Source organism: Palaemon carinicauda, chromosome 26, assembly GCF_036898095.1.
Source record: "Palaemon carinicauda isolate YSFRI2023 chromosome 26, ASM3689809v2, whole genome shotgun sequence".
Taxonomy (NCBI): Eukaryota; Metazoa; Arthropoda; class Malacostraca; order Decapoda; family Palaemonidae; genus Palaemon; species Palaemon carinicauda.
The window spans coordinates 76,991,490-77,056,176 of NC_090750.1; the positions used below are offsets into that span (position 1 = coordinate 76,991,490).

The following is a 64,687-nucleotide window of genomic DNA, read 5'->3' on the forward strand; positions in this document are numbered from 1 at the left end:
CTGATCTACTTCCTTAAGAAACTCAATATTTCAACATGACATTCAATTTGGCCCCATCCTCCCTTCTCGTGCATCTCATAACCTTACTCTTACCCACATAACTCGCAACTTTGTTATCACATACCATTCCAAACTCTGTCACTAATCAACAGAGGTTTTCCTCCGAGTCTGCAACCAATACAGTATCATCCGCAAACACCAACTGATTCATCTGACACTCATAATCACTCTCGTCTATTAGTTTCAATCTACGACCAAGCACTTGAGCATTCACCTCTCATACATCTCCACCTACAAACAAATTGAATAACCATAGCAACATCACACATCCCTGTCTCAGCCCCACTCTCACTGGTAACCACCCAAGTGAGTTCATTCAGTGTTCTGCTATAGTTTGCAATACTCTCCAAACTAGAATCAATAAACTTAAACCTGACTTTTTATTAGGCTAAAACAATTATGTCAAAGAATGAGCCATGTAAACATTATGATAGATTTTTAATAAGCTCATAATAATAGCATTTTATTTGAGTTTCCTTTCTCATACTGTCTTTTTTATCTATCCCAAAATGTGGACAGAAAATTATGTGAATTTGACTTTAAGGAAAGATAACACCATGATAAGGCATTTAGCATTAATATCAAATGTTTTCCAGCACTGGTTTTTCTTCCTCACAATGATGTAATTGATGAAATAGAAGAGCTTGTGGATGAAGACAATCCTCAGCACAAAACTTGTTTCCCACTTTGACTTATTGTACATAAGATGTGTGTGATGTAGGGGAATTAAGACAATGATAAGCCTCTCCTCTGAATCCCATTGAAAGTTGGAATGTCTTCTTTAGAAAAGAATTGGATATGCCTCACACTAATAACTGTTTATGAGGAATATCACAAAGCACTACTAAGTTCTTTTACAAGTTCTTGTTAACTACTTTGTTAACGAATTCACCTGCTGTTCCAACTGAGCTGAAGACATTTCTCAATTTTAAAGGACAGGTTTGTATATTATTATTATTATTATCATTATTACTATCCAAGCTACAACCCTAATTGGAAAAGCAAGATGATATAAGCCCAGGGGCTCTAATAGGGAAAAATAGCCCAGTGAGGAAAGGAAATAAGGAAATAAATAACTGAAGAGAACAAATTAACCATAAATCATTCTAAAAAAAGTAATGTTAAAAGAGATATGTCATATATAAACTATTAACAACGTCAAAAACAAATATGTCATATATAAACTATAAAAAGACTCATGTCCGCCTGGGCAACAAAATAGCATTTGCTCCAACTTTGAACTTTTGAAGTTCTACTGATTCAACAACCCGATTAGGAAGATCATTCCACAACTTGGTAACAGCTGGAATAAAACTTCTAGAGTACTGCGTAGTATTGAGTCTTATGATGGAGAAGGCCTGGCTATTAGAATTAACTGCCTGCCTAGTATTACGAACAGGATAGAATTGTCCAGGGAGATCTGAATGTAAAGGATGGTTAGAGTTATGAAAAATCTTATGCAACATGCATAATGAACTAATTGAACGACGGTGCCAGAGATTAATATCTAGATTAATATGAACATACCACAAATGCTTCAAATAGAATACTGTACAGTAAACAAATTGCACGCATCAAGCTCTTAAAAATACTTACTAACAAGAGCTCCGATGTTAAGAGCCTGTCCGAATATGCAGCTCTCTGGAGAATATGTACCAGTGTCACTGATGTATGGAAAATCAGGTTCAGTATGGTGGAGTAATACTGATAAGGTGTACCTGTATAAATATAAAACCACACAAGCATAAAACTTATGTTGTCTAATTACTACAACAAATTACTCAAAGATAATGATTTCATATATTTTTATCAAATGAAAAATAGCTCAATAAAATTTTAAAAAATTCAAATCATGATAACAATAGTTCAGAGAGAAAAACTTCAAAAATTAAAACTGAATATAATGCCTAAAATATTTAATATACAATATTTCTGACCAATTTTTAGCCACGGGTAAAGTTACAGATTCATTTCACAACATTTACTTAATTTTGATCATTCATGCAATAATGAAAAAAAACACAAGAAATTTATTTCATTACCAATACACTAGTTAATCTTACAAAACAATAGCAACCAGGAAAAACAGAGCTTTAATCATATACTGTAATTTATTATTTTTATACTCACCTGATGTTCATATTGCTTCTCTCTTGAAGCGGTTAAAATTTGAATTTTAATAAAAATTATTTCTAAACTCCTTTGATATTCATATAGATTACTTATATCGACATTAACTCCCAAAAGGTAATATTGCCTTTTCTTCTCAAGAGGCAAAAGCTTGTCGAAAACCATGAGACTTAGTTACTAATAGCAACAACCACGATGTGGCTAGCTAGCACCTGCCTTGTCATTAGTCTATAAGTTGAGACTAATATCCTATCCCCTTGACATTAGTCAGTGGGGAGGAGAGTGAACATACATATGAACATAGTTACTAAAGGCAACAACCACGGTGTGGCTAGCTAGCACCTGCCTTGTCTTTAGTCTAGAAGTTGAGACTAATATCCTATCCTCTTGACAATAGTCAGTGGGGAGAGGGGAGGAGAGTGGACATACATATGAACATCAAGAGGGTAAAGAAACTATTAATTTGATTATTACAATTCCGTTTATTTCCAAGAATCTCCCGATGTTCATATTGCTGATGTCTACACTGTGATGGAGGTGGGTCTTACAATAATACTAATACTCTACACTAGACTCGCTTATTAGTCTAGAGCCTTGGTACCGAAATGTTACAACTAATATCACTGTACAACTTCATTATCCAGATTGTCTCTCAAATATTTTTCATTACCTATTACTTATCTATACTTAGTGTATTCCAAATAGTGAAAAGTCAAACCTGAGATTAATTAAATACCCCAATTGATAAATATAAGAGTAAACCAACTTTTATTAAACGACATCCCAATCAGCCACTACGACACCTAAAGCCCAGTGGTCCTGATAAAGAGAACCAGAATTTTTTAAGATAATGCTTGGTGAATACCAAATTAGTACACACTGGCTCCTGCTATAACTTTCCAAGGAATGATTACTACAAAATTCAGCAATGTAGCAATACTTCTAATAACATGCACTCTAACTTCCAAGTCTTTCATCTGACTTGGATGCAACCTCACTGTGAGTCCCTGTTACCAATCTTTTAACCCTTTTACCCCCAGGCTATTTGGAAATTTCCAACCCTTAACCCTCAGGGGGTTATTTTTTTCCCAGCACATTTTGCAGTATATTTTTTTTAAATTGCTCTAACAGCCTTACTTTTTGTCATAGAGAGGTCAGGTTGGTCTCATTCTCTTGGAAAATGCCTGAATTTTCTCAAAAAAAATATCAAAAGTATGAAAAAAAAAATTTATGGCATTTTTTTGCAAGGACGTACCGGTACGTCCATGGGGGTAAAGGGATGGCTTTTGTGAAACGTACCAGTACGTCCTTTGGGGGTAAAAGGGTTATACAGAAAGTTTTATATCATTTTGGAAAATCCTATTCCCGTAGAACAAAATAGGAACATTAACCCTGTTGTTTCCAGTTCTGGCCAAACACTACTCGAGGAAAAGAGATAAGATTATTTTCTGTTCTCAAAAACCCACCTTACAAGAAAGAAATTGCAGTTCACTAAGGCATTTTCCTGATGCTAATGCCAATACGAAACAAATTTAAGCTGAGATCTCTCTATTAGAAGGATTTTCCAAAGGTTCCATATATAAGAATTTTTAAATATTGCAATAAAATATGACAAATTTGAAAGTAATTTTAGAAACTCACGTTCTTTACATAGGAAATATAAAATAGCGCAAGCTGAAACATGGCTACAGAAACTTTTACATTTTATGAAATGTCAACAATCGTTCCGACTGTTACCAATGGGTAGCAGGGAAGCACCACGTCCCCAGTCACACGCATCACTCCCACTCTGATTGCAGATGGAACTTCTGGGGATAGGTGACGGCGGGTAATATATGTGTAAAGAACCCAGGTTTATATAGTTAGGAAAAATAAGAATAACTTTCAAATTTGTTATTTGTTCCTACACAAATACAAACCATCATTCTTCACAAAGGAAACTCGCCCTATGGTGGGTGGAAGTCCTCTTTCTGACTGGCTGGAACTTTAGTACCTGGGATCTCTGCATTTGAGCATGGAAATACACGAGATGAGCATCCTGACACCTCATCAACCAGTGGCATTACGATGCCAGCAGGTTAACGTTTAGTTCAAAGATGGGAAGCGAGTGTAAAATACTGCACTAATGAGACATTGTCTAGGCACGATATAAGCAATAGGTTTGCGAATGTACACACTGTGGTTTACCCAAACCCCTCCTCCCCTTGTAAGGAGAATGGGAATGTAACAAAACACATCACCAGAAATATTAGCTAAGCAGTTATCTGCAGTTTAATTGGAAGATGGATGCTGTGTCCCAAGAGAGGGGGAAAGATGAAAAGAAAAGAGGCCAGTCACTCTTTCCATTCATCCCAGATTAAATCCATAACATCAGTCCTCGACTAACTTTTATTAGCCCTTTGATGGAGCACGGTAGCTATAACCACTTGCTGAGCAGCCAACACAGGTGCTAGAGAGTGTATCTAGGGACCTGCGTGTTACATCTTGCAGGTAGTGGGCTGTGAATGTGGTTTGGCACCACCTATAGTACCTGCATCACAGAAAGATTCTTTCTGAATGCCAGGGATGTGTTTACGCCCAATATCACGAGCTCTGGGTTGTGCCCTTCCTTGCCTAATCCAAGAAGAGATTTTGGTCTTTGTGATCATCTTTACTCTCTCTGTACTGACAGATGTTTCATATGAGGTGGGCTCCTCTTGCCTTGCATGGGAATTGTTGTAGGAAAGATCATGCATCTCGTAGACTCTCTTAGCATAGGCCAGGGCAAGCAAAAACACCATCTTAACCCTTTTACCCCTGGGGTATTTGGAAATTTCCAACCCTTAACCCCCAAGGAGCTATTTTTTTCCCAGCACATTTTGCAGTATATATTTTTCAAATTGCTCTAACAGCCTTAATTTTTGTCATAGAGAGGTCAGGTTGGTCTCATTCTCTTGGAAAATGCCTGAATTTTCTCAAAAAATTATAAAAAAATATGAAAAATTAATTTTTATAGCATTTTTTTGCAAGGACGTACCGGTACGTCCATGGGGGTAAAGGGATGGCTTTTGTGAAACGTACCAATACGTCCTTTGGGGGTAAAAGGGTTAATAGTCAAGATTCTGTAAGAGGCTCGACTCAGCAGTTGGGGGCTTTTTTACAAGAACGCAGGACTTCCGTAACGTTCCGCAGAGGTGGTCTATCTTCTGACTGGGGGCAAGCTAGCTCAAAACTCCATATGACCATATACAACTCTGACAAAGATGAAATATGAAATCCTTTCACCAATTAAAGATACTGGCTCCAAGGAGACAAACCCCTTCCACATCACCAAAGACAAATGATCACCCATTTTGCTTGGCAGACTGAGGATGATGACCTCATGAGATATCCTGTCATCTGTTTTACCACTGGTTGCAAAAACCCTCTCTGAAAGAGGAGATGCTGGATAACCACTTTCAAGTCCTCGCCTAAACGTCCTCGAGAGGAAACAATGACGAGGTTCTTATAGAGGAGTTACAGAGATGAATGATCCTCTTCAGCAGCTGTCTCTGAAACTTAGTTGGCCCACTAGTTAGCAGCGTTAAGTGTCAAAAACTCCATCGACCTTGTACTAGTAAAGACGATGCTCTTAAACACTTTCAGCTTCTTCTGGTCAGCCAAGTTTGCGGTGGTGGCCAAAAAATCAACCGTCCCCAACCAGTGGTCTATCCAGGATGAGGCATTGAGTGTAGCCATCACTCTCCTCTCCCTGTTTAAGGCATCATTGAGGGTGAACACCTGTGACTGGGCCACCAGCTTTGCCGAGTTCATAACCATTCGCATTCAACTAAAGCTGAAACTACCACGTCTAGGGGCAGATGATATGGGTCGTCGTTGAGTACATTATAGTACTTCATTTACTCACAAATGGTGATGGAAGCAACTTTATAGAACGGCATGCACTAAGGGAGTCCTATCTCGCAGCTTCAAGTGTGAAGCAATATGAACATCAGGGGAATTTCATAGAAATAAGTTATGGCATTAATTATGACCTACTGTATAAGGTACAGTACTATACAAAACTAATGCAAAATCCTCCATAATCAAAGCCCAGGAAATAACTGTAACATCAAAGAGAAATATATACACCTAAATGACACTAGAACATACCAGTCAATAAACAGGTTATATAAAGAACAGGGATACAAAAGTCTAACTTACGTGATTATAAATGTGGAAGGGAAGAGGACAAAAACAGTAAGGGGCAGGAGATACAGGTATGAAGATCCCATTATGAAGGTATCAAAATCCAGATGCCTTTACTTCTAAAAGTCCTGTTGGAATGGAAGACAAAGGGGAAAACAAAATAAGACATAGTTACATCAAGTTACTTTGATACAGACATCTCAAAGACTAAGTTTCTATAACAAGATGGCTTACAATAACAGAATTGCATACTGCACGTCAATCACTTTATCTAATCTATTCTTGAACTGACTATTCACAATACAGTATAACAAATTTTTAATATTAATAGTAATTTTCTTAGCTACACAAACCAGAGTCCTTTTTCAGTATAGGAAGATTGTTTCGGTGCAAGCTTGGAACAGTCATTAGGATAGTTTAAAGAGTGGTTAAATGACAGGTGGAAAATACAGGCAAGAAGTCTCACCCACTCACCAGTCTGAATAGCTCACTTTTGACCATTGGGCCCAGGGCTGAGAGTGGTGGTTGAGGAGGGAAATTAAGTCAAAGAACCTAGGTTTGCATGGCTAGGAAAAATACAAATTACTCTTAAAATTTGTTATTTGTTCCTAAACGACACACAAACCCTCGTCCTTTAATACACTAGAGAGACTCACTGCTTGGTGGGTTGGAAGTCCTCCTAGAACTGAACTGGACGGTTTTTCTTTCTTGGAAGTGTCAAACCACCTGGTCCAACACATGAGCAAAGCAAGGACTCCATCAACCTCCTAACTGTCTCATATGACTGAGAAGACCCATAGGACTTGGCCAATACATGGGGAGATGTACTTGTCCAAACAAAGAAACCCTCCTCTAAAAAGAGAAATCAATTTGGTATAATATGCCTGTATGATGATCAACGGGCTGGTGAAAACTCCCATCCTCTTTCCCCTTGTTTAGGGACGATGGGGTTTATACTTCTTTGGTAATAAAGAATGGAGCTCCGGATTGTAACTTACCCGCATTTGGTCCAATCCAGCAGGTAACATTCTCCCATGAGGGAGATAGTTAAATGAAGAAGAGCCAGTCATTCTACCATTCATTCCAGACTTACATCTACATGTTACCATAAATGAGAATCTATCCCCTGTGGGAGCTGGCCTGGCTGTACAACTACCTGAACAGCCATCACAGGACCTTAACTAAAAGGCTGTGAGGTGGGTTTGTTACTTCCAGACCCCAGCCTTCAGAATCTGGCCCACTCATGAGTTTTTCCCAAAAGCTACAGAAGGGCCTATACCCTCTGACTCTGTGAGCTCTGGTCCCTCGACCCTTTCAGCGGTTAAGGCTTAGACTGCATGGATCGTCTCATGAACCCAGAAAGAGATAGTGTTCCTTGAAACCATTTTCTTGGTCTCACTGGCGCTAACGAAAAGTAGATGATAGCACTGCAGAGCCCTTACAGGACATAAAAGCAGCTCCTCTCGATCACCACCTAAAGCTTCACGCAGAGAGAGGATGGAGAAGGTCTCAATCCTAGGGTCACGTGCTGACAGGTTCTTCATTTTGGCCAAAAAGTGTGGCACAAAACTAAAGGCCACCTCCTTCCACCCCTCAGCGTGGATGACAAAATAAGAGAGACCATACAACTCGCCTACTCTCTTCGATGATGCTAAGATAGACAGCTGCAGAGGACCATCACTGGTATATAGACATCTGTATCGTGCCTTGCAAAAAGCCTTTCACTCTCAGGGGTTTAAGGAGATGCTGGATATCCTCCACCCATGAAGTTCCAAGGACTTCAAGGTCTGGTGGTACTTATGAAGGTGGGACTGACAGAAGAGCATGGACCATTGGGGTAGTTCTCTCGGGACCTTGACTAATAGGGGTAAAAAATCAGCATTATACCATCTAGGAGCCACCAGGGTCATCCCCAGTCCTAGCATAATCAATATTCAGTTGATTAATAGCCATCCGGATCAGACTGGACAGAGGGAAGGTGTGCAAGTCCAGATGATCCCATGGGTGTTGGAAGGTGTCTTCAAACACAACCCATGGGTCTGGAGCAGGGGAGCTTTCTGTTGAGCCATGCGGCAAACAAGTCGATACCCGAAAAACCCACAAGGCAAAAAGCCTCTCCTCTATGCAAGGAGGTAGGGACACTTCAGCCCTACAGCCTGCCCCTGGCAACAGTGTGTCTGCTAGCACATTCCTCTTGCTCGGGATGTACCTGGCTGTTATCTCTATGGTAGGGAATGTTGAACAAATGTGCATCAACTTCATTAGCTTGCAAACAGGCACTAGACCGTGCCCCCTTACTTGTTGACATAGGCCGTAAAGTGTTGTCGTTTATAAACACTACCAAGTACCTCCCCCAAACGCTCTTAAAATACTTGCAAAGCTATAAAGGCTGCTTGTATTTCAGGTTTAGCAGTTCCATTCGTGATCAGACACCTGAGATGACCAGATCGCCAAGGTGTGTTCTTTCAACGTAACTGAGGACACTTGCACCTCCAGAGGCAGAGTCGAGTGGGATTCCCCTAGTAAAGCTTTCCTCATTCAGCCACCAGGTAAGATTATCAGGAGCCTCCTGGCCCACCAGAACAGGATGGAACGAGGGAACCACACCAGCTGACCATTAATCTTTCAAGCACCAGTGAAGACCTCTCTGGTGGAGATGGCCATGAGGAACTAGCTTCTCCCGCAAGGAGAGGTGGCTGAGAAGACTGCCATCACCGAGCGAGCTGGTACTTGTCTCAAACAGGAATGGTCACGCAATCTCCTTGAGCCTGCTGATCAATTGTCTGTAAGAAAGATTCTAGCATCTGACATGTCTATCAGCATGCTCAAGTACTTCAACCTCTGCTTGGGTATGATTTCTACCTCTCCCAGTTTACCACAATTGCCATTTAGGGGCAAAATGTGAGAATAACATTTCAATCCTGTAGCAACTGCCTCTCAGAGGAGGTCAGGATAAGCCAATTGTCAAAATACATTAGCAGACGTATCCCTTGCGAGTGGGCCCAAGCGGCTACTAAGATGAACACATAAGTCCAAAGCACAGAGTCTTGAACTGGTACACCATATCATAGAGGGAGAAGTGGAGGTACTTTCATGAAGACCGATGCACAGGTGCTTAAAAGTACAGTATGTGTCCTTCAGGCCACTGAAAGCATGAATTATCCCTCTCCGATGGAACAGCACAGATCACACGTTTCCATCCTGATCTTCGTTTGTCTATGAACATACTCAATAAGTCTGTACACGCACAGGCTCTTTTCAGAAAGAGGTCACAGGAGCTGTAGGCCAGGGTATCAGAGCAGGCGCAGGGTACTTCCTTCATCTCGACCTTCCATGTTTGGGCTAATGAAAAAAGAGAGCGCCGTGAATCAGAAAGTCCTGCGAAGCCGTCTTCCATGAGTTCGCTGTCTGCACAGTACCCACCGGCAGGACGCCAACTCCAAAGTAACTTCTCTTGAAAGCGAGAAACCACAGCATCCCACCTCTTCAAGACTCGGTTAGATCACAGGTTTGCCAATTGGTGGGCAAGGAAGGTAACTGCCTTCCCACCTGACAACACCAGTGCCGATCCATGTCCTCCCTGCCGGAGTTGTAAAGGGAGCCTCCCTAGGCCATTGTGCTCACAGATAAGTGCAAGGACCTCTGACTCAAGAGTAGCCTACCTCAGTGGGATCTAAACAGCAGTCCAAAGTCCTTGAGACATCCTTCCCCAACCCTCGCCCTCCGCTAAAGCCGATGGTGAGGCAGTATGTTCATCCATGAAACAAAAGTGAAGAATATCTGACTGGAAGGGGTCGGGACTGATCACCCCGCTTCCTATCCATTTGGACAAAAGCTCAATACAGTACCCAACTTCTAACAAACAATTCCAGGGCACAGTAAAATGATATCCCTAATTACAGGATGAAGGTTTGTCTGCCATGTAGGAACAAAAATACTGTATTATTATTATTATTATTATTATTATTATTATCATTATTAATTGCCAAGCTACAACCCTAGTTTGAAAAGCAATTTAACAATAAAATAAATTTCTTACTTAAATTGTCTTTGCAACCAAAGAATAATCAGCACCATCAGCAATTAAATTATATATGTTTGTAGTGCAACCTTAAGTATCCCAACCTATCCTGACTCAGATTGACACTAATTTGACCTAAACCTAGACCGAGAGACTTTACGAGCTTCACAAAGTTTTGTTGAAAAATTAATTTATGAATAGCCATAGCTGTATTTTTAGCCTTAAACTATGAATGTATCAGATAAGTCGGCTATTGTCATAGCAACAGATATCAGTCTGTATCAAATAATCTGTCAATTGACTATACTGTACTTCAAATTTCATGATCCTCTGTCCCTCTGAATTAGTTCAACTTAATCCAATATGAAGTCATGTCAACTAATCATGATTATGGTATTGTGTTACGAATTCATTTAGGCAACTTATAAACATCCCAATCACATTTCTGATAAAAGACATTGGCACCAGAACTTTATAACTTTATCAGCTTCTAATAATGAAAGTACACTTATTTCTTTTTTCTTCAGGGTCAACACAGTGTAAAAGGGTACAAGGTTGCAAGTAACGGTAAGTAACGGCAAAGCAATCTAAATTAGCTTTGTTAGAATAAATTAGGCTTGGTCTTATCTCCTTGAATCCTTTCAACTTGAGTAAAAGAGCTAACACTGTCACCAAACAAAATAGGTTTGAAACTATTTTTTGGGTGCACATAGTTCATTGGGACAAGCATAAACTTCTTTTTGACTTGTAAAATTGATTTTCTTTATAGGGAAAAGTTATTTACCTTGGTCATATATATGATAAGACGCTACAGTAGTTATATGACGTATGAAATATGACATAAGAAATATTATGATAGTGATACCTTGCCAGTATCCAAGCTGGTTGAGAAGCAAACTGGGTTGAGACTTAGTCTTAGGGTAAGCTAAGGATAAGGCAGTCTAAGGGGAAATTTTAGCCCTTCCCAGTAAGTAAGGATACGGCTCACATATTAGGTTAGGTGGGGAACCTTGGGTTAGATAGTGTTCTTGGGTTCGTTTTCCTTCCAAGATGTAGTTTTTCAGTCATAACTTTTAAAATTTTGCACCCAGTCTATCCCAAGCAAATAAAATGGCTCCCATTTTTCTATTGGCTGGTATGAAGCTTACATCGACATGTTTATATATCTATTCCTACAGATTTCTGGGTCGATGGGGGACAATATTTAAAGCCTGCCCATCTCATGTGTCGTTTTTCAGGAGTATTTTAATGTTTCAGAAGGTTTTTGATGAAGGTTTTTACAAGAATGTTAGGTTTTATACTCAATTACATACATGCCATACCTCTACAACCTAACTATCTCTGGCAACAATTGTTTTCTGAATCATTTGAAATAAGAAAATACATCTGAAAAAAAATGAGGTGTATGTATGATAGCGGCCACCTGTATGTTTGATTACAGCTCTTAGAATATGGCAGTGTAAGGGGGGTCGCAGCAACCCCCCTTAGGTAAGTAAGTAAGGACACGTCTTGTAGGTTAGGTTAGGGGGGAAAGTTTAGGATAGTTGATATCCAATTTTAATCCACACGGGAGGAACTGACCACCGATATACAAAGGCTCCAAAAAAATATATTTCACCATGGTTATGACAACCATTTTAGCATTATCTGATGTTTTTTCTAAATTAGCTGAGCGACTTTAAATCTATAAAAGTTTTCGATATACTGCAAATAGGATGGTACCAGACTGGTATTTTTGTAGTGAATTACATGGCAATGTAACCTAGGAAAAAAACTACTGTTTCTTATAGAAAAAATTACGATCTCTTCAAAAATGACACTCGTTTCCGTCGCAAATGAATAGTTTCAGAAATATATATACATCTATATCCTACGATAATGGGGGACCCCCAGTGGGAACTCGGGGTTTTGGGTGGGGAAAACATACTGGGGAAACAAAATATAATTGTTTTCCTATAGTAAATAACGTGAATTAAGCGAATTTGATGTTCATTTCAATCGGAAACAAACAGATCAACCAATTCGGATAACTTTGAGATGCACGGTGTCACTTCTCTTACGAACGAACGATAACATTAGCAACGTTACCAATAATACACAGTACTTGTCCTAATAACTACATACTGTCCCCAATCAATTCCAAGCTACCATAAAGTTGTAGGCTTACCAGTGGACTAAGGTCTTGTTTATAGCCTAGCTTAGGGTATAGCCCATTACATTGCTTTCAAAATGTATTTTTACCTAGCTTAGGGTATAGCCCATTACATTGCTTTCAAAATGCATTTTTCCTAATTATGGCAGGTTATGATATCACTAAGGTGAACTATGCCCTTAAATGATGAGAGACAGGCTAAGTCCAGGTATGTAAATTGGTAAAATATACGTAAAGCAAAACATGGTCCTGGGCCTGGCTTAAGACTTCCTAAAGCATTAAGAAAAAAATTATTGTTACTCCTTACCAAATTTACCCTTTGGTGAATTTAATGTCAGATAACACTATCACGTCGTCCCGTGACTGTCTCATTCCTACACGAGATTTGATATGCTTGTATTTTTTCTTTTTTTCTTTTTATTCTTGACAAGTATCACACGTTCAAAGATAAAATCATGTTTTAATTGATACTATTAACCTCACTATTCAGTTAATTCTTGTCTTCGAACTTTTCACTGGACTCGCTATCACTAAATACTCACCATTGTGTGTAATTAAGGTTAAATTGTGGTTAATTTGCCGAGATAAACATAAAAATACACATTGCAAGCAGGCAAAGGATTATCAGCTGCCTTTGACACTAGGTTGAAGTGAAGATATTAGGTACAAATACACTTTTCAAACCACGTAAACTAACCAACAAATTTTTAGCAAATACGTATAAAAAAATTGCTATTAAGGACTAATATATACTACTTTAATCAATTCATATAAAAATTGTTTTACATTGGCACTAATTTTCACCGGAGCCTTAAAAAGCCGTCACTAAGAAAAACTAATTGTATGTGGGCGCAGCAATACATTTCTCGTTCATAGCATATTACCTTTCTATTATATTTAGGTTTTATGTTATTACAGTTAAATATTTTTACAGATAATAATAAATTATCTATAAACAATCCCATTGATAGGCTTTATAAGTCAGAGAGCACTCTGAAGTGGTGGTATTATGAGTAAGAGAGACATCCAGATATTTGAGTGGTAGATTTAATTATCTGCTAAGGTTGAAATTTTTAAAAATATGCCATTTGACCAGATTCTAAATTCGTTTAGCTATATAACATATCCATAATAGTTATCCCTAAAACTATAGTTTAGTGCTAATATATTTACTAATTATTATGCCTTGCCAGGATAGCAAAGGACAATAAAGACACCGTCACTATTTTACTGATGTCATTTGATATTGGCGCTAAAATTCTGATTTGTAATTTTGAATTATTATTATTATTATTATTATTATTACTATCCAAGCTACAACCCTAGTTGGAAAAGCAAGATGCTATAAGCCCAAGGGTTCCAACAGGAAAAAATAGCCCAGTGAGGAAAGGAAATAAGGAAATGGAAATGGCTAAGATTAGTTGCATACAAAGGGAAATTGATGACCCATGTGTAAAGCTAATTGTACAGTCAAAGCAAGGCGCTCCCAGGAACAGATAAAAAGATATATATATATATATATATATATATATATATATATATATATATATATATATATATATATATATATATATATATATATATATATACCTGGGGCTCTGATCCCAGGTCGTTAAGAGAATCCAGACATTAATGTATCAAATATATATATATATATATATATATATATATATATATATATATATATATATATATATATATATATATATATATATATATATATATATATATATATATATGGCTTATTTGAATATGAAAAACACGTCTAAATGTGCAAAATTTATCATATATATATATATATATATATATATATATATATATATATATATATATATATATATATATATATATATATATATATATATATATATATATATATATATATATATATATATGTGTGTGTGTGTGTGTGTGTGTGTGTGTGTGTGTGTGTGTGTTTTGCACAATAATACTACTGAGCAACTAGAAGTAGGAAGGAATTTTCATATACATTATGAACAATATTGATATTCTTATCCTCTTCATCTCGGAAACTCCACGAATAATTCACGCAAGCAATACATCAATATACATCTACGACAGACTCATGTGTTTATATTCAGATTTCTGGTACACAAGTATAATGATGATATATCAAAGTTATATATATATATATATATATATATATATATATATATATATATATATATATATATATATATATATATATACTGTATATATATATATATATATATATATATATATATATATATATATATATATATATATATATATATATATATTTCTCTTTTTGTATTTCGTGTGATGTCTTAATTCCAGCTTGAACAAAATATTATAAAATTAGCTTTAGAGTTATAAGATTTAAGTGTATAAAGGAGACTTGCAATATATGACAGCGAAGTCATATTATTATTATTATTATTATTACTATCCAAGCTACAACCCTAGTTGGAAAAGCAAGATGCTACAAGCCCAGGGGCTCCAACAGGGAAAAATAGCCCAGTGAGGAAAGGAAATAAGGAAATAAATAAATGAAGAGAACAAATTAACAATAAATCATTCTAAAAAAAAAAGTAACAACGTCAAAACAGATATGTCATAATATATATAAACTTTTAACAACGTCAAAAACAAATATGTCATATATAAACTATAAAAAGACTCATGTCCGCCTGGTCAACAAAAAAGCGTTTGCTCCAACTTTGAACTTTTGAAGTTCTACTGATTCAACTACCCGATTAGGAAGATCATTCCACAACTTGGTAACAGCAGGAATAAAACTTCTAGAGTACTGCGTAGTAGATAAGCACCAAACTATTTGGTTTCAATATTTATTAGCAAGCAATGTTACAGCATCTGTGACAAATGAAATATGGATTTAGGCCTACATAACATAAAGATACTGAGAATATGCAAGGTAGAATACGATAATCATAGATAGCACATCATAATCTTGTACAATAAACACCTATGAATATATATATATATATATATATATATATATATATATATATATATATATATATATATATATATATATATATATATATATATATATATGTGTGTGTGTGTGTGTGTGTGTGTGTGTGTGTGTGTATGTATATATATATATATATATATATATATATATATATATATATATATATATATATATATATATATATATATATATATATATATATATATAAATTAATATATGTATGTACAGTATGTATGTATGTGTGTGTGTGTGTGCGCGTGATAAAGTGATATTGTAGCCCTGTGTGATAGCACAAGAATAACAGCCCTTAAAGTAAGTAAAGAAAAGAATAAAGTTTATGAATGGTATTAAGATATACTCTACCATTATTCATGTTGAAAATAAATGGGGAAATAATAGGCCTACACACTCTTTGAATCGTTAGTTCCAGGGTTGTAATGGTGTATTGGAAACGTCCCTGCCTTGTGATCGCCGGACTGGGAGTTTGAGTCCCGCTCAAACTCGTTAGTTTCTTGAAGGGTCAATAACCTCGCCCTCAATGTGCGCTGAAGATGGGTGGTTTTGGGAAGCATATAGATCTCATTGCCTGGCTCTCCCTGGTCCTAACTTGGATGGAGAGGGACCTTGTGTTGATCATCAGTCTCTAGGGCATTTGTCTTGCTTGCAAGGGCAATGTTACTGTCCCTTCAATCAGTTCATTTATGATCGGCCTTTAAACCCACCGATTAACTACCAGACCCATTGTATATCCACTGCTTGGATTGTTTTAACGCGTAGCTTATTATTATTATTATTATTATTATTATTATTATTATTATTATTATTATTATTATTATTATTATTATTATTATTATCTAAGCTACAACCCTAGTTGGAAAAGCAGATGCTATAAGCCCAAGGCCCCAAGAGGGAAAATAGCCAGGTGAAGAAAGGAAATAAGGATATAAATAAACTACAAGAGAAGTAATGAACAATCAAAAATAAATATTTTAAGAGCAGTAAAAACATTAGAATAAATCTTTCATATATAAACTATAAAAACTTCAAAAAACGAGAGTAAAAGAAATATGATAGAATAGTGTACCGTCCCTCAAGCAAGAGAACTCTACCCCAAGATAGTAGAAAACCATATGGTACAGAGGCTATGGCGCTAACCAAGATTAGAGTAAAGCAAAATGAGGGTGGGATAATGGAAAAACCTTCAACTGCAGATTTTAAAACAGAAAAAAATATTGACAGAATTAATTGAGGACCAAAATACAGAACTTTTATTAAGAGAAATTAGAAGAGACATATGTAAATGATCAAATTTATGGGGAACAAGTAAAAGTCACTTACAAACCGAAAGCTTCAGACGGAAATAAGATTGGATAGCTAGAAGTATTAAAAAGAATATATGGCATTAAAAGGAGATGGTTACTTTGGAATTAATTGCAGATAAATTTAGCACAAGAGAGGTACTTATGATGATGAAATCTAGGCTAGGTATGTTGTGGCTTAAATGCAACTAAAAGATAAATAATGTTGACATGAGCTACGAGTTATGTAGGGGAGAAGAGGAAGAACAGAGCATATCTATATGAATCTCAATAATTAAGGTAGTGAACTTTTAAGTCTATAGATTAAAATATTTAGATAATTCAGCAAAATAAGTACAATATAAAGGTACGCATTGAAGGTAATAGAAATAAGACATAGATGAGATAGAAATGACGTATTGCTGGGATAGATTAAAACCAGCAATGATAAAATGCAGACACCAACACTTTTATTATAAGCTACGGCCCTAGCTGTAAAAGCAGGATCATAAAAGCCCAAGGGTTCCTACTGGGAAAATAAGACAGTGAGTAAAATAAATAAGGAAGCAAATAGAATACTGTGCCTGAGTGTACCCTCATGCAAGAGAACTCTAACCCAAGACAGTGGAAGACCATGGTACAGAAGCTTATAGTACTACGTGCTCAAATACTGTGGCCAAGGTTTAGACATGTAGGGTGTGCATCAAGGAACTAGAATGTCACAAAGATATGATAGTTTAAAGTAAGTTAGCTTTGTGTCACTAATTAATGGTTCTTTTTACTATAGTAACCCACAACCAAACTTTAAAAAGGTAATTTCGGTAATTCAGTATTAACAATCGAAGATATAGAATAAGTCAAGTTTCCTAGATATAGGCATACGAACAATATTTTATCAATAACAAATATTTTGTCCTTTCTTTGTTTTGACTGAAGTTTTGATTTTTTGGATAATTAGTTTTTTAATACATTTTGTGACTATATATGAAAAATTGATATGTAAAAATATGTATAAATTTCATATATAATTATATAAATAATAAGCAGTTATTGAGTTGCAGCCTAATGCTTCAAGAAAAATGTTGAAAAATTCTATATAATCTATTTAATGCATCGTTAGCTAAGCTTTCTTTCTAATCTCCCGGACATAATTTTGTTTTATTGTCATCATTATAACTATCTGTAGATCCACATAACTATATCTGCAGTAGGACAGAGAGTACCCTGACAAAACACTTGAAGTATTTAACTTTTGAATTGTAGAAGTCCACTGAGAGATCTGAAACCACAGGGGTTAATGTTCTAACGATTTTGTTCGCACTTTCCAAGAATTCATTATTGATTATAGCTACTATTTATAGAAGATCGCCACCTTTCGCTCAAGACTGTGGTAGTAGATCACAGTTTTAACTAAATCTTGATATATGAAAATTATATGATTTTTTTTTTACTAGATCTAGATATGCATATTATATGACCAAAGAATTTCTGCTAGGTCTAGATATGCATGTTATATGACCAAAGAATTTCTGCTAGATCTAGATATGCATATTATATGACCAAAAATTTTTTACTGGTTCTAAATATAAAGATTAGGCCTATATGACCAAAATTTTTTTTATTAGATGTGGATATGTAAATTATATGACCAAAGCATTTTTACTAGATCTTGATAAAAAATTGTATGACCAAAGAATTTTTACCAAGTTTTTATATGAAAATTACGTTAAAAATGCACTACTGTTTATATAAAAATTGTATGACCAAAGAATTTTTAAAGTTTTTATATGAAAATTACGTTAAAAAAATTGCACTACTGTTTACATTACCATCTTACTATTTCAAAATTTATAAAACTTATTATTGCATTTCTATTTATTCTCCAGGTTATGATATCAAATGCCATTCACGACTTGAACTTTCTTTAAAAACATTATAACTGCCCTGATTACTCCCAGTTATTTTACTTAATTTTGATTTACTCAAGTAAGTATACCACTCATATCACTGATGTTCAACCTACAATTAAACACACACACACACACACACACACACACACACACACACACACACACACACATATATATATATATATATATATATATATATATATATATATATATATATATATATATATATATATATATATATATATTTAAAATAACTGTAGGCCTATTGTTGAATTTCTTGTTACTGTTTAGAAATAATTAATGTCTTTTTTATATTATGTCAAGAGCAGAAACAAGTACTACCTATGATTAAAATGCTCCAGAAAGATTAGAACAAGTATAGTTAATGAAATTTCTTACTTGTAAAAGAGTTTGTTGATTATCACTAGTAGACCGCAAATTCCACACTAATTGTTCAAAGAAACAAAGACTGGGAGTGATCTTAGTAGAAGACAACGTTGTAGCGTTAACTATGAATATTCAACCACTGCACATGTTAATGAGAGAGAGAGAGAGAGAGAGAGAGAGAGAGAGAGAGAGAGAGAGAGAGAGAGAGAGAGAGAGAGAGAGAGATAAATCTTTCATGATAACTTTGCTGTGTGAATTTTCACGGATGTGCTTTGTTAAAACTGGACAATTGGTTAATTGTAGTTATCAATACTTTAATTAATTATGAACTTCGGAAATATTCGCAATAATAAAAAAAATGTTACGGTTCTTAAAGACAATTATTGATTAATTTCGTTCGTATCTAAATTCGTTTTATATAATAATAATAATAATAATAATAATAATAATAATAATAATAATAATAATAATAATAAACCATGTCAGCTTGAAATTATTATTATTATTATTATTATTATTATTATTATTATTATTATTATTATTATTATTATTATTATTATTATTATTATTATTATTATTATTATTATTAGCTAAGCTACAACCCTAGTTGAAAAAGCAAGATGCTTTAACCCCAAGGGCTCCAATAGGGAAAAGTAGCTCAGTGAGGAAATAAGGAAATAAATAAACGATATGAGAAAAAATAACAATATATATATATATGTATATATATACATATATGTGTGTGTATATATATATATATATATATATATATATATATATATATATATATATATATATATATATATATATAAGTGAGAACATCAAAACAGATGTCATATATAAACTATAAAAAATTATGTCAGCCTGTTCAACATAAAAACATTCGCTGCAACTTTGAACTTTTGAAGTTCTACCGATTCAACTACCCGATTAGGAAGATCATTCCACAACTTGGTCACATCTGGAATAAAACTTCTAGAATACTGTATAGTATTGAGCGTCATGATGGAGAAGGCCTGGCTCTTAGAATTAACTGCATGCCTAGTATTACGAGCAGGATGGAACTGTCCGGGAAGATCTGAATGTAAAGGATGGTCAGAATTATGAAAAATCTAATGAAACATGCATAACGAACTAATTGAACGACGGTGCCAGAGATTGATATCTTGATCAGGAATAAGAAAATTAATAGAACCGTAAGTTCCTGTCCAACAAATTAAGATGAGAAACAGCAGCTGAAGACCAGACAGGAGAACAATATGCTCGAAACAAGGTAGAATGAAAGAATTAAAATGCGTCTTCAGAATAGGCTAGATTTATCACCGAAAATCATAAAAGACTTTCTCAATAAACTAATTTTTTGTGCAATTGAAGAAGACGCGGACCTAATGTGTTTCCTAAAAGTAAATTTGCTGTCGAGAATCACACTTAAAATTTTAAAAGAGTCATACAGAGTTAAAGAAATATTTTCAATGCTGAGATCTGGATGTTGTGGAGACACTCCTTGATCTACTTAAAATCATACAATTAGTTTTGTTAGGATTCAACTTCAGGCCCCATAATTTGCACCATGCACATCTCTATTAAGAGATTCAACAATCACAGATCTATATTCAGGTGATGGAATTAATGCAAAGAGAGTAGCATCATCTGCACATGTCATGGAATAAATCTTAATGATTCTAGATCTGTACCACAATGGTTCAGTTGACAACATGAGAACAAGCTATCACCATTTACTGCCAGATGATATATTGCATTTACTAATGCACGTTAACTTTATTTATTACCAGAAAATATAATCATGAAGTTTAGTGTTACCAACATTATTTACGGAGATGCAGAAGTTTTACCAACACTATTCTACAAATAAATATAAATATATCAGAAAAAAAAACTTAAAAATTAATGCAAAATCTTGAAAATCTGAACTGAAAAAATAAATGTGGAAATTAGTGATGATAAATATATTTTCGATATTATTTTTAAACGCATTCACGCAAGCTTCACGGTGATGCAAACTCGTTAGATAGATGTTTATTGATACCAACATTATTGAGGGAGACAAATATTTTACAAAAACTATTCTGCACAAACATAAATAAATTAAATAAGGATTTATTATATGGAAAAAAAAAGAAAAGCAATATATAATCTTGAAGTTCAGACCTAAAGAAACTGTGTAAATTACCATTGATAAAAACAGTTTTATAGAGAATTTATAGTACTCTCAAACTTTAGTGTTCACTCAGCAAAATAAGTTTGCGGGCACTATCGCATAACAGATAGGTGCAAAGCTTCCAGGCTTAAGCCTACCTGACACTTGCGCGCATTTTTGCCGTGCACTGGTGTTTTTCCCGCACTGTTCACGACCAGTTCACTCCAGTTCGCGCATCGTTCACGCAACGTTCACGCGACGTTCATGCTATGGCACGCGTAGTTCACGAGAAGTTCACGACACGTTCACGCGAGTTCGCGCATCATTCCGCATCGTTTCCGCATCGTTCACGCCAGTTTACGCCAGTTTACGCCAGTTCACGAATTGGCCACTCCATATAAAAACGGGGCTTCTCCAACCCGAGGACATTCTTGGATTGGCTTCGGAAGAGACAACAATGCTTTCTGTCAGAGACACCATTGCATTGAGGAGAAGAAACGTATCTTTTTCGTTTGTATTTTTTGTTGCCCTTTATTTTTGTTTCAATAAGAAAGCATTTGATTTACATATAAATAGCAGACATAAAATATGTACAAGTATTAAGAAAGCATTTTATTTCAACATTAAAAGCAGCAAACATGAAAAGTTTTTAGGCTGTTGATTTTAAGGTAATAGAGAAAAAAGTGTGTTGAAATAAGAAATCATTTTATTTTTACATTAAAACAGCAAACAGAAAAAATTTGTTTTGCTCTTCATTTTAAGGTAATAAAGAAGAATAAGTATGTTGATGAAATAAAACATCATTTTATTTTTACATTCAAACAGCAAACTTAAAAATTTCTTGGGTTTATTTTTTCAGTTCATTTTTATTTAAAACAAAAGTTTTGGGTCTTGATTGGTAATAGAGGAAAATAAGTGTGTGCATGAAATAAGACATCATTTTATTTTTACATTCAAACAGCAAATATAAACAATTATTAGGTTTATATTTTTCTTTCCTTTTCATTAATTTTTTCGTTTCCTTTTTGTTTCTCTTCAATATAAAGTTATAGAAATAGTTTGAAATAAGATATCATTTTTTTTCACATTAAAACAGCAAATATAAAAGTTTAATAGGTTTATTTTTCTTTCCTTTTCATTAATTTTTTCGTTTCCTTTTTGTTTCTCTTCATTATAAAGTTATAGAAATAGTTTGAAATAAGATATCATTTTTTTCACATTAAAACAGCAAATATAAAAATTTATTAGGTTTATTTTTCTTTCCTTTTCATTATTTTTTTCGTTTCCTTTTTGTTTCTCTTCATTATAAAGTTATAGAAATAGTTTGAAATAAGATATCATTTTTTTTCACATTAAAACAGCAAATATAAAAATTTATTAGGTTTATTTTTCTTTCCTATTCATTAATTTTTTCGTTTCCTTTTTGTTTCTCTTCATTATAAAGTTCACGCCACTTCCCGCATCGTTCACTCCAGTTCACGCCAGTTCCCGCACTGTTCACTCCAGTTGGCGCATCGTTCACGACTATTTTGTGCGTGCCAATGCGTGCCACAAACTTTAAACATTTCAAAGTTCTGGGCACGCATGGCACGCATTGGTACGCTCTGGCACGCGAGTTCCAGCACTGTTCACGACATTTTCACGACTCGTTCACGCGAGTTCACGCATCAATGCGTGCCAGTGCGTGCCACGAATGCGTGCAAGTGTCAGGTACCCTTTATACATGTTATTGTAATTATGCTGTTTTATCTGTACCATAAACAACATTATCAATGAAATTCTTATTCTTTGCTTTTAATCCCATTCTACCTTGAAATCAGTTGGGATATCATCTTGCTATCATCAGTTTTTGCAACCTATTGTGGTCGGTTTGGATGGACTTTTTACAATTCTTTCATATTCATTGCCCTACTTATGTATACAACCAGATCCCTGTTAGGATTTTGCAACATACTTACGCTACTGTCTTAATTTTGGGCATGAAAATAAATGTTCTCTATTATCTTATTTTGGTTTCATTGTAGTGTATTACATGGCAATGTATCCTAGTATTCCAACTACTTTTTCTTATAGGAAAAATTACGCTCCCTTCGAAAATAACACTCGTTCCCGTCGCAAATGAATAGTTACAGAAATATATATACATCTATATCTTGAAATGATCATCAAAATCTGTTAAATCACGTTATTTGCTATAGGAAATCATATATTTCTTGTGGGAAATCACACCATGTAATTCTATACAAAATTACCCTTATTTTTTACATAGGTCACACACATCATCTGTGTATTTTTCCGTAAAATTTGCTTCTAGTTTCAACATATATAATCTTGTCTTCATTACAACAATTGCCTTATGATATTTGTGTGATGAGTTGTTGGCTGTTGCACTATAATTGTTTCATTATTTTCTTTTTTTTTACAGTGCAGTCATCATCATTCACCAAAATTCCTCAAGGCTATGTGTCATAACTAATCTTGATAATGGTGTTATTGTGGACTTAAGATGACTGAATTATTTTATTTCTTATAGAATGTAGTGTAGGATTTTTGACAGTTGTTTCAGTGATCGAGGACAATTTTAGGAATTGTTGCGCGATTTAGAAATAGTGAGTATTTACCTTTTAGGTCGGCAAGAGTAATTGCATAAAAAGAACCAAATAATAACAGTTCAAAAAGTAAAAAATTTACATTAAATCATATATATAAATATCCTAAATTAATATAGGTAATTAAATAGGATACTTAAAAAAACTAGATATAACACAAGGGGAAATTTTACGATAAATTTTTGATTATAACTTTGCACTACTTTTGCCATAGTATAAACAAGAAAGGAAACGCAAAGTCGCGAACTCGCCAAGTATAGTTGAAAGGATTTAAGTGTAAATTTCTTATGTACGTAATTTGTCATGATGTGTGATTATTAGAAAATGATTACGAGGAGTTTGCAGTGTTATTTAATGACAGGTTCGTGTCCCTTGTCATACAACGTAAAGATATACCGGGTAGAGCCCTTAGCCGAAAGGTAGTTTTGTGCCTACGGGTCAAGCTATCTCTAGTTGATTAATTCTGATGGAGTTAAACTGGAATTTTGGTAGTGACATGAATAATTTTACTCCACATTTTAGAACTAAAGATGGGCTGTATGTATAATAGCGGCCACCTGTATGTATCATTATGTCTAACTTAGTATACGGCAGTGTAAGGGGGGGGGGGTTGCAGGGTGGCGTTATGCCCCCCCCCCCCCTCATTAGCCCTTTTACCCCCGGGCTATTTGGAAATTTCCAACCCTTAACCCCCAGTGGGTTATTTTTTTCCCAGCACATTTTGCAGTTTATTTTCTTTTAAATTGCTCTAAAAGCCTTAATTTTTGTCATAGAGAGGTCAGGTTGGTCTCATTCTCTTGGGAAATGCCTGAATTTTCTCAAAAAATTATTAAAAATATGAAAAAAAATAATTTTATAGCATTTTTTTGCAAGGACGTACCGGTACGTCCATGGGGGTAAAGGGATGGCTTTTGTGAAACGTACCAGTACGTCCTTTTGGGGGTAAAAGGGTTATTTAGGTAAGTAGGTAAGGACACGGCTTGTAGGTTAGGTTAGGAGGGAAAGTTTTGCTTGGTCGATGTCCATTTTTAATATAGGCGTGAGGAACTGGCCGCTGGTATACAAAGGCTCCGAACTAAATATTTTTCCTGGAAACATATTATGGTTGCACCTCACGTTGATATGACTTATTTACACAATCTTGTTCTTGCTAATCAACTTGTGCAACATTTCCAAGGAACGCTCTGTTGTGTTAAAACGAATAATTTCCTTAATCTTCCCTTAATAATGGAACACATCAGACATCAAGTGTTTCCTTACCGGCTGGTCGCCTTGCCCCCTCCCCTCGTGCTACCCCTCTTTGCATTTACACACTGCTTGGTTCCATTATTAAGTGAAGTTTAAATACTGTAGGTAAATTATTTTTTTATGTTACAGTGTAGTAAGTTCAAGCTATTTCATGAAGAACCATTTTATTTTTCCATGAATAAAATTCATGATACAGCTGAGGGTATTAATGTACTTACGGTCGGGGAAACCTTCCCTGGTAAAAACCAACTTTCCTCTATAGAAAAACTTACTTTTTGCTTCGAAAATGACACATTTTTGTCGTAAATAAATACTTAATGTAATATATATACATATATATATATATATATATATATATATATATATATATATATATATATATATATATATATATATATATATATATATATATATATATATATATATATATATATATATATATATATATATATATATATATATATATATATATATATATATATATATATATATATATATAGAACTCGGTTTGTTAGCGATTGAAATGGAAATAATATTAAGTTAAATCTTGTTATTTACTACAGGAAAACATATTTTCTGTTTAAAATGATTCCCCGTCAGTAAGTAAAACTTTACCCTGCTGAGAATGTAAAAGTTTTCTCTAGTGTTAGTTAACCCCTTTTACCCCCAGGCTCTTTGGAAATTTCCAACCCTTAACCCCCAGGTTATTTTTTCCCCTGCACATTTTGCAGTACATTTTTTTTAAATTGCTCTAACAGCCTTAATTTTTGTCATAGAGAGGTCAGGTTGGTCTCATTCTCTTGGAAAATACCTGAATTTTCTCAAAAAATTATCAGAAATATGAAAAAAAAATTTTTTATAGCATTTTCTTGCAAGGATGTACCGGTACGTCCATGGGGGTAAAGGGATGGGTTTTGTGAAATGTACTAGTACGTCCTTTGGGGGTAAAAGGGTTAATAATAACTTGGTTCCCATATCTAGAAGAGTTCGTTAAATCTGCAAGGAAGGACTCCCTTAGGGCTAGAAGGTCGTCAGAGTTTTCTTCTTCTGCCACTTTTCATTAGGCAAAGGAAGTATTATAACATCCATAACAGTGTTCCTTCTCTGTTCTTAGACTTGGCAGTATGGCCTTGGCTCAAGGCTCGAGCTCAGAGAAGCTGGCAACACACAGTCAGTGGTGTTTTCCGCTGCTGATGCTCTGAACAAAGAGTATGACGAAGGCTAATGTTAGGTGTTCTTCTGTATGGACCAATGGTAGGGGACTGTTGGCTATTTAGGCAACACAGAAGACATTTCAGATCCCGAGAAATGCAAAGTCTTTAAGAACATTGTCTTTACAGGTGCTAGGGTGGTTTTATTATAGTTCCGCTCAGAACAGTATTTTGTGATAAAAAATACTTTTTCATATGGGAAAACTCCCGTTTTCTTTGAAAGTGACATTTATTTTTAGGGCTAGTAGATAGTTAGTGAAATATACCCTAATAAATCCACCAATAATGGGGGCTATCCAGTTGGGAACCGTGGGTTTAGAGTGGGGAAAACATAATGCTAAAACAAACTTTTTCTTCTCTATACATTATTTTATGGGACTCGTAATAAATCCAGGGAAAATTATCAAAATTATCTGCATCTTATAATACGGTGATATTTTTCCTTTGTTTGTTGACATACTGTGAAGCGGTCGTATTGGCTGTACTGTAGTTATTCCTATTTGAAACCCATAGTAAGGCACCCTGAGTGTAATTAACAGGACCTTTAATGTCCCAGATGTAAGGTAAGGCTTTTTTTATTTTTGGGTTTGTGGTCCGAGAAGAAAAAAACATTAGAACTTTCAAAGAATATCCTCAAAATAATGACCCATGGTGATTGCGAGCGCTGCTCAATATGTACCGCTTGCCAGTACATAGGAGCAGTTATGTTTTATTTCTTTTATGAGCAAAGTGACCCACGGCAGAGCAAAAACCATTACTAGGCTACTTTATGAATTTGTTCTGTAACTGGAACACAAACCAACGCTTTTTATAGGGGTATTACTTTCGGCGAAGCTTAAAGGATGAGCCATTAAAAATTAGCGAGGGTTAACCACCCATTCTGGTAGTTAGGGGGGCCGGTAGCTAGCTACCCCTCTCACTCACACACCCGTGACTGTATTTCACTTTGCTTTTGGCCCGGATTGAGAACAGCTTTTATCGCTCTTCCTCCTCACCAGTTTGAACAGCCATTACTACTCACTTTTTTGCGGTTCGCTGTTCACCTTCAGCTCTTCGATCACCAACTTACCAATCGCTGAGTCAACCCACCGATCGACGACAGTTTGCCAATGGTAAGCCGTTCGCTGCTCGCTATTTGTTAGCCGTTCACCGCTCGTCAACGGTTTGCCATTCACTGCTCGCTAATAGTTAAGTTAGCCATTCGCCACTCCCCTACAATTTGATGCTCATCAACACGGGTAGAAATAAGAGGAGAATCACAAAAAACACCATTTCTGCTTGGATTCGCAGAGTCATTGATCATCTCTGAATCCAGATCCTACTCCAACACGTCAACCCAGAGCACACGATGTCAGGGGCATAGCTACATCCCTGGTCTTCAAAAGAAACTACTCTTTGACGCAGGTTCTACAAGTGGGTGTGTGGAGACGTCAAACAACTTTCACCGCTCATTACCCGGAAGACGTGACCCACGGGACTCGATACGTTCTCTGTCGGGACTGCGGTGGCTGCACAGCAGCTGGTTTAATATCTCAGGCTCCTTATTGGACAAGTAGCAGAGGGTTGAGGGCATTGAGTTACCCGGTGTTAGTCTGAGTGAATGAAAAGGAATATCTGGCTCTTTTCTATCTTCATCCTTCCCTCTCTTGGGGAAATCAGCATCCTGGGTCCTCTGCACAAGGTGACTTCAACCACTGCAGGTAAACCATTGCTCCTTTGTGTAACTTAGTATTGTTCCAATAGTGTTGCGTCCCCATACCCTGGTGAAGTGGTATTGGGAAGGTCTTGGTCAACTCGGTTATTTTCTACAGACTCGGAATAACTTATACCTTGACAGTCACATTGCTAGTAACTCACCACACAGCTTGTGTAGGCCGCAGACCATGCTTAGCAGGTTTAGCGAGGTGTTACGGTCTCCTTATCTATGCACTAACCTTCACAGTACAGAGTACCCTGGGTAAAGGCCCAAAAGCCAGGTTGGCAGGGACATCCACCCTCATAATGGGTGAGTCACTCCTATAAATAGCGTTGGTTTGTATTCCAGTTACGAAACAAATGACAAATTTGGAAATAGTTTGTGATTTCCCTAACGATACAAACCTTAGCTCTTTATACATACCGTGCTTGCCCGCCAACCCTGTCCCCCCTTTGAAGTCCTACCTACAAGCTAAGGGAAGCACAGTCATAGGTGTGTGAGTGAGACGGGTAGCTGGCTCCCCCCCCCACCAAATAGCGGGATGGGTAGTTAACCCTCGCTAATTTCAGCTTCGCCGAAAGTAATACCCCTATAAATAGCTAAAGTTTGTATCGTTGAGAAAATACAAATTATATTCAAATTTTTCATATTTTATAAAATGTATATCAAGGTTTTACTGTTAATTTGTATGACATTTAACATTTACATGAAATTACTGAACAATATGCCCATGTGTTTAGTCTTTCTTTTACGTTTACACGTATACATTACTGACCCTATTTGTAACTAACCTTGAGAATTAAGTATTCTGCAAAATATGCATATGGTATTTGTAATGTATAAAGTATTGAAATATTTTGAAAAAAATTTGCCTTTTAAAATTGATTGGAAAACTATTAGTTTACAGTATATCCAAATTTACAGGTACAAAATGTCTTGCACAGCTCAGAGGAGGACTCCTTCATTAATATGCTCCAACCATGCCAAGAGTTATAGGTAGTACTGGAATGAGTTTACAGAATGCATGATGTCGGTTGACTGAGTTGGCCTTCAGTCCACAAATATTTTGAATGTGACTGTCTTCAATCGGAGGTTAGTGGTAGATTTCAGAAATGTTAACATCATATACTTAGCATATTATTTCGATGACCTTTCCCTATTTTTTTTTTTTACCATGAATCTTACCATTGAATAGAAAATGCTATTAACTGCAAGTGCTAACTTGGTGAACTGTGAATAATGATAATAATAATTTCTCTCCTATCATCAACCCCCCCCCCCCCAACTTTGAGGGATCAATACCTGCCATGTACTGCACATAGAGGCAAGTGAAAATGAGAGGTTCTTGGGGAATATGACTCTCAAAATTTATTTTATGTACTTTCAAACCAGGAGGTTCTTGGCTAAAAGGAGAAAGTTTTAACACAGGCATGTCTTCTTGAATGTTCTTAATTCCTCCATGTACAAAATATTTTCTCATAATTACTGCACTAACATAAGTCACTCTGTTTCCTCATAAGTAAGGTGTCCAGACCTCCTTATTGGTCTATAGTTCTTTCAGAATACAGAAATATATTGTAGTGGGATTTAATCTTACATTTTCTGCCCTGCTTGGCCAAGGCTCAAGCCCCGTCTAACTTCTTTAGCCAGGCGGGACAGGTCCACCACGAGGCCAAGGCTTGAAACCGTGACCTTTTAAACATGGAGTCACACCACTTCTTTCGTTTGGCTACCGAGGTAGCCCGGGTGGTCTGGTGTCGGCTCCGTGTTTTCAGTCCTCCAGGGCCGATGCATGGGGCATGGCCCCCTTGGTAGCAGGGTGGTATCGGGGTACAGATGTGGGTTGGTCCCTTGGGCCAATACATGTGGCTGGAGTAGTGACTTTGTTTCCTGGCTATCCAGTAACCAGGGGGACAGCCACCAGTTACATCCCTAAACACTTGTTGCCCTCCAGTTGATGAGGGAGCTTTAGCTTTCTCCAGCCCTGCTTTTGCTGGAGCCCTGGACTCCTGCTCCTCCCACAACTCGTTATAATTCGGTAGAGCAAGTTGAGAGGCTGATACCATTTGAAGTCTTCTCTGTGCATGAGTGTGCACTAATAGACCAAGAATTTGGGGTGGAGGGATCCATCCTTCCACTCCATCTAGCAGGGAAAAGTACTTTATGCGTACTCCTTCCATGTCTGACGTGTCAGATACGGGTATCTTTTCCCCACTGTTACCATCCTTCCTGGACTGCCCTCAGTCCCCAATTATGTGGTCAGCTTGGCCTGGGGACAATTGGCTCAGTAAGAGGGCACTCAGTTTTCGTTTTTTTCTAAGGCACCAGACCTTGGACTAGTGTCGAAGGAGACAGACGATCCCAGATCAGTACTTCTGACTGGTGCCCATGCACACTTTCGAGGGTGCAATTGTGCATGCATCCCTCAAATCTCCTTCATGTGGCAGTAGCGACAGGATCGAGTTCGACTTTTTGGCTCATCATGATCTGAGGATTGGGATATTCAAGGATAGTCTAATTTCTTACCCAAACCAAGGTTGAAACACTTGAGCATAACGGTAACAGCAAGATTTGATCAGTTAGACAATTGTATCAGCAAGCCTAAGGAGATAGTGCATGCGATCTGTCATTTAGAACTTGAATGGTCCGATCATAATCTTCGTAGCCACCGTTCCTCACTAGAGAAACTCGTGTCTCAAATGTGCACCTTTGCCAGGATCTCTTCTAATACTGTTTGTAGAGTCACTGGTTAGTCTCCAGGGAATGCCATCTCTCCTCATGCCAATGGGACGAGGCTTAGATATCACCTGTTGGCTAATGAGGAACCCTTATTGAAGGGTCCCACTCAACTCTTTGCCTCCTGACATGCAATTGTGCTCAGATGCGTTGATGTTTGGCACACGCCTGAATTACAGAGCCATCTCAGTGGTGTGGGCAGAAGAATCGGCATATATTCTTCGATGTCCTGGGGCTATCAGCCTTTAATGCACTGCAACTCTTCCAAGATCATTAAGAAGGCATCTAGTGGGTTTTTGCAACAAAACTACTATGCAATACTGTAGTCCTAAACGGGAATATCGGTCCCGCTGAAGATTGGTTCTTGTATAAAAAACTTGCAGTAGGTCTTTTAACCTTGCATCACAGAATGCAAGGATACTTTGCTCTGCTCTCCTTCCTGCTCTCCTAGCCAGCCAATTAGGTGAGTGGGACTTCCTGTCCGAGCCTCTATAATTCTTTATTGGCCGTTTCCAACTTTCGCCAGAATCTTACCCCGACTAAAGAACTTACGTTTGTATAGCTAGGAAAAATACATATTACTATTAGATTTTTTTAGATATCATATTTCATCATTTGTTTCTGTCCTTTTGGATATTGTAGTAGGTTTTTTTTTATTGTACAGAATATAGCTTACTAGTGATATATCCTTTCAGTTTCATAAGAGTTAACTAACAGTTAGATGCCTGAACTGTCTATGTGAGTGACCATTAAGAAATAGGTAAAAGTAATAGACATATTTATAAATTATAATTATTTTAGTTTATTATTTTCTTTATGTTGATTGAGGTAACTTCAAGTTTCAGGAATAATGTACTGTATATACTGTATGTTTATGTGCAATCCATTTTAAGATGAAGATGTGTATTTGAATTTTTTCTATATTGTAAAATGCTAATTTTTACTTAACAGTAGAACTGATGCAGATGGCAAGAAACAGAAAATGTTTGAAGTTTGTGGCAATCAACATCATTGTACATATGTTATAAAAAGTTTTTTTTTTAACCCTTTTACCCCCAAAGGACGTACTGGTACGTTTCACAAAAGCCATCCCTTTACCCCCATGGACGTACCGGTACGTCCTTGCAAAAAAATGCTCTAAAAATTATTTTTTTCATATTTTTGATAATTTTTTGAAAAAATTCAGGCATTTTCCTAGAGAATGAGACCAACCTGACCTCTCTATGACAAAAATTAAGGCTGTTAGAGCAATTTAAAAAAAATATACTGCAAAATATGCTGGGAAAAAAATAACCCCCTGGGGGTTAAGGGTTGGAAATTTCCAAATAGCCTGGGGGTTAAAGGGTTAAGGAATTTTGTAACTTACCATTCTGTATTTACTTGCTAAAGACCTCACGGAACTTTTCCTTTTTCAGAAATTAGAATGATGGATGATGACCATGGTGAAGATGGCTGTGCCACAGGCATAGAGAAGTCCAAAGATACTGAAATGTTAAGTGGTGCTGTAGAGGATGAGGCTATTGTTATAAATCTGTCCGAGGAATGCTCTATTGAAGAAGAAGTACGATTATTAATGCAGTCACAGAAAAATGTTGAGCCCAAATGTCGTGCAGAAGTTACTTGGAAACGCAAAGTAGAGATCCTTGCGGAAATTGAGAAAATGGATAAGTTACCAGGTAAGATGACTCATCGTGAAATGGCAGCTCATTTTTGCATTCCTCGAAACACACTCCTCAACATACTTCGTGCTAGGGATAGAATATTAGAAGCCTATAAACGGAATCCAAATGGAAGAAGGAAGAGACTAAGGTCCGGAAAAGCTCCCCATGTGGAACACGCTCTTTTCAAATGGTTCAAGAATGCTAAGAAACAAAAACTACCTCTCTCAAACATCGTTTTATTTGAAAAAGCCAGGGACCTTGCCGTTTCCCAAGGGAGCTATAATTTCCGTCCCACTACAAGCTGGTTAGAAAGATGGAAAAAGCGTAATAATATTAGTTTTGCAGCTGAAGTTTTTAGTGAAGATTGTGAAAAAATTAATGAAAACAATGAAGCAAATGCAGATATTAATTGCTCCTCAATTAAAGATGAAGATGGAATAGTAGAGAGTGACCAGCATTCTGAACACGATGACGATGACGAAGATGATGATGAGGACGATGAATCCTCTCCTCCTACAGCACAAGACATAAGTAGCTTGCTTCAAATTAGTTTGCAGGAAACAGATGACTCTGTGCATAGAGGGAATGGGATCAAGAGACAAACCTTAACACTCAGACAAAAATTTGATATTGTTAAAGCTGTCGAAAGTCTTCCCATGAAGTGGAGTTTACGTGATATGGCTTCTTTCTTTGATGTACCTAAAACAACCATGTTGCATATGATGAAAAACAGAGATGTCATAGTTAAGAATTACTTGAACAGTCCTGATAAAGAACGAAGGAGAAATAAAAAGGGTAAGGCACCTGACATAGAAGATGCTTTATATTTGTGGTATCTAAAAGTTAAGGAGAAAAATTTACCAATAACTGCAGGAATTTTGAGAAAAAAAGCCAAATCTATTGCATTATCTGTAGGGAAACCAGATTTTGTGCCTACAGAGGGATGGTTTGCTCGTTGGAAAAAAAGGAATAACGTCACTTGTGGACGTCCAAAACAGTATGATGGGACTGAAACAGCTAATGTTCATCCTTCAGAGTATGATGAGGGGGATATGCAGCTCTTTAACACTGCCTATGAAAAGGAAAAACGAACATCCTTGTCATTGAGACAAAAAGTGGAGATAATTCATCAGATGGAATCAGAGCCCAAAGTAAAATTAAGGGAATGGGTAGATTTGTATAATGTGTCAAAATCTACATTAAGTATCATTAAGAAAAACAGAGAAACTATACTCAAATCCTTCTATGGTGATCCTTCAGCCGACCGTAAGCGCATGAGGAAAGGCTCTGCATCGGAAGTTGAAGAAGCTCTCTTTAGATGGTACAGAGAAGTGAAAGACCAAAACATCAATCTGACTAGTACAGTGCTAAGGGACAAAGCAAAAGAGTTGGCAAACTGTCTGGGAAAAGTAGATTTCATACCCACTTCCACATGGCTTGACACCTGGAAAAGAAAGCATGGATTACTTGAGCAACAGAAGGAAGCTAATCACCAATCTGTGTTAGAGACAGATTTGAACCAAAGTGGTATTCACCCTGTAGCAGAAGACAAGCAACAAAATCGTTTTCAGTTTCATCAGAATCACCACAGTACTACAAATCACATGACTATGATGGAAAATCAAAATGTGCCTCTCAGTGCCAATGTATTTAAAACACCTGGAAATCTTCAGCCAATGATCAACTCGTATCCAAGGGATATGTTTGGATTCCAAGTTCCTTCCCAGACTCAGGAAAATGTAGGTAATTTTGATGGCTTTCTTAGAAATCAAACACATCCTAATGAAGCAGTGATTGAAAATGCAAATCTTATTCACGCGGTTCCCCCGGGCAGTGATGCCAACCAACAGTTTTCAACTCTTCCATCAACAAACAAATTTATGGGATCTCATGCTTATGGAAACGAGCTCTCCAATGGACGTGACATGTTTGGTGGCAATGGAATGAATCGAGGTGTTATTGCTAATTCCCGTGACCACAATAGTGTACCTGCGTCTACCATAGCACAAGGGGGCTATGCCTCCTCAGAACGGCTGTTACAACCATATAAGGTAGACAACCATCAGTCCTCAAACGTAGCTTCTGCCTCTGAAAGCTCAGTTCGACGTTCCATGATGGAAATTAGACGTTTCCTAGAACAGTCCCCGTACCCTGTGGATTGGTCTATTGTTCATAGCTTTGAAATGCTTGTTCATGCCAATATAGCTGCAAGTAGAGGCATTTGTCCTCCATAAGGCAGCATAGGATATGGGAATGAATTTTCCCTTCCAAGTTTAATCCTTCCATAGTACCTCAAATCTCATCTGTGCAAACACATCATGTTTATATCAGTCATTTATTCATTGAATATCATATACTTTTTTATACTTTTGCATATCATATATGGTTAGAATAAACTTTTTAAGGAAGAAAGGTACTTTCAGAAAACTTTTAAAGTATGACATAAGATTTACACTAAAAGACTCGTTTTTATTTCCGTATAAAATTATTTTTTAGACCTTTTGTCCTAATCTGTTTTGAAATGTATACTTGTTATTTTTTTTAGTTTAAAACCCATCATTCATATGCAGTTCACATTTATGGTTGTCAAATGTTTCAGACACTATAGTAGCCTACATTTTTTTGTCAACAAATAGAAAAAAAATTGGACAATGCAACATGAAATGCAGATGCATCATTGCACCCATTGGTCATCAGACAATTAATCTTTTTTCCTCAACAGACAGGTAATGAAGAATCTCCCTTTTCCAATAAACCTGATGATAATGCAAAAACCTTTGTTATGGCCTCTGCGTGCCGTCAATTACATTTTGGGGGATTAATGTGCTGTGTAGTCTCCAAGAACTGAATCCAATACAATATAAAAATACCAAAGAAATATTGTCTTCCCTGCTCTAGGGGCAGTGTTTCAGTGTGCAAAGCAAGTGCTCTTTGTGTATAAGAGAGACCTACGGGTTCAGACTGTTGAACCCGTCACAGTAACTCCAATGCTAAAAATCATCCGGTTACCAATAACAAGTCACCACCGAGAACCAATCTTTATGCTGGAGATAGTGATACTTGCTCACTAACTTACACCAATCCACTATCTTCAATCATGTTGCCTACATGTCAACATGTTCCCCGCTCAGATCCAGGAAGTGAGAAGTATTCTTCAACAATTAAGGGATTTTGACGAAGGAAAAATCTATTTCTGGGAAGAGGCCTGTGACGGCCGGTGAGAAAGGTCCTTCCTTATACCTTTCCTAATATAAATCTTCCAAATATACTAGAGAAAGATAAAAGCATGGAATGCAGAGGTTACAACCCTCGCGCGAACACCTTGTAGGTGTCGTGTATTAAACAAAGGCGTGTGTAAACCACTATTCACAGGTTGTCTTCCATTTAGATAATCCCTTCATCAATGGGGAGGGCCGTGATCTTAGATGCCTATGCAGGCAGACAATCCCGAGTCAGTGTTTGTTTCTGAAGGTCCTTGCTCTCATCTGTGAATCTAATGTACAGGGAGAGGCAAACTCGGTGCTGCTTTCAGGGGGACTCAATCATTGATTGGCACTTTGGTGCTCCTCAAAGCCATCTTTTGAGCGGCTTTGGTCAGATCTTCTTGATTTGGCTTTGGATCAAGTTGATGATCAGATCTGTGGATTTGAGATCTCTCGTGGCCAGTCATTTGAATATCCTTCCCCCCCATTCGAGGCAGCGAAGGTCCTATACACCAGAAAACACTGCATTAGCCCCTCTATAGGTTAATCCATCGATGTCTGCACTTGGAGGAACTTAGGGCGAAAGGTACGTCCTTCTAGGTCTCTGACCCATGGTGTCTATCTTGGTCTCCCTCCATACTATTTTAAGCCAGTGAGCCATTTTCTGTAGTTGGTGTTGTAGAAGAGATACTTCTTCTTCCTTTGCCAAGAGAAGGACCTCTTATTCACGGCTGTCAAATGCTACCGCTGAGTCTTAGGCATAGTCTACCAACTGAAGGACCATAGACTTCTCCTCACGAAAGTCTTCTATGCTCATTAGGAGCTTCAAGCAGTCTTGCCCACCCCAGGACCTAAGGCCCTATGGAGAAGGATATGAACCTCATCCTCAAAGCTCTTACATGTACCATGAATGAGCCTTTGAGGAGATCATCAAATAAATGTACATTCACAGAATCCCTGAAGCAGCAGGCTTTTGATGTGTATTTAGACTCAAATGTTTCACAAGATTACTTAGTCCTTTTGCTGTACAACGACCATCTGCACCAAACTCGTTGGTGTCCTGGTTTCTTGATAGAGTGCTTGAGTTTTTGGCAAAATTAGATGATTTATCCATTTCCCTTAAAAAGTTATTCCAGAAGGCTATTTTTCATAGCATTAGCCTGGGGACCAATTGTCATTAAGTTTGCTGCATTATGGAGAGATCTGGAGTTTATCACCATCATTCCTGACTGTCTCATGATTCCGACTCTAGGTCTCATATATTTGGTCAAAAATTAAAAACCTCTTTAGAAGCGGGTTCCTCTTTGTATCGTAGCTTTACAGTCTAGGGATGGTAACCTCTGTCCTATGTATACTCAACAATCGTATCAGCAGAGATCCACATCCTCAGAAAGTAGCCTGTTTCAAAATACCCTGACCAACAAGTTCATTTCAACAGGGTCTATCTGTATTCTAATGACCTCCCTTATTAAGAAACCTGATAATCTTTCCATCCCTGAAACCAACGATGTGAGAGAAATTGCTTTTTCATTGGTATTTTTTGCTAATAGGCTATTTCAGGACAACCAGATCTTTACAAGTTGGTTTGTACATAGGGTGTTTATAAGATACTACCTGAAACAAATCCAAGTGGTACAAGTATTTGTTACTCGGCTCAAGGGGAAATCGGATGGAAGAGGGACACTCCAACCAGATCCCTCAGCAGAAGCATATTGGCAGACATCTAGCATCTCCAGAAGTTTTCCCTTGTAAGGTGTCTTTCTTGTCATTTTTATCTTCTCACTCATACATGCATGAATTGGTTGTAAATGCTTGTCCTTTATGATACATGAGTTAACTCAGTTATTGCTCTGGTATTAGTCCATGGAGATCACACACCACTTTAGCTCCAAACATTGGTTTTGACAAAGGAAAAACCTATTTTTGGGGGAGGTGCTGTGTGGTCCTTAGTCTTGTGTAGGAGAAGGGGACGTATGATTGTTACACTTAGTATGGAAGATGGCAGCTTGGCTTAAGTTAATGAGCAAATAGAATTTTCTCCAGTATTAGTATTTGTTCTTAGTAATGACTTGTCATCGATTATCAGGTGATTTTCATCTACAGTATAGAAGTGCTATGAAAAGTTCAATAGAGCCTGAGCCAGTAGCTCTTCCTTATGCACACTGAGTCCTTACTTTGTGCATTGAAATACTGACCTTAGAGCAGGGAAGACAATATTTCTTTTGTATTTTATGTTGTATTGGATTCGTTCTTTTAGCCTTTGCAGGGAAGCCCTTGGAGACCCCACAGTATCTCCCAAAAATTAGGATTTTCCTTTGTCAAAACCAGTTTTTCCAGTTACACATGATTCTTTTGATGTAAAAACTTCACATGTGGGTATTGTCCATTACAACCTTAGAGGTAGAGGTTTTTGTGTAGAAGCAGCATTGGCCATTATAATACCTTTTAGAACTTTGAATAACATACTCTGCCTGTTGAAGTGGGGATAAGTTTGTGCCAACTGTAACGGAAAGATCCAGTTGATTTTGTTAAGCAAATAATGGATGGATACATGAGGCTCTTATGTGACAGGTTCTTTGAGTATTTTACATCTGTTTGGCGGTCTTGTACAGGATATTCAAAGTCCAAGAATGTTGGTTGCATATGAATGATGTTTGTACTGAAAATTACATTTTGTGTTATGAAAGTTCAACTTATTAACATAAAATGGAATCTATTTTTAATGATCTGCTATTTAGTCCAGAAATTTCTAGATCTGCAAAATGTGATATTGTACAGTAGTGTGTTAGAATTTAGTGCAGTAATGTTTGCCTGAATTAATCACTTATATTTTAATGGAAATGTTATTGTAAATCTCTCTCTCTCTCTCTCTCTCTCTCTCTCTCTCTCTCTCTCTCTCTCTCTCTCTCTCTCTCTCTCTCTCTCTCTCTCTCTCTCTCTCTCTCTCTCTCTCACTCTCTTTTTTTTCAACATTTTAGATACAGCATCAGTCATCATAGAATCATAGGTTTAGTAAACTGATAAAATTTCTTTGAATGATGCGAAGTTACAGATAGGGGTTTTGGAAAACTGTGTCCCTGCATTAATATGAGTCTCTTATTTATGTGATATTCCCTGAATTGGTTTAATGTGACCAAAGACTGAAAGCTTCAGTTGAAGAATGGGGGCTTATGACATCTTGGGTAAATACATAAATTCATTATAGGATATTCCTACTCAGACTAAGTTGTAACCAGTCACTTTGGTTGCATGAGATAGAAGTCTACGGTTTTTAACTCTTGGTTGATAATTACACCCATAATTTTGCCATTTGCTATTTTTAGGTTAAAGTTAATATCCTATTATGTGGGCATGATACACAAGACTGACAGATTGTGGGCTAATTATCCATAGTGCATTTTGAAGTACAGTTTAAAGAGAGAGAACCAAAATTTTATTGACTCGGACACACCCCCCATGTTTAGATGGCTATGGATATTTTTCTAACTTGGTGTATTATATGGAAGAAAAATTTGAATATCGACTAAATCATGGTCAACCAAACTGTCTTTCAATATCTTTTTGAGGTTATCTTTGTCCTACAGATTCTTAAGGCATTCACTTCATATCAACAATATTAAATTCTTAACACAATAATACCCCACTTTACGTCGGTTTCCTCTGTTCCAAATATACGTCGCTCATTGTTTAGTATCAAATTAAAAAGTAAAATCAAAGACGATATTCTGTGTTTCCCGACCTTACTTCAGTTTTTACATTTCAAAATAATGGTCAAGTGCTTTACTTTACAGTAATGTACTTCACATGAAAGCTTACTAATGTAGTTATTTGATCTTTACAAAAGGAAAGCAGTTTATAAGTACTTGTTTTTCATGTCTAGTATGTGTTTAGAGAGCATATAAGTCACTTTGAGGTAAAAATACAATCGCCTTACGTCGGTTCTCTTGGAGGCAATTAATGACGTAGGATGGAATATTACTGTATGCTAATGGATGGATGACCCTCCTATATTTTCCAATGCTAATCATTCTCCCAAATACATATGAAAAATAATCTATTTCTTTAGAGGTAAATCATTTAGTTTTTCCAATATCAATATCTCATACTATTTGACACGTTAATTTGTAAATTTCTTGAATTGTGTTTTTGTGAGGGTTTCCTCATGTTAAGTACAAATTATTTTTATGTACACGCACTTGCCAGTTATTACCAGATTTTGTATCGTTATGCTTTCTCTAAATTCAGTGATGAGTATCAGAGTATTGTTTCCCATGCTCTTCAGACAACTTGATTTGTTTTTTCCCTCTGAGAAGGTACCATGAAATGTAGCTCAAGTTGCATACTCTATAGTAGATAGCATTAATATCTCTTTGCAGTATCCTTTTAGCCATAACTGTTTTGTATTCTTCTTTTGATTTTCATTCATTCATTGATATCTCCCAATTCCGGCATCCACCATTTTTCAACTTTACCTGTGTCCAAGTATCAGCTCAAGATAAGTGACAAAGGAGTTTTGTAGTACTAAATATTATACAGTATTAATATCGTATTATGAATCTTATGACCCTATTGCTTAGATGAATGCACTAAGGCCTAATGAAAAAGGCAAATCTACCAAGTTGCATTTAGCCCTTTGTCACTTACAGCTATATTAATTATTTGTTATGCTTTGATAGCTAACTAAACTCCAGGTGACTTAACTTCTCTCACAAATGTAGTCTGTTTTTTATAATTTAGGGTGATCAGCATCCTGGATATCTGTATCTGATGCCTTGGAGGGCACTGAAAGCATTTTGTTACTGATTCATATCACCAACTTCATTGGATACTGGTTCTATATGACCAACTTTACTTATTCATATCACCAGCATTACTGATTCATATCAACTTTATTCAGGCAAATCACCAACTTGGCAAGTAATATATTTAAACCAATTTCATGGTTCCATTACACCAAATTTATCTATTAAAGGCCAAAATACAGACAAGTGAAGAGCATCTCCTACTGAATAGCAATTAGGAAAAAATAGAATTAAGGATGTGAAAATTGAAGGGACACAAAAAATTTGGTGATTTTTCTGCTCCCTCAAATTAAATTTTACCTGTAATATGCTCCTCCTGTCCCCTTTGATAGACCTTCACTTCTGTTCCCTTTTGATAGACCTTCACTTCTGTCCCATTTGATAGACCTTCACTTCTGTTCCCTTTTGATAGACCTTCACTTCTGTCCCATTTGATAGACCTTCACTTCTGTTCCCTTTGATAGACCTTCACTTCTGTTCCCTTTGATAGACCTTCACTGCTGTCCCCTTTGATAGACCTTCACTTCTGTTCCCTTTGATAGACCTTCACTGCCGTCCCCTTTGATAGACCTTCACTTCTGTTCCCTTTGATAGACCTTCACTTCTGTTCCCTTTGATAGACCTTCACTTCTGTCCCCTTTGATAGACCTTCACTTCTGTCCCCTTTGATAGACCTTCACTTCTATCCCCTTTGATAGACCTTCACTTCTGTTCCCTTTGATAGACCTTCACTTCTGTTCCCTTTGATAGACCTTCACTTCTATCCCCTTTGATAGACCTTCACTTCTGTTCCCTTTGATAGACCTTCACTTCTGTTCCCTTTGATAGACCTTCACTTCTGTTCCCTTTGATAGACCTTCACTTCTGTTCCCTTTGATAGACCTTCACTTCTGTCCCCTTTGATAGACCTTCACTTCTGTCCCCCTTTGATACACCTTCACTTCTGTCCCCTTTGATAGACCTTCACTTCTATCCCCTTTGATAGACCTTCACTTCTGTTCCCTTTGATAGACCTTCACTTCTATCCCCTTTGATAGACCTTCACTTCTGTCCCCTTTGATAGACCTTCACTTCTATCCCCTTTGATAGACCTTCACTTCTGTTCCCTTTGATAGACCTTCACTTCTGTCCCCTTTGATAGACCTTCACTTCTGTTCCCTTTGATAGACCTTCACTTCTGTTCCCTTTGATAGACCTTCACTTCTGTCCCCTTTGATAGACCTTCACTTCTGTCCCCTTTGATAGACGTTCACTTCCAGGGACAGCTAATGACTAATGCTATGCCAAGGGATGTGACTCCTGGGCTTAAAGTTTACTACCTAAAGTAGAATCAAAACTCCATTCTTTAATTGGTAATTTTACTCTCAGTTAACACTATGTTGTTCTGGGCAGCAATGTACAGCATAAATTAAAGGTTGAAAAAATAATGATCATGTAATATATTTGATTTATGTTTTATGTTATCATATTGTTACTTCATTTGGTTCAACCTTTTGTTTTTATACTTTGTGATAAACACTAGTTTAAGTATTCATTTGTTAATTTTATCTCATTTTATTTTTAGTGATGTAACCCTTGAATAATTAACATTTTGAATAGCAGCAGGATTATTTCATCTTGAAAAAATCTTCATGTAGATATCACGAATTATGTAATCCAAATAGTTTGATTTTATTTTTTTATAACTTGGATATGCATACTGTGTATTTTATAATAGGTTTATAGAAGTTTTTAGATTTTATCTTACTAATCTTGGTTTCTTTGTTTTAGATTGTGATATTTTGACACTGTATACAGTTTGTCTGGGTAAATTCATGTGTCATATGATGATGTTTGACCTACAAACCTGCCATTTAGATTAGTCCTAATTTGTGGATCTTTGGGAATTGTAGACACTCCACTTCTAAACTAAAGAGGAAAATTGTCTGCTGGCTGAGTGGCAACTACGCTCATGCTCGCCTATGGACTTTGGTTCCAGGTACGTTAGAACCTCACTTCTTGTAAGCCTACCTTGATATTTACAAGTTTTCTTAGACTGAGCTTTAGCTAACTTTTAATTCTTACCTTTTTTTGAGATTTTGTGGTAATTTTAGCATAATTTTACGTCCTGTCGTATGTGTTAAGCATCTTTTGCTTGCATTGATATTATAAGTGCAGCACGTTGATTTTACTGTTTGTAGATGCTGCATTGTGTTACATGTTTCCATATTATTAAGTACTGATGTTTGTGGATAACCTGATGATTTTGGGAGCAGTGTAAGAGGTCACATGCAGATCTTATACCTGTGTTCTTTGCCATGATTTTTTTAAGTAGCTCAAATGTGTTCTGCTTTATTGTGATTGCATAGAATAAGTTTGCGACTTAATTTCTTTGCCAGTGATGTTTTTTTTTAGTAATTAACAACATTTATTAAGTAATTTCTTGATTTTAATGTTCATGGTAAGCTTCATTAACTAATCATCCTATTGCTGTTCAGACACTAGAATTATTCCGTTTTGAGCTTTTTCTTATCGAGTTTCAAAAAAAGGGTCTCGCATCCCTTTTAATATCCCTTTGCTTACTCCTCCCTAGTTGTTAATGAGTTGTGGACATTAGATGCTTGTTAATCTTCATACTTGTTAACTTTGAGGGCTTGTTAACTATCAGACTTGTTAACGATTGGTATTTAGGAACCATCGAACAGGTTGGGTTACCATGAGCTTTCCATTGGACCCTTATTTCCATTCAAAGGTTCTTTAGTAGACCTTCCCTCCTGAATTGTAATTAGGTCAAATGTGAATGTTGAGTTTGTAAGTCAAACATAAAATTTAACAAACTCATTTCTCACAACCATAATCTCTACTAAAATAGGACTGAAGTTCTTACCTAAGTAGAACTTAGTTATATTCAAATCACTTTTAATTAGCTAACTGATGTTTTTCTTCTTTTGAATTTTGAGTGGAGTGTCTAGGATTTTCGCACTTGGATATTGGGGGAGATGTGAATAATGGTGTTTTATGAAATACTCAATTTTTTAATTTTAATTAATTTTATGTATGATGTCTAAGGTACATGATATTGAGTAAATATAAACACTCACTCATGCGATTGTAAGACAAAATTGGTTGCTCAAAATGGCATGCAAATCCAATGTTGTGTATTTGCTGATAAAATAATCCATCCTGTCTGTAAATCTGTTTTATACTTCTGCTTGTACCGTTCAGCCCCCTTCACTTCATATACAGTACAGTACAGGTAAATATTTGAAATGAAAATGGTTGTATGGTACAAGATTTTATTGTATTATACTGTATATGGAAAGGTTCTTCCAGTACTTTTTTTTTAATATACCTAAAAGTTTTGTAAGAGAATTTGCACTCATATTACAATTGATTATATGTCATATTTTTATCCAGAGAATCAGATGGAAAAATATCCTTAGCTGACATAAAGTACTTAGTTCATTTCATAAATAAATTATATATTCCCTCAGTGTATCCTAATAAATCCAATGGGGGTATAGATATGCCCCAAAATGCAGATACAGGTGAATAATCTAGGCTAGCCTAGTTTGGGTTACCCCAATATTGTGGGGTAACAATATCTATCGTATGCATACCTACACCAAGTTACTAATGCCTAGAACGCAAAGGAAATATAAGTATTTATCATTTAGATATGTATTAATACATAATAACTGCAATTATATTAAGCAGTATATTTTAATATTACTCAAGAACTGTCTTGGTAGGTTATAGAAATTCCAAAACTATCATTGTAAGAATATTACTGTCACTAAAGCAGTCAATATACGTATGGTGTTGATGTATGAGCATACCATAAAAAGAATTATTATCCCATTCCACAACCTCAAGTGTGATCTTACACAATTAAGTTCTGTTTTTATTTTTGAGGGCCCATTTTTTATGTGACTCACTCTAGGTCTGGTATTTGCACTTCCACCACTCTATGAGATAAAGATATATACTTGATCTCTCAAATGTTTGAGGTTAGGTGTGGACATGGATAAGGGAGCTGTAGGTACATTAGGGATTACTTTATAAATAAACAATAAGAGTTGATAACATTTTGGACTGCTCAAGATTGTCAACTTTAAAATTCTAATGGTGATGTTTAGGACATATAAATTCAGGTTGTCTAATACAGTACTCAACAGCACAATCAATATCTGCTAACAGATTTTGCTGGAATAACTTGCTTCTAATTTAATTTACTCTGTAATCCATTTATGTAAGTATAATACACACACTAATTCCCAAATGATATACGGTACTGTAAGAGTGATAGCAGAGCGATGTAAGGTGACCAAGAGCACTCAGGACTCGTGAGCTATCCTTCCTGCAAACCAACAAGGTAGTACTCTTTCTCACCACCAGGAAATACCACTTTTGATCTTGCTGCCCATGTGAGCAGAGGTCCTGTTTACCTCTTTCAGCTCTTGTATTTGATTCAGCCAGGAATGAGTATGAGTCCGCTCTGATACAGTGTAGTTCCAGAGTAAGGTTGTACTCCCCTGTTAGCCTAGAGTCAGGTGTAAGGAGTGGTGATGATGAATGTCACTTTGACCATGCTGGGATGGGTTATCAAGCTCACAGCTGATTGTCCTTCCAGTCTTCCTTATGTAGAGCAAGCCCATCAGGCAACCTCCAATTGTCCTCCTACAGGGAACAAGGGTATATCAGGGAGGGTTGTAGGAGAGTAGCACTCTCCAGCCACTGGGTGGAAGCCCAGAGAATGTTCTTACTTCTCGTTCCTTTGAGGATCAGGGAATGTGATTAAGAAGTGTTCTAAGGATTATACTGTTGTTTCCCAGAAGGATTGGGTACATGCTACACCATTTATGGGTCACCAATCGTTGCTCCTTCATTGTCTTCTCCTCTTCGGACTCCTCCAGAGGGAATCCCATAATCAGAGCACTTGGCCATCATGAGGGCAGCCATAAAGTTCATACTAGAGGTTGGGGACTACCTCCATGGGTTGGCAGTGGGAGACACTCCATCATCTGCCTTTCGAATGATGATTGCCTTCACCCAAGAGGATTTAGTGGGTTTGAAGTCGACCATCATGATGTAGCAACTTAGAGACTTCCCTGCAATCTTCAGATTTGGTTTGTAGAGGACACACAACAGGTAAAGAAACAGAGCCGAATTCCATGCTGGTTGACAAGTGGGAGACAAGTGGTCATCATCTGGGACTTAGTGTGTATATTATACTTAGGTAAATGGATTACAGGGTAAATTAAATTAGAAGCAAGTTGCTGCAGTAAGATCTATAGGCAGATGTTGATTGTCCAGGTGAGTTATTAGAAAACTATTTTTAAATTCAAAATTAGATTTTTCAAGAAGTTCACATTCTGTATATGAATTGATATTACTATAGTTTCTTGGTTTTGTAGGTTTAAATTGTATTTTTTCAGAAGTGTTAATTGATCCTTTCTAATACATACTGTACCTTTTTAGTCACCCTGTTGAGGATAATTTTCTTACCCATTGGTCTAGTTGAAATATTTGGGATGTTTTCTGTGAGTTAAATTTTGTTTTGTCAAAGAAGCTTAGTAAAGTCAACTGTTAATAGTAATAACTTGTCTCTCTTGATGTTAATGTTAAAAATTTACATACCAAACTTGAATCTTTATCCAATGTGCTGCCTCTTAAAATAATGCAGCAATAAATAGTAGCGAAGAAAGAACAAGAAGGGGAAAGTTAAGCAGTTGTAGAGGGTATAAAAAAACAACACTCAGTAACCATAAAAATATGTGAATATTAAAAAAATTGATTCCATACAGACCTGGACTTCTGGATCAGTAAGAGTGAAATGGAAATAATAGAATCTTCAATACTATTATAGCACAGTAATTTTAAAATTTCTTAAAAGAATTTAAAGCAAGGCTTAATAGAGCAGCTGTTTAATTTATACCAAGCATTAGTTTTCATAATATTGCTTGAAAGATGAGTTTATGAATATGTAAATTACTGTACTGTACTTTGGTTGCTGTACAGGTTGCAGCATTGTACAGCAATATAGAGTATCCCTCTAAAAATTATACAAATACAGTGCAGTACCTTAATATTTTGGGTGCTTCCATGCAGTATAACTGAAAATTTAATCCGATTATTCTTTTGGGTGTAATTTTGCTGCTTTGGGGCTGAAAAACCATCTGAACTCCCACACACCAATATACTTTATTTCACTTTTTATCTTTCATTAGGTAAACTCCGAATACTATATTTTCATTTTATAATTCAAATTGAGTAACCAATTTTTTATTCCTTCTATTTTAATTAGACCATTGATTAGAATCTAAATGGCTCTTTATCAACACATGCTGTATTGAATGCAAATTCTCTTAAGCCCACAAATTGCCAAAATTTTTGCGTAGAATACTTTTAGTAATACTGTACTGTACTGGGAAGTCCTTGTGGTTTGCAATTATCACAATATGAGTTGTAAACGAATTGCTTGAGTATTCGTTTTGAAATTTTACAAACTTGGTTGTAATGTCCAAAGATGTTCGTGATACTCTCTTTATAGTCTTTCAAGATGTTACGGTACATTATCTATAAAATTCTGTAGCCTTGACAATTGTGAAGTTACTTACTTTTAGTTGAATAGTTTTATTCTGCTTTTGATTTATTTTGAGTTAAAAGACATACAGTACTGTGACATTGTGTTGGTATCTTGATATGTAAATATTCAATATGTAGAAATAGAGACACTAGATCATTAATGTATATATTGTTTACTGCTGTATATATTTTATTAGAATAAAATCTGTATATCAAATGATGAGTTATCAGATTTTCTTGACTTGTTATATTTAAACAGAATTCTGTCAAGTCCTAATCTACTGACAGTAGATATGCTACTTAGCGTTCAAACTATAGGATTGAAAGTACTGTATTATTTCAACCCTGTCAGTCCCACCCCAGTGCAAATATGAGATGTCCCTCTTAACTTGTCTTATCAAAAAACTTTGTTAATATGTGTATAAAAACCTTCAGTTCATTAACATAGGTACAGTATATGTCTTCAGTGCCGCTGGAACGGCCAGTGAATCATTTACAGGATAGTTGGTTAAACACGGGTGCCACAAGAGGGAAGCCTCACTCCCCATACCTGTCACTGAATAATCCCTTTAGTGTTTGCCAGCAACGAATAGTCATACTACTGTGCTCGTCTCTCGACTGTTGGATCTTTTTAGACATTTGTTTGTGGTGTGTCGTTTCTTATTTTTGTGAGCACTCTTGCTTGTAAGTGGAAGTACACCAAAAGGTAAACATATGATGAAGTGAATTTTCTTACTGTGGAACACTTCATGTGTTGTGCACATTTGTGAATGGGTAACTGCAAGCAACACCTTCCTTTGGTATTCTCTCTCTTCAGATCAGGAAGACTATGAACTCAAAGCGTAACTCATCTCACACCATAGTAATTTCTCAGCCTTGGGTGGTAGTGGCTCGATTTGGGCTGAATGTCACCTGTATTTATGTGCCTGATAGTGAAAAATTATTCATTCTAGTATCGACAGTGTTCCTGGATGGTGTTCACTTTGTAACAAGCCCTAAGTTTAATTGTTTGTGTCGTGGCAGAGAAAGCTTTAGCTTCCTCCTCAGAGGGAGTACAGTCATTATCGGTTGGCTAAAACATGACTCCTCTGTGACAGAAGGTAAGAAAGAGTTGTAAGGGGAAGAAGATATCACCCTTTTCCCTTCATCATTCGCTTTGTCGGACATTTCTTCCTTGTGAAGAACAGGACCAAGAAGATACAATAAGTTGTTAGCATTCTTACTCGGATGGGACATTAAGACCGTACTGTAGACAAGTGGAGGGTGGTAGCTGTTTACCTAACTTTTTTGTTCCTATCGCAGTATGAGCAGTGTTCTTCAGCTTGGTGCGTGCTCTATCCCATACGGAACTCTACTGCCAATCAGCACCTTTGGGGTCAGCTAGCAACTGTGAGCCTTGTGTTGAAGCCACCTCTGTTCTATCAGTTGCGGGTGAACAGTCCTTGGGCTGATCTCTGGCGCTATACTATAAGCCAATAGGGGCATCATTCACTTTATTGTACTGCCTTCTGCAGATATGGAGCACGCATCGACTGCTACCTTTGTGATTAGTTAGGAATTGTGACCCTGGTGTGACATCACCGCTGTCTCATCAGTTGCAGATTTAAGGGCCTTTTTCAGAGGGATCTTCAGTACCATACGGTAGACTGATATGGATATTGTTTACGCGAGTCCTTGTGCCATGATGGAGTATAGCCGACGGAATTCTTACGCAATTGGCACTTATTGGGGTCGGTTAGCGATTGTGAGCTTGGTATAACAGCTACCAATGTTCACCTTCAAGCCACTTTGGAGTTTTCTCACATCCGATAAATTCGGGATCGACAAGCAAGGTGAGACTTTGGCAACAGAGACCACTGTGAGTGGTCCCACATGCATGTTTAGCCAGGTAAGGGTAGGTTATACAGTTCACTGCCCTTGAAGCCAGCCTTCTCCTCTTGGAGGGAGTGACAAAGTTCATACAGCAACCTTTTCCCTAGTACTTGGTCAGTTGGTCTGTGAGCCTGGTATGGCAATACTTCGGACATACTTGTAAGATGTAACTGTCCCTCCAGGATCGAGTGCCCTCACCGTCCAGGTAGCGTGGAACATGTTTGTCCACCTCCCTGATCTCTTCAATGGCATAAGATTTTTCACAACTCTGACCATCCTTTACATTCAGATCTCCCCGGACAATTCTATCCTGTTCGTAATAATAGGCTGGCAGTTAATTCTAATAGCCAGGCCTTCTCCATCATGAGGCTCAATACTACGCAGTACTCTAGAAGTTTTATTCCAGCTGTTACCAAGTTGTGGAATGATCTTCCTAATCGGGTAGTTGAATCAGTAGAACTTCAAAAGTTCAAAGTTGGAGCAAATGCTTTTTGTTGACCAGGCGGACATGAGTGTTTTTATAGTTTATATATGACATAATTGTTTTTGACGTTGTTAATAGTTTATATATGACATATCTGTTTTGACGTTGTTACTTTTTTTAGAATAATTTATTATTAATTTGTTCTCTTCATTTATTTATTTCCTTATTTCCTTTCCTCACTGGGCTATTTTTCCCTATTGAAGCCCCTGAGCTTATAGCATCTTTCTTTTCCAATTAGGGTTGTAGCTTGGATAGTAATAATAATAATAATAATAATAATACTTTGGAGTGGCACCAAGTTGAGTGGTGTCCTATTCTGCCAGCTCTCAGGTAGGTCCCGAGAGAAAGGGACTCTTTAAGATGAGGGTTGTAGAAGCATATCTCTTCGTCCAAAGCATTTTACAACAGATAACTTACTTCCTCTCCTGCCTCAACTGAAGAAGCTCCTAAATTGAGTTGGGATCCCTTCTTGGGGAAAATAGTCCATGCTCAAAGGAACCATATATTTTTCCAACAAGTTATTTTGTGGTTATTATACATTTCTGGCCACTGCTATTGCTGTAATTCACTTGTTTTTGGTGTTTACCTTTGCAAAAATCCTGATTTCCTCTGGAATCCCCCATTACGTGCTATTATGTAACCATAGATATAAATGGTTTATCAAAATTGTTTCCGTAATAGATGTTCTACAGAAAAATGTATGGAAATAAAAACTATAAATTATGATTATGATTTGAGAGTCAGAAAAAATGTGTCTGTGCAGGTACTACACCAGCTTGCAAAATCAATTGAAAAACATACAGCTCAGGCCATCTGACAAGCTGGATTATAGCATTCCAATGGTCATGTATTCTTCAGTGCTATAACCTCTTTCCAGTGTGCCAAGCCGGAAAGCTCCATGAAGAGTTTGGCCTCAATTCAGGCACCATTGCCTACTTCTACAATAACATATACTTACTCTTATCATGTCAGTATGAGAAATAACAGGCACACAGATGTTCTTAACAGTACTGCAGGAGACCAAGAAGTTTTGCCTTGCTGTAATTTGTTCATCTTTCTGTGCCATTTAAATTACTTTACCGTATTATTTCCATTTTCATTGTGAATTATTAATTTGTATTCATTTCTGATGTTATAAATTGTTCAGTGATTTGCATTACAAACCTTCAACTATTAGTATATAAAGTATGTGTATTTATGAACATATGGAATGCATCAAGTGAATTCCCTTCATTTCTTATAGGAAAAATGGTTTTATTTTGCGAATAAGTTTTCAGAATGAATTAAACTCGTAAACCGAAGTACTGCTGTATTTTGTGTTCTGATCTGAGGTAGAAATCTGACTTAAATCTGCTTTGAATTTGAAATCACTTGTGGTCTCTAGGTCTGAAGAATATCAATCCTAAGAGAGCTCCCAGAAGCTCCCTGAGCTCCTTGAGCAGTGTGCTGTAGGCATTACTCAAAGGACTGTGCAATGTTTCCAGTTGCACATTAGCACTAAATAGGCTCACAGGCCGCAACACTGGAATTTAATACCCAAATTCAAGAATACCTTTCCAATGTAACTCTAGAAGTCCCTATGATTAACTAATAACCAGTTTGTAGTTAAATGAACCACAAAGCATCCTAATATTTACTTTAAGGTAAAAGTCTCATAATTATGAAAAGGTAAATGGAATGAAAAAGCCTTTGATAGTGTGCGCGGGCGAATTTTGTGGAGAGTCCTGCGTCATTATGGAATTCATCTTTAATATGTAAATTTGATTAAGGCTGTTCATGAGCATAGCAAGTGTTAAGTTAATGTTAATGGAGTCTTATCGAATGAATTTCCAGTGAACAGTGGAGTATTCAAAGGGAATGTATTGTCACCTATGGTGTTTATCCTCCTCATGGATTTTGCAATGCATCGAACAGTTGGAGAAGGATTGGACTGGATTGGTGATAGGAATTTAGCAGATGTAGAGTATGCTGATGACGCTGTCCTTGTTAGCAGAACACCACAGGATTTGCAATGCTTGCTTAGCAGAATGCATGGAATATCACATGAGGTTGGGCTGAAAATAAATAGAAGAAAGAGATAATGAGAACGAAGTATGCATTGGAAGATGAAATATCATTGGAAGGAGAAAGGATTAATGAAGTAGAATCATTTAAGTATTAAGGAACTATGATCTCCAGTACAGAGTCTTTAGAATGGGATTTTATTGAAAGACTGAAAAAAAAAATCAGACATTGGCTAAGTTAAGTAACATTTGGAAATCAAATCACCTGAAATTGCATATAAAAATCAGACTACTGTATATATATCAGTTTAATGAGATCAGTGTTACTCTATGGACATGAGTCATGGTATGACAATGAAACAATCTCCAATAGATTTAGTAGAGTTGAGAACAAAGCCCTCAGAAGGATATTGGGAGTTAAATGACAGGGCAGGATTAGAAAGGAAACTATAAGAGAGATTACTCAAGTGCCATATGTGGATGAGATCATGATGAGGGGTAGATGGAGATGGTTTGGGCATGCTCTTCGCAATCCCCAAGAGAGATTAGTTCACCAAACGTTCAGCTGGGCTCCACAAGGAACTAGAAGACTTGGAAGACCCAGACCTACATGGCTGAGGACTATGAACTGCGAAGTAGATGATGATGAATGGAGAAGTATTGAATTAAAAGCTCAAGATAGAGATGACTGGCGAAATTTAACCGAGTCTGTGTTAATGGGCGTAGGAGGAGATGATGAGGATGATGAAATGGAACAAGAAATTAAACTGAATAGTCAAAATGCAATTTTTTAAGATAAAACTGCCAAAATTTCTCTCCATTCCCTCTAGTCTCATGCAATTGAATCTGGTATTGGTGATTGGCCTTCGTACTGGTCCTTTTCCATATTAGCTAATGAAAAATAAATGCAAGATTCAAATTAAGAATTTTAAATACGAGAAGAATTAGTTATACTAATGATGTAAGTAGTCTAAAAATATATGGGTTATGGATAAGCCTATATTATTATTATTATTATTATTATTATTAGCTAATCTACAACCTCACTTGCAAAGGCAGGATGCTATAAGCCCAATGTCTCCAATAGGGAAAAATAGCCAAGTCAGGAAATGAAATAAGGGAATAAGTAAACTACACAAGAAGCAATGAATAACTAATAACAAAATACCTCAAGGTCAGTAAATGTTATAATTGATCTTTTGTATATAAGCTATGAGGAGATATTTATGTCAGCCTTTTCAACATAAGATTATTCGCTGCAAGTTTGAACTTGAAGTTCCACCAATTTAACTGCTTTCTTTGGAAAACGAGGACTATTTTTTTTCTTTCAAATTCAACTTGCAAACAACGAAATTGTTTTCACCAGCAGAGCAGCAAGTGTCTTTTTACAGTAACATTTACTCGAAATGTCAAATCTACAAACAAACTGTTTCCACCCCTGGAAGCTAAAAGCCAAGATATCAAGTGACTAACAGTCTCTTCAGCCAACAGAATTAAGCTGGAATCACACTAGATTTTTTTCGCCAGCAGCGAGCCATTGCTGTCGAAACTGGGAGGTTATTGCTCGAGATATTGGCTTCCCGACTGAACGGGAAGCAGCGAGCACAAACCGTGAACATGACTTGGGATGTAAACAAACAACTTAACAAGATGGCTGCTGCAAATAGAACGTGCTCTTTAAAGGTTTAAAGGTCGCTCATGAATGGCAGAGGCAAGGGACAGTGACATTGCCATAGCAAGCAGGACAGTGCCCTAGAGGCTGACCATATATTATATGATCAGCGCTCCTCTCCATCCAAACTAGGACCAGGGAGGACCAGGCAGTGACTGCTGATGACTCAACAGATAGACCTATAGGTTCCCCCAAACCCCCCAACCTTAGCTCACAAGGATAGTAAGGTTGCAGACACTAATGGCACTAACGAGTCTGAGCGGGACTCGAACCCCCGACTGGCAAACACCAGACAGAGACGTTACCAATCTTGGGTTTAACAAGCCTCGAGAGATAATAAGAGTTTGCTTTGTTCATCCTGTGGTAGTTGTAGGATTTTTTTTACTTATGGCAAATCACGGGAAAAGCAAGAAAAAGCTTTGAACAATTCTTCAGGTAAATATGAAGTCATGACAGGTAAACAAAAGTGCGTTTTGTTAAAGGATTTTATTTTAATTTTACAAAATCCCCCCCCCCTCATTAAAAAAAAGTCTTAGCCTACGCATAGGATATAAAAAAAAATTTAGTGTATCAAAATCAGGGCTGTGAGGGCCTATTGGAAATGTCCCGTTTGCAGCCTCACCATCTTTTAGAGTGAAATATAGGGGGTTGGGGAGCCTATATGTCTGCTGCTGAGTCACCGTCTGCCATTGCCTGACCCTCCCTGATCCTAGCATGGGTGGAGAGAGGGCTTAGGCGCTAATCATATGGATATATGGTTAGCCTCTACGCTAATGTCATGCTAGCCAGGGCATTGCCACTGTCCCTTGCCTCTGCCATTCCTGAGCGACCTTTAGAAAAATGGATAGCCTATTCAAGTAAGCTAGGCGTCTATAATTTTTTGTCACGTTGTAACATCTCTCCAGCGTCGCTTTGTACACTAATTGCACTCAGTTTTTAGCTTTTAATTGTCTCTGCCAAGGAGGTTATAAAATAGAGTTGGTTTATTTGTTTGTCTGTGGACAGGATTACTTCAAAACTACCTGACGGATTTTGATGAAATATTCACCAAAGATAGAACTCAGGTCATGGACGACCCCATTAAATTTTGGAGATGATCGGAGTTCTAGATCCAGATTTGCATTTTTTCGCCATTTTAAAGATAACGATAAAACAAACTGACGGATTTTAGATCTCCGGCCATGGACGACTCCATTAGCTTTTGGACATGATCCGGTACCGAATCCAGATTTGCATTTTTACAATTTTAAAGATTACGTCAAATCGAATTTTGGGATTTTCACCAAATTTTAATAATGGACAGATATTATGCATCGGAAGAAACACTGAAATTTTAGAGGTGATACGGATCAAAATTCTGGCTCAACATTGCACTTTTTCACCATCTACTGTACAGTTAGCATATGAAAAGTAGGAGGCTTTGTCCGTAGACTTTATTTAAATGTTGGTAATCTCTATTATCTGAAAATGCAATTTGAAACCAATTAGTAAGTGTTAGTTCAAGTGCCAAATGTACTTCGAACTTCGTTCCGAGCTATTACGTGAATTTAACGAATTGTTTAAGGTATTCGCCACTGAATAGTGTTATGAATTGGAAGAGATACGTAAATTATTGCGCAAGAAATTTAATAGTAGTTTTTAATACTAAAAAATTTACTACTTCGAGTTTCACCTCTCTCTCTCTCTCTCTCTCTCTCTCTCTCTCTCTCTCTCTCTCTCTCTCTCTCTCTCTCTCTCTCTCTCTCTCTCTCTCTCGTTATATTTATCTAGTTTACTAGATAAATAACCGGCAAGTGATGATTAGTTTTAATTAAATACAGTACTTACTTGTTTTGAATGATCTCATCTTTGACTTTAGTTTTAGGCAAAATGACTGGCAACCGAGTCGATGTTCTAATCTAGGCTATTTGGATGATGCAACCCCATACAGTTGTATAATTAGATTTTACTGCGTGTTGACAAGCAAATACGACTCAACTTATGTGAAATAATTAGTAATTATTATTATTATTATTATTATTATTATTATTATTATTATTATTATTATTACGCTTGTCCAAAGCGTGATCAGTTGATTTACACAGTTGGGTGACGTTAGAGACACACGATTTGCTTTAAGGCGGGTTCACACGGTCAAACGGTTCGACGAACGCTGTTCGACGGACAAGTGTTTGAAGTGATGTTCGAACATGTGGACAGAATATTTGGTTGTCGAACACGCTCGTCGAACGGTTCGAGGAAAGTCTACCCTCGCTTGACTATTGTGGGCGGGGCTTCATTGTCCACAGGCCTTATGCATTTGTGGCTGACTCCACCTCTTCGAACCGTTTGACAAGCAGGTTCGACCAAGGTATATAGAATATACCTTGTCACTCTATATACCTTGGGTTCGACAACCGGGTTCGACGAACCGTTCGACCGTCTAAACCCCGCTTAAGGACTAAGCTGAATCTAACGTATACCAGGTAGTGCCAAGCATAGCCAATTTCATAAATCGAGTCTCTTTTAGGACAAGGAGAAGTCGATGGTAAGATATTGATGTAGAGTAAAGGAGACGATGAATGCCGGTTAAAACAACAAAAATAATTCATTTAAATTCTTACGGGAAGAAAGAAACGTGTGGGTTATTTCTCAGAAGAAGAGACGAATAAAAGACATTGTGGAAGGGGAAGCGGAAGAGAATGACAAAAGACAAAAGGATCCCTATAGGAACGTATGATAAAGCTGCCGCCCCTTTCAGAGCATTTGGGCTATTTATACCAGAATTGAATGAAGCTGCTTTTATTAAAACGGAGATTTGGGTCGAATATTTTTATCTCCTTTCGGTCCATTTTTTTTTGTTAGCAGTCCCCAAAAGAGGACTTATTCTAGTCTTCTTTTTTGCGCTGGAAATAACTATACTCAATTTTTTTTAATGAGACGCATTTGCACCTGCTCGCAGCCGTGCCCTTTCAGCTCGGAAAAGTTTCATGATCGCTGATTGGTTAGAGTTATCTTGTCCAACCAATCAGCGATCAGGAAACGTTTCCGAGCTAAAAGCCCCTGCGAGTCGGTGCAAATCTGCCTCACTAAAAAGAATTGACTATAGTATGCAGTATCACGAGGCTTATATATATATATATATATATATATATATATATATATATATATATATATATATATATATATATATATATATATATATATATATATATATATATGCTCGTGCATCATCTTTGTACGTGTGTTCTTATCTGCCCTTTAAGGAATCCCTTATCTGTATGAATGTTGTATTCAAGGCGATACTCTATATTTTAAGGGCTGTTTTCCTGGTCCTATCACATTCCCCTGTGCCCTAAGGACCTGAAAGATATGTTTGTTGTATTCATTCTTAGGTATTTAAAGTATCACACAGCGTATTCCGTGTTAATTATCATCTCCACATTCTCGAAGCATTTAGAAAACCCGAAAGTCTTTTACTTCTTGAAAGCCTTAATATCTTGGTTTTCGGGTGTCTAGTGGGAGCTTGTTGTAGCCTAACTCTTTTGACATTACTGTTTTTAGAATGATTTATTGTTAATTTGTTCTCTTCAGTTATTTATTTCCTTATTTCCTTTCCTCACTGGGCTATTTTTCCCTATTGGAGCCCCTGGGCTTACTTGCTTTTCCAATTAGGGTTGTAGCTTGGATAGTAATAATAATAATAATATAAGTCTTGACCCTGCCTATTTGGAAACTAAAACCTACATTAAACATGCATCTTGGCTCCAATAATTTGAAAATATCTGTAATTATTCTCGTGTCTACACGATTCGTTGGCTGCACGATGTTTAGCAATACTCTTAGATATTTTGGTCGTCCTGTTCTGATAACCTGATGGGTTATTGTACATATCTTAAACTCTATCCTAGGTTTAATAGGCAGTCAGTATAATTCAATTGGTAGTGCCATAGCCTCTGTACCATGGTCTTACACTGCTTTGGGTTAGAGTTCTCTTGCTTGAGGGTACAATCGGGCACACTTTTCTATCTAGTTCCTCTTCCTCTTGTTCTCTTAAAGTTTTTATAGTTTAAATAGGAAATATTTATTTGAATATTGTTACTATTCCTAAAATATTTTATTTTTCCTTATTTCCTTTCCTCACTGGGCTATTTTCCCTGTTGGGGCCCCTGGGCTTATAGCATCCTGCTTTTCCAACTAGGGTTGTAGCTTAGCATTTAATAATAATAATAATAATTATTATTATTATTTTAAGTGTAATCCTTTCTCGGGGTGGGACACCTTGCTCCTTTGTTTACTGTTTTGTATTTTTTTAAGTTGCATTTTGGATAGATCGTAGTGTGCAGTTTCTTTGCTGAATATTCATCCAGATACTTATTTATAAAATGGATGTTTCTAATGTGATAAACAGCGGTTCTTACTACATTACTTATTTTAGCACTGAGAAATAAATTACAGTTGAGTGATACCCTTAGGTCATGAACTTTACTAGATACCGTGATAGATTTGTTTCTTATGATGTTTTTCTTTCCAACCACGATATAAACTAATTTTTATTTCATTTTATTTTTAGGGAATGGATAACTGTTATCCTTTCCCTGACACTTGTAATCATTTGATTTAAAGTTTCAGCAGTATCATCAATGTCATTTATGGAGAAGTAAATTTATGTATACTTCACTTCATGCCTCTGTAGTAATTTTGATAACATATAGTATACTTTACATTCAAAATAAGATTGGGCCTAGTATACTTCCTTCCGGTACCCCTAGGTTTAATGACAGGGTTTTCCAATTTGTACACAGTAGTTTGTGTTCATGCACAACTGTATCAAAAGGAGCATTAAGATGGCGTGATATCAAAATACCACGTTTGTTTTCATCCATCATTTTCAACATATATCATTTCCAACAGCAAATAGCTGTCTCCGTTAGATATAATTTTCCGTATGCTGGTTGGTTGTCTGACAATTCTTTGGTTCTTTCTAATTAACTTCCTAGTTGTTCGAGAATTACATATTCTAGCACTTTTGAGATAAAGGATAGATTCGAAATAGGTCTGTAAAAAATTAATTCCTGATAATCTAGAGCAATTTTCAGAACCGGTATAACTTTGGCCACTTTATCGGATTTTGGGAACTCATAACTATGGCATTATATGTTCTATGTTACTTCAACAAATGTCTATATTGATAATGTTTACCGTATTTGCAGAGCCGTACCAAAAACCATTATATACATTAATGACAGTAACTTTATCATATTTCACAAGCAATTTCAAAATATTCTCAATTTTATGTTATTATTATCAATGTATACCAAACCATAATCGCCGATGTTATATCGAGTTGGCTCTGTAGTAAGACGAGATCTTCCTAACAAAACAGCCAGTTGTGTCCAAGGTCAATATTATAGCATGAGCTTCGTATGTTTTCCTTTGTACCCAACAATCTTACATTAACATCTTGACAACCGTAAAGCGAATACAATAGGCAATTTTTCTATATCAGTAGTCCTAGCATGCCCACATGGTATAGGCTTTGTATCCGGGTTCTTGGTGGTTGAGATGAAAAGAGAATCTGTTATAGCGATAGATCCCTTTCCCCGCCAACTGCGTCATGATTTCTATCCCCCTGTCAGTGACGAACTTGAGACCTACGTCATGGTGTTTATGTTCGCGAGGTCACTCACTCTTCTAAATCTTTGTTCGCTGTCTCTCCTAGTCTGAAGTTTGTTATATCTTTCATTGGTTATTTTAAATGATCACTGGACATTTATTCCAATTTCTCAACATTTGAATGAAATGTACGTTTAAAAATAGTGATTTTGAACACAGATATCAGTCGACTGACTATAATGTATCTTAGCTGTTCTCTAACCTACCAAGCATGGCTTATGGGAAGGTTAAGGCAGATTCAACGCTCCATAGAGATTAAAGATGATTGTTTTTATATGCATCTCCTTTAAATTTTCATGGATAATGTAACATCTTTCCTATTTCCTAAACTACGACATGCTAGTAGTGATGAGCTACTTGTGAAAGTATATCGAGTAGGTAATGCTATGTCATTTTCCTGCACGTTTCATCCCATGGAATACATGTATATGGCATTTTCTCTGACGCAACCTATGTTGGAAACAACATTAATGTATTATATATCATCATCATCCCCTCCTACGCTTATTGACTGACGCAAAGGGCCTCAGTTAAATTTCGTCAGTCGTCTCTATCTTGAGCTTTTAAATCAATACTTCTCAATTCATCATCTCCTACTTAACGCTTCATAGTCCTTAGCCATGTAGGCCTAGGCCTGAGTCTTCCAACTCTTCTAGTGCCTTGTGGAGCCCTGTTGAAAGTTTGGTGAACTAATCTCTCTTGGGGGAGTGTGAAGATCATTACCAAATCATCTCCATCTACCCCCATCACTATGATCTCATCCACATATGGTACTTGAGTGATGTCTCTTATAGTTTCATTTCTAATCCTGACCTGCCAATTAACTCCCAATATTCTTCTGAGGGCTTTGTTCTCAAATCTACAAAATCTGTTGGATATTATTTCATTGCCATACCACAATTTGTTCATACAGTAACAGTAATATATATATATATATATATATATAGAGAGAGAGAGAGAGAGAGAGAGAGAGAGAGATTAGATTTATGTTTGAATGTTTGACTCTTAAATGCCATCAACAAGGCTCGGTTTGATATACATACTCCAACAACTCTCTCTCTCTCTCTCTCTCTCTCTCTCTCTCTCTCTCTCTCTCTCTCTCTCTCTCTCTCTCTCTCTCTCTCTCTTTAGGGCATATATTAATCGTCTCTGAGCCTGTATTTGGTCTCTTGAGTCAAGCTTTTTCCCCTTCAACAAAGGCAATGCCTTCACAAGTGCCATAGAATTCAATCCTTCGACGTCAGTTTGTGTTGCACAGCCTCACTGCGTAGACATCTTGCAAATGCGTCAATGAATATATGATGTATATTGTTGCTTGTTGAATACCTTTGCAGATATGGTGTTATGCAGCGGTGATCTGGTGAGGTTAGACGTTGCTCTTTGAACTAAAATTATGTCAAAACTTAGTAGAGACATTTAAGAAGAGGCTTAAGTTTTAGCTACTTAAACTTTATAACACGCTAACATAAGGGATCCTTCACTGACAGCATTATATAAACACCGTAGGCATTATTATAGGATTTTTGCGTTATCCCTTCGCCCCAGTTGCATAAAATTCTTAGCCTTCGGCTTCCTTTCATCACTATATCTGTCCAAACTATTTCATATTTCATGCTGAAATTGCAGGGATTTTCTCTATTGTATCATAGAGTTTGGGCATGCTCTTCGCACTCCCCGAGAGAGATTAGTTCACCAAACGTTCATCTGGGCTCCACAAGGCACTAGAAGAGTTGGAAGACCCAGGCCTACATGGCTGAGGATTATGACGCGTGAAGTAGATGATGAATGGAGAAGTATTGAATTAAAAGCTCAAGAGAGAGAGAGACGACTGGCGAAATCTAACCGATGTCCCTTGCGTCAATATGCGTAGGAGATGATGATGATGATGGTGGTGTTGAATCGTCTTCATGACCCCAACGCTGTCCTTGCCTCCCGTATTCCATAATTCAAACAAGAGGGGACCCAACGGGGTCCGATGATTATAAAAGATTAATTGTAAGCCCCCCTCCCCCCCCCCTATGCATAACGTGACATTTGCTTTTTGAATACAAACAGAACAGCTTATCTTAAACAACTTATCATGCTATTCCGTGACAAACGTAGTATTTATTATCTTTTTGTTTGGTAGAAATATTATGAGTAATTATAACTAGAAAATACGGCCTTTGTAGCTTCAAACAATTTTCTATATTAATGTATTTCATCTCAGAATCTACTTTGTTCGAGACGATGCCTCTATTCTTTTAAAGAACAAATGACCGGTTCGTAAGTTTATCTAAATCAACAATGAAGGGAAAAGATATTTTAAACGTACTTTTTTATACCTAATACTTGTGCAATGTAATGAATTATTCTGAAAGTCGATACAGCTTAAACTAATAACAGTAGTCAGTACTTGAAATTAGTTTTTATTTCCAATAGTTTCTCAAGTGTTATAGTTTATAATATCGTCTGAACATCAATTTTAAATTACATATTTCCATTTCAGTGCATTTGGTAGTCTTAGAATTATTGATTTTGAAACTACAGCTCTCTCTCTCTCTCTCTCTCTCTCTCTCTCTCTCTCTCTCTCTCTTTTAGGGCATATATTAATCGTCCCTGAGCCTGTATTTGGTCTCTTGAGTCAAGCTTTTTCCCCTTCAACAAAGGCAATGCCTTCACAAGTGCCATAGAATTCAGTCCTTTGGCGTCAGTTTGTGTTGCACAGCCTCACTGCGTAGGCATCATTCAAATACGTCATTGAATATATGATGTATATTGTTGCTTGTTAAATACCTTTGCAGATATGGTGTCTAAACTTAGCAGACATTTAAGAAGACACTTGAGGTTTATTTACTTAAACTTTATAACACGCTAACCTAAGGGATCCTTCACTGATGAACTTATATTAACACTAGGCATTACTAAAGGATTTTTGCAATATCCTTTCGCCCAGTTGCATAAAATTTTTAGCCTTCGGCTTCCTTTCATCATTATAGCTGTCCAAACTATTTTATATTTCATGCTGCAATTGCAGGGATTTTCTCTATTGCATCATAGTGTTTGGGCATGCTCTTCGCACTCCCCGAGATAAATTAGTTCACCAAACGTTCATCTGGCCTCCACAAGGCACTAGAAGAGTTGGAAGAGAGAGATTAGTTCACCAAACGTTCATCTAGGCTCCACAAGGCACTAGAAGAGTTGGAAGACCCAGGCCTACATGGCTGAGGATTATGAAGCGTGAAGTAGATGATGAATGGAGAAGTATTGAATTAAAAGCTCAAGAGAGAGAGAGAGAGAGAGAGAGAGAGAGAGAGAGAGAGAGAGAGACGACTGGCGAAATCTAACAGATGTCCCTTGCGTCAATATGCGTAGAAGGAGATGATGATGATGAGCATGGTGTTGAATCATCTCCCTGACCCCAACGCTGTCCTTGCCTCCCGTATTCCATAATTCAAACAAGAGGGGACCAAACGGGGTCCGATGATTATAAAATATTAATTGGAAGTCCCCCCCCCCTCCCCCCATGCATAACGTGACATTTGCGTTTTGATTACAAACAGAACAGCCTATCCTAAACAACTTATCACGCTATTCCGTGACAAACATAGTATTTATTAACTTTTTGTTTTGTATATTTTTTTTTTTGGAAAATACGGTCTTTTTAGCTTCAAACAATTTTCGATATTAATGTATTTCATCTCAGAATCTATTTTGTTCGAGACGATGCCTCTGTTCTTTTAAAGAACAAATGATCGGTTAGTATGTTTATCTAAAACAACAATGAAGGGAAAAGATTTTTTTGAACGTACTTTTTTTTATACCTAATACTTGTGCAATGTAATGAATTATTCTGAAAGTCGACACAGCTTTAACTGATAACAGTAGTCAGTATTTGAAATTAGTTTTATTTCCAATAGTTTCTTACGTGTTATAGTTTATAATATCGTCTGAACATCAATTTTAAAATTACATGTTTTAGAAAACAGAATTAAAACTAGCTAAAATATATACGAAATAAACAACATGTCACTGTTGGCAACTTCATTACATGCCAACAACTCCCTCTTTTTGTTTCAGTTTTTAGACGTTTAACAGTTCAACTCTGTTTATATAAAGAGAAGTTGGTTCAAAAGTTTCTTCATACGTAACTCTAATCGATTTTACAAAAGTCTTTTGCTAAATTGTCTGTTAACAGCCAAATTTCCATTTCAGTGCATTTGGTAGTCTTAGAATTATTGATTTTGAAACTACAGCTCTCTCTCTCTCTCTCTCTCTCTCTCTCTCTCTCTCTCTCTCTCTCATTTTATACGTTCACATTTACTATTAGAGTTTTTCCATATCACTCAGACCCTCAGATCAGACCACAGGTGTAAATTAATTCCTTCTGAACATGAAAGCGTTTCGGTGTATGGGCCATATAACCGCAACCCAGGGAAGAGTGGAATATACCTTTAAAGAATTCGATCAATACGTCGGTGTTCTGAGGGAGTTTATCGACGTGGTATGGAGGGAGTCAACGGGAAACGTGGAGGGAGTCAGGGAGGGGGGGGGGGGAGACGAGAGGAGGACGGTGGGGGGCAAAGAAGGATCGTATTTACCTGAGGTCATCTTATAGTTGGCAACGTTCAAAATCGATAAGTTTCTAAGGGGGAACCAAGGGCCAGGTCGATGGTTGAGGAGAGAGAGAGAGAGAGAGAGAGAGAGAGAGAGAGAGAAGAAATATATCTAAAATGTATATTGTACAATACACATATCCTAACTACTTGTCTCAATATTTCTAACTAACTCTACTTTTTGTTCACTTCATTCAACCGAATTCGTTGAGGTAACGATTCCCATATTACTAAAAACAAAGATAATTTACAAATTAATTTGAGAGAGAGAGAGAGAGAGAGAGAGAGAGAGAGAGAGAGATTCGGTGGAGTGATGTTGCGATAAAGAGAGAGAGAGAGAGAGAAGGTGGGGAGGGAGGGGACGCGGACAAGAGATTGCCTGATTAAAAAGACATTTCCCAACCAGTGCAACATACATACACACACACACACACACACACATACAGGTCGTTGGGCGGGGGAAATAGTTGTCCCTTACACCTGCTTCTTAACCATTTATAAGGAATTTAAACATTTAATTTTAGATATAATAACGCCAAATGCAAATCACGTCTCTCTCTCTCTCTTACACACACAAGACCCATCAACCACATAAGCTCTTTATAGAGAAGTTAAGCTCCTTATGAGGAAATTAAGCTTACCAACGCCCATAAATTCGTATGCAAATAGCTAAGGCCACTGGAGCATCTAAAATTATCCTCCGCGTGTACCCTGCACGTGATCATTTCGCGATCCACCCACTACGACCAAGTTACTCGAGACTTGAGAGAGAGAACACATCCCGCCACTAATGCAACTTCCGTATGGAGTGGGACATTGGTCCGACGACTTTTCCAAAGAGGCGTGATATTCGTTTGCTTGTTTTTTCTCTCATTATAGGAGTTTTTCTTGCATGCTTTTGCGGTCACTGGGTAAAGGACATACCGTGCTTTTTTTTCCCAATTTCTTTATTTAAATTTGTTTTTCCTTGTTCTTCTATCTTAGAATTGAAAGACGATATGATTTTGACGTGTCTTTTCATTCTTCCATTACTTCTAACTCTCTCACCTCTCTCTCTCTCTCTCTCTCTCTCTCTCTCTCTCTCTCTCTCTTTATGGTTCTCACCCATCAGATTATTTTCTTCTATCCTATTTGGAGTCTTGGTTTCATGTCCGAAATATTGAATGCGATGTGTCCAGAGAGCTAAAACAGACAATCTCCCGTTGAAATAAAATCTTTCTGGTGACCTCCTTTCTCGCTGACCCTTTTTTGTGAAACGATATCTTTCTGGGTCTTTTCCTTCGCAGCTCCACGTCTTTCATCACCACTTCACACCTTTTATCTCTCCTAGTTTGAGGTCGATATTTTCTTTCACTTTATAACATAATGGTGGAAGACCATATCTTCTTCTTCCTCTTCTTATTCTTATCA

At 36.8% G+C, this 64,687-nt stretch overlaps 2 protein-coding genes across 4 annotated transcripts in view; one reads left to right on the top strand and one right to left on the bottom strand.

Moving 5' to 3' along the window:
- Positions 1 to 13,219, bottom strand: part of LOC137619598 (DNA damage-regulated autophagy modulator protein 2) — a 22,962-nt gene extending 9,743 nt beyond the window's left edge. The window contains exons 1-3 of one of the 2 annotated variants that reach the window (XM_068349777.1): positions 13,073 to 13,219; positions 6,373 to 6,485; positions 1,657 to 1,778 (exon numbers count right to left, since the gene is read on the bottom strand). In XM_068349777.1, the coding sequence (XP_068205878.1) occupies positions 1,657 to 1,778; positions 6,373 to 6,443 (193 nt within the window). In that variant the 5' untranslated portion in view covers positions 6,444 to 6,485; positions 13,073 to 13,219. Of the gene's footprint in view, positions 1 to 1,656; positions 1,779 to 6,372; positions 6,486 to 12,837; positions 13,048 to 13,072 lie in introns of those variants that run through there. The other variant, XM_068349778.1, reaches the window with a different exon arrangement.
- A 10,875-nt stretch (positions 13,220 to 24,094) lies between these two features.
- Positions 24,095 to 35,198, top strand: LOC137619599 (uncharacterized). Of its 2 annotated transcripts, none has more exons than XM_068349779.1 (3): positions 24,095 to 24,233; positions 28,952 to 29,119; positions 32,179 to 35,198. In XM_068349779.1, the coding sequence occupies exon 3, from the start codon at positions 32,187 to 32,189 to the stop codon at positions 34,656 to 34,658; it is 2,472 nt and encodes an 823-aa protein (XP_068205880.1). In that variant the 5' UTR covers positions 24,095 to 24,233; positions 28,952 to 29,119; positions 32,179 to 32,186; the 3' UTR covers positions 34,659 to 35,198. The 2 variants fall into 2 exon arrangements, with proteins under 2 accessions (XP_068205880.1, XP_068205881.1); XM_068349780.1 differs by having other exon boundaries at positions 24,100 to 24,161.
- Positions 35,199 to 64,687: the final 29,489 nt, after the last annotated feature.

What these genes read in the sequence shown, in the direction of transcription:
- LOC137619599 (XM_068349779.1), top strand. Translation starts at nt 32,187, where the DNA reads ATGATGGATGATGACCATGGTGAAGATGGCTGTGCCACAGGCATAGAG.